The 70,695-nt window shown below is 42.3% G+C and overlaps 1 protein-coding gene across 1 annotated transcript; it reads left to right on the plus strand.

The window, feature by feature from the left end:
• Positions 1 to 27,642: 27,642 nt before the first annotated feature.
• Positions 27,643 to 56,896, plus strand: KCNV2 (potassium voltage-gated channel modifier subfamily V member 2). Its single transcript, XM_040357310.1, has 2 exons — positions 27,643 to 29,210; positions 55,986 to 56,896. The coding sequence occupies exons 1-2, from the start codon at positions 27,810 to 27,812 to the stop codon at positions 56,259 to 56,261; spliced, it is 1,677 nt and encodes a 558-aa protein (XP_040213244.1). The 5' UTR covers positions 27,643 to 27,809; the 3' UTR covers positions 56,262 to 56,896.
• The last annotated feature ends 13,799 nt before the right edge of the window (positions 56,897 to 70,695 follow it).

Genomic DNA, 70,695 nt, shown 5'->3' on the forward strand with positions numbered 1-70,695 from the left:
CGTCACTACACAGAACGGGATGTATTACAAGAAAAGCAAGTAAGGATACATCTACAAGCAGCAATCATTAGCATCATTTAAGCAGATTGAAATGTAATACAGTTGTGGGGGAGGGTTTACAACCACTTTAAGCTGCAATGTGGTACTTTTGTGGTTTTGGGTTTAATACCCCTTTAAACATTATATGTTGCAAGGAATCATATGGTGAACTCCTGCAGTTTGTTTAGGTGGGTAAAAACATATAAAAATATATATTTTAATATAATAAAACATTCAATAGGCACAATTATGATGTAGCAAATTGTATGTTTATGCTGTTAATTTTGCATAAAATACTGTATATACTCGAGTATAAGCCGAGTTTTTCAGCACATTTTTTGATGCTGAAAATGCCCCCCTCGGCTTATACTCAAGTCACCTTTTTGCGCCTGATCTCGCTGACTTTGGGGACCCGGTACCGGCTGGCTGTAGGTCCCCTGGACCCCAAACTTGGCACACATGTAGCCCCAGTTCTCCTCTACAAGTGTGCAAAGTTTTCTGTTTGGGGGGACCTACGACCGGGGAGCACCGTTTTTTTTTAAAGCCGAGCACCCCTTCGATATACTCCCATGTTGAAATGTAAGTCTAGTCATGGGCACAGTGAGGCATGCAGATGGACACCCTAGGCTTATACTCGAGTCAATACGTTTTTCCAGTTATTTGTGGTAAAATTAGGTGCCTCGGCTTATATTCGGGTCGGCTTATACTCGGGTATATACTGTATTTATTGGCGTATAACACTGTGACGGTATTACAATGATATCCCCGTCAACGTTCCCTTCTTCCCATAACGAAAATCACCCCAATATTCCACGAGGAGGAATATCCCTGGAGTCGCCCAGAAAGCCACACATGCCAAGCTTACTGCTGGAACAACACAGACTTTAATGGTTTTCTTCTCAGCTTTTTATACAGTCCAAGACATTCAAGCAACAATGAAATCTCCACCCCCCCTAATCACACACTAAGGCTAATTACTAAAACATTCTAGACAGGTCGGCACCGACCGACAATTATCATGTCTAATCACTGCACATTCCTTAAACAACAAACCACCTTCACACACTTGAGTTTCCTAAGCAGACGTTTCGTCTGCTTCCAGTTTGACACCTATTAACACCTCTGAGAATCACTAGGTTTTTAGACAGGGTTATCACACAATTAAAGGCCTTTCAAAAGCTAGCCTTATTTAACATATGAACAGTCTTTACAGAGAGAGATGAATCACACATGAACACCTGTTACCTCTAACCCACAGCATTAAGTTAGCAGGGAGAGCATTAGACTGAAGCACATAGGCAAAAAGTCCTTCACAAACACTCACTTTTTTACCCTGAAAATAGAGGGTAAACTGTGCCTGCGTGTTATACGCAGGGGGCTTTGGAACGTTTTTTTCCCAAAACTTCCCTCTTAAAGTTAGGGTGCGTGTTATACGCCGATAAATACGGTAGTATACTTTGTTATAGTGCTCCCTATATGACTGGATTTATTGGTTTATCTGTATCTTCTTGCCCAGCACAATACTGTGAGATGTGTGAACTGCATGACATTTTGCACAGAACACTTTGCAGTTATGAAAACCTAATAATGGACTAACATGAAGCTAGCAGGAATTAGAAATAATTCAATACTGCCTGCAGCCCAAGGACAGTTGGCAAGTACTGCATTTGGCTTTCCAACTGTGTTGTCTGCTGTCAATGTAAATGTTTCCTCCAGAGCTGCCTTTGCAGACTGGTGTATTATGGAAAGGTCAGTTAAGGTTTCGTCTTTACCAGCTTTAAATCTGCAGACACTTTACCTGGATTTTTTTGCGTCCCTTTTGTTTCCACTGCATAGTTCAGATTGTTATAAAAATGATGTGTAACAATCCTCATTAATGATCACTGTTGAAATGGGTTCCAAATACTTGTTTATTATTAAAAAACTTATAGCGGGGGTAGGCAAACTTTTAAGGCTAGTGTGACTCTCCATCCCCCAGTGTTTCCGCACAGCCTTCCAGATACCCCATCATACCTTTCAACTTTAGAATGTGAGAAAGAGGTACAACTAAGGCATCAGCACCTGACTGTAGCAAAATAATTGCTGCAACGTAAAATGGGTGCTGCAGAGATGACCACAGTGTGCAGTGGAACTGGGATGGGAAAGGGTAGGTGTGTGCCGACAAGCCAAAAAAAAAGAGTGCAGATCAAATACCTTTAACCACTTGAAGGACTTTTTCTCCCATTATCCCCTTAGATTCTCAAGCATTCTTTTTTTTTTTCCATTTTAGCAGTGTCTCAATTATGCACATTATACCTTTTAGCATTTATAGTTTAGCTTAATGTATTCTAAAAAAAAATTTTTTTTTTTTAACAGATAGGGTTTCAGTATTGACAGCTCCAAAAGAACCACAATGGCTCAAAATCTAGAAACATTTAGACAAAATAAAGGTGAATAAAGCACCTGGACCAGGTGACATACCCCTACGTTTCCTCAGAGCTCTGTTGTTTTAGGGCCAATGTTTCCAATTTATAGAGAATCTTTAGTGACTGTCTCGGTACCGCTAGAATGGCGCAAGGCCAATGTGCTGCCTATATTTAAAAAGGGATTCAAATATTTTCCAAGTAACTACAGACCTATTAGTTTAACCTCTACTTGGGAACTTGATAAAAAAAAATGTTTTTGCTGGAAACACTATTATAACCAATAGACAGTATAAGTTTATGAAAGACTGACATTTTTGAACAAATCTGCTTTCTTTTTATGAGGAAAGAAGCAAAAACATAGACTAATGAATCATACTCTGAATGGTATGAGGTTGGGGGAATGACTAAGATGGCCGACAGAATGGATGCATGATTTGGGAGCTCTGCTGCCTCTCAGCATATAGTGGCCTAATCTGTAGGTTTCCTGGGCAGCTCCACACCACTGACTCTGCTCTCCCCTCCGCTGTCCTTTAAGCATGATAATGAAAAGAAGAGCAGTGAGTACACCTAGCTCTCACACAGCAGCCCAACCTGCCATTGTTTCTGAATGGTATACGGTTATCAGTGGTGTACCCCAAGGTTTGGTGTTGGGATTAACATATGTGTAAATAATATAGGGTCTGGGATTAAAATTACTATGTATGTGTCTTCAGATGAAACCAAGCTGTGTAGTGTAATACCGTTCTTACAGGATGACCTCAATGCACTATTTAATTGGGCAACTTTGTGGTAGATGAGGTTTAATGTTGATAAATGTAAAATGATACACTTGTGGGCTAAAAACATGCATGCATCAAGCATTCTAGGTGTGTTACATTTGATATATATATATGTCTGTTTTATGTAACTAGAGTCAAACAATAGCTTGGCCTTCTGACATAAATGACCTCTAGAGGGCCAACTGGATAATTTTTCTCCCATTGAAACTCAGTGTTGCGAAAGAGGACATACCCATGTGGGCATGGTAAATTTTCCAAATAAAAGATCATTAAAGGTCTTCAGACATATGCTGACAAGAGGACTCTATAATGACTTAACACTGCAGCGCCCAGAGGCGATTCAGTTCGCATGTGTTGCGCTTTACAAGTTTTTCACTCACTCACTAAGGAATGTCTGTACAAGCCAGAAGAAACTATACCTGAAGATGCTATTGCCTGATCTCCAGCAACTGCTTATAGATTAAGCCTGGGTCCTCGTTGACTACAGAGATCGTGAATCCACCGTAACCTTAGTTAAATAACTTTTAAAGTATTTCTACTGCTTACAGACCGTAGGCTGCTTATTTCTAGGAAGTAGGTAGCATTTTGCTTCTTATACTGTAGGTAAATCTGTCAGTCTTGTATTCCTATAATTGTAGTAGAGGTCTGAGTCTCATTGCTTTGAATGCAAAGTAATCGTACTAGAGACCAAACAAAACACTAGACAAACAGCTGGGGAATCAGTGGTCGAGACGGGTTCTGGTAGATCCTAGACCTAATAAAAGCATGTTATGCCCAGCTGCAGTTTTCAAGCAAAATACTTTCTTGTATTAAGAGGCAAAGACTCCAGCATGGGGGTAGACTCCAAAGTGCTTATAAATTTTAGTCATTTAGGAAACAAAAGTATGTGAATCACAGAACAACACATATGTTCTTTTAATATGCACATGCCTGTCTATACTGTAATCTTTAAAATAACAAATGTCTTGTGCTGTCATTCATGCACATCCAACAGCAACCGAAGGTCTGTCTTATGGTAACCTAAGGTCACTAAGTACTTTTTCTTGTTTTTATCTTGCAAAAGAGAAATATTAGCATGCATGTAAAACATACTTGTGTTTCCTAAATGACTAAAATTAATAATAGTAAAGGTCTTTATTATACTATAGCCCAGGGTGAGGCCTTGGTAATGATTCTTTTGGAAAACATAAACACTGTCTATAAAACATTTTGTCCTCTTTTTCACACCAGGAGAAAGGAATTATTATCCATTCTCGGTCATCCAGTCACCTGAGTGGATTAAGAACCACGGTTATCCTGTTATTCTGATTCATGCTGGAATTGAAAAAATTAAATCAAATTAGTTGAAACTCATTTGTGCAAGCACCAATGCTGGCAGCCGGTACCAGGGGAGTGAACAGACATAGCAAGTAACAGGCATGAGAAATTCAAATACTCTGCTATGAAAATCTTATTGTAATTGGGAAAAATAATTGCGTTTATGGCCTTTCTAGATGTAAATGGAGCATGGTAGAAAGGTGTAAAAGCATCCCTATTAATAATAATTGTATGTAATATATAATGTACACATCATAATCAATTTCTTACACACAGAGAAGTATATATTAAGGTATGTTTGATTGTGAATATTGTTGCTTTTCCTACTGAATATTCAGATTTTTTCCCCCTCCATCCCATTTCAGTAAATGTTTCTCTTCTTGTCACTGGATGTTAAACACAGTAAGAAAAAAAGGACACTAATTTCACCCGACCTGAAATACAGAGGCCTCAGTGGACTTAAAATCCCCCTAAGTTATGTGATAAATTATACCAGGTGCAAAAGAATTACGTCCTGTCATTTAAAGATATGTACTGCCCTCTGATTAAATAACACCTGCAGTTTCAGCTAGGGCATAAATAGCATTAGGCATTTTGGGTCCCAATGCAACTGGCATCTGACCACCATTTTTTCTATTCCACTGCCTATCAGACCTACAGCACAGAGCCAAGGGAGGTGCTCTGAAACTTCTCCTCAGCTCTGTACTGTGGGTATTATAGGCGGTGAGTGGAGGCAGGAGCCAGCAGCTCAGTGTGTCCATCCACAGTTCAAGTACCCACTTTGCATTCAGTAGAATTGTGCATGGCTGCATGTATGTTTGTGGAGGGGGTTATGAGGACAGCAGATTTAAAATGGCAGCCTGGTGATGGACTCTGGAGAGGGTTGTGTGGTCCCTGGGAACCAGCAGTAAAAAAATTACAATCTGAAGCTGTCTAATTCAGCTCAGATACTGGCTGCCTGATCATGGGCGAGACCAAGCTTGGCCACTGAGCCTGAGCTTATAATTGGCGAGTGAGCTGTAACTTTCTGAGCTCTTTCCCTCCTCTCTCTTTCATCATCTCTCACCACTCTCTCTCTCTCTCCTCCTCTTACACACCCCTTTTCACCCACATCCTATCTCTCTCTCCCTGCCCCACACACCCATCCTCACTTCTCTATCTCTCTTTCTCTCCCTATACCCTACTCTGCCTCTCTTTTATCGCTTTCCCTTCTCTCTCTTATCCCCCCACCCTCCTCCTCTCTATCTCTACTTCGTCCAGACCAAGTGTTCTAAGCAGCAGATATTAAAAAACAAAACAAAAAAACAGCAGCTTTTAAAGAAGAGGTGCTTCTTTAGGTAGGTAGGCTCTGGTAGAACGATAACTTTTTGTGACCATAAAATCTTAACAATGGAAGAGTTTACTTATTTAACTAATGATCCTTTGTACTGAGGTTTATGTGTGCCTGTGAGTCTGTTACTTGTAGCAGAAATATTTTGTGAGTACAAGGACTGTAGCATAGGTGAGCATTTTTGGTCTGTGTTACCACTGACCCCTGCACTCTCTCTATTACTTACTCCTGAGCTGTGCACACTGGGGGTTATTTACAAAAGGCAAATCCACTTTGCACTACAAGTGCAAAGTGCACATAGAATTGCACTGAAAGTGAACTTGGATTTGCAGTCGCTGTAAATCTGAGGGGTAGATCTGAAATGAGGGGAAGCTCTGCTAATTTTATCATCCAAATATGTGCAGGCTAAAATGATGTTTTTTATTTTCCTTGCATGTCCCCCTCTGATCTACATCGACTGCAATTACAAGTGCAATTTCAAGTGCACTTTGCACTTGTAGTTTGCACTTGTAGTGCAGAGTGGATTTGCCTTTCGTAAATAACACCCACTGTGTTACTTACTCTTGCGCTTTGTGCTCTGTGTGTTACATGCTCTTGTGTCTGTGCGTTACTTACTCCTACACTCTATGTTATTTATTCCTGACTCTTGCGCTCTTCATGTTACTTACTTCTGAGCTCTGCCAGTTAATTACACCCAACACTTGCACTCTTTGATTTTCTTACACTAATACCCAGAGCAGAGTAGGCTTAAGTTTTATTTAACCATACCACTTAAAGTCCCTTCCACTGGCAATGTATTATGGTCCACTATTTGCAGCTATATGCATAGCCACATCATTACTCTCCTTGGGGTGCCCAAGGTCTTTCATAGTTTTAGTGTCAGAAAGATCGTGTAAATGGCCGTGCCCAAAAATATATGTGTTCTCATAATGCATGTCAGGAAGATTATGTATGCGGCCATACCCGAAGATATGCACACATTACAGCTGTGTGAAGTGTGTCCCTTGCCACCAGTCAGTTCTACTCACTGACCTCTGCAGAGTGTAACCTCAGCTCCACAACCCCTGTTTTCTGAATGCTCAGAAAAGCTGTATAAATTCTATAAGAGAAAACTGCAGATAAACAAGTACACGTTATGAAGGAGGATGTATCTCTGTACATCATCTGAGTCCAGTCACTTCACTGGGTATATGTAATGCCTCGTACACACGATTGCGATTTCCGACAAGAAAACCGTGAAATTTGTCTTGCATACACAAGGTCACACTAATCTTGGACGAAATTCCGACCGTCAAGAACGTGGTGACGTACGACGTGCCGAGATCAATGAAGTTCAATAGGCAGTTCGGCTTGTCTGCTTAATTGTGAGCATTCGCAGGTTTTTTCGCGGCGTAATTGCATACAGACGATCGCGATTCCCAATAGGAATTTTTCCTGTCACGAAAATTGAGATCCTGCTCTCAATCTTTTCTTGCCAGGAATTCTCACAGAAAAAGTGCGATAGAGCACCGTCAGAATTTGCAATTGCTGAATCGTGAAAAAGCTCACATCGCACTTTTCTTGTTGGAATCGCGATCGTGTGTACGAGGCATAAGGGTTTACAACCACTTTAAAGTAATGGGCAGACACGTTTCATTCAGTCAGATTTCCCAATGGCATCAAGGGCAGACATTAGTTCTAATTACTTGTAGTTTTGTATTAAAAAACATGAGTCACATTACAGTCAGCCTGGATTTGTCTCCCATAGTTGGGGCATGGAAAACAAGTAAGGAGAAAGTCAGTACCTACAGTATGCATGAATGTTTAGATAAAGCCATGTACCTCTGTGTTGTTTGCTGTACAAGGCCTACCTGTTCTGTTCATTGCTATAATGTGACATCATTTGTAACCTGGTTTGAAAGTGCAGTATGTGAGAGTCGGGGGGCGCTCGTGAGCAGCGCATGGAGACGGTCGCACCTTAGCCACGCTCCTCGCCGCCCGGACACATCGGCCGTAGATCGAGCATTAAAAGAGGGTATCCCTGCTCCTAATTGTGCCCCACTGACACCCACAGCCCCCGAGCATCTAACGGAGTGAGTTGTAATGCTCACGCGAGCATCGTCTTTGAGAGCCGCGGATCGTACATTGCTTGAGGCCTCCCAGCCCGACGCCATGTTTGAAGCCCCGGCCTCGAGTCCGGACCCCTTCTCGCAGCTTGCAGCTGAGGACCTGGAGTTGTCTCCTGCTGAGAGCGCAGACCTGGCGGCGGCTCTGATCCAGCAGCCGTCCCTGCGGGATGCAGATCTCCTCTCCCGTTTTAAAACTATGCTGCAGGCAGAGCTCTCAGCAGCAACCACCAAGCTGGCCACCCATCTCACTAAAGAAATCAGGGAGCTTGGCTCCCGCACCAATGACCTGGAGGATAAGATGGACGCTGCAGCAACTGTCCTAGAGAACCATGAGCAGGACATCTCTGACTTAAAAAAGGAACTGGATTTGGCCCTTTTGCGCCTGGAGGATTTTGAGAACAGAGCTCGCAGGGGTAATCTGCGCCTGCGGGGCATCCCTGAATCGGTCATAGATCTCACTTCCACCACGACAGCTCTGTTCCAGGAACTTGCCCCAGCTATTCCAATTGACAGACTGGAGTTTGACCGCATCCATAGGGCACTCGGCCCCAAAAAATCTGAGGGACCACCCAGCGACGTTATCATTAAGTTTACCTACTACCGTAGCAAGGAGACCCTCCTACGTGCCGCTAGGGATAGACCTGATCTTACGTTTCAAGGGTACCGTTACCAAGTTTTTGCGGATCTTTCCCAGACTACGATTGTGAAGAGGAGACAGATGAAGCCCTTCACCTCGGCTCTTCAGACACATCAAATTCGGTACCGCTGGGGTTTCCCCTTTAAGCTTTCTTTTTCTTACAATGGTCGTACCCATGTTCTGACCTCGCCGGATGAAGCGCAGTCCGTCCTGGACTCACTCCAATTGTTACCACCTAATGTAAGCGCTCGAAGCCCAGCCAAATCCACTTCTTCACAACCCTCCAGTAACCTCCCGGGTCGGACGTGGGAGAAGGTCAAGGGGCGGAATCGTCCTCCTCCCTCCATTTCGCCTGCAGCTGACTCTCAACGTTCTGCTCCGGGCTGACCTCTGTATCCGTTTTAAATGTGATGCTCCTGGATTTCTGAACTTTTCAGTCCGTTCCCAGATGTGTGGCGCCTGTTCCCCCTTCACCCCTTCCCTCCCCCTCCCCTCTTATTTTTTTATTCCTTGACAAATGCTGCCCAATTTGTCTAGTCAGGGTCTCCACATGGGACTTTTATGTTAAATGATTGCTGCTATGTCTGATGTCTTCCCTTTTTTTTTTTTTTGACCTGCCTGGGCTCCCCGGGGACCCGCTTCCTGGTGGTGTTTGGGCCGGGTGGCTGGCTTCCGGGGATCTCCTGGCGGTCTTTAAGTCTGGTCCCCCCAGCCGGCCGGTTCAGAACCGGTCGAATTGTATGTTTTGATCTTTAAAGATTGTTTGACGTATTGAAATTTTTTTTTGTTTTTTTTTATTTTTTTTATTACTTTTATGTTATAAGTTAATTTTATGCTGAGAGTTGGATTTGCAATTTCCTGCTGTACCCTGTTTTCAGGTTGGTCTATGGCGCCCGATCGGGGCTCCCCCCTCCCCCTCCTAGGTAACCCCCTTTTTTCTTGCTACATGTGTGTATATTTAAGTCCTATAATGGCCATGTGTCCGGCGGTTGAGCCCCCCCCTGCCTTTCACGTCTTATTGAAGATGTGGTCCGCGCTTTGCGTGGCGTACTCGGTACATTTTAATTTTTTATTTTTTGCCTTTTTTTTTTTTTGTATTTTGTTTTTTCCTTGCGCTGTTTTCTGTCTTTCTTCTCGTATTCTTTCCTTTCTTTTTCTCCTCTTATTCCCTCAGGCTAGAAATTCACAGAGATCATTGACTGGGGTCTCTTCTGAACTCGGAAGTTGCTGTTGGACTCCATCAGGTGAGTTAGTTGTCATCTCCTCGTAATGGCCCAATCTCCGTTGAAGTTTTATTCCCATAATATTCATGGCTTTAATTCTCCAGTAAAACGTTCCAAGGTATTCCACTATCTGAAATCCAGCAGTGTTGATGTAGTGTGCTTGCAAGAGACCAGGTTTTCCTCTTCTTCTGCTCCGAAATTTATTTCTTCTCATTTCCCCACTTTTTATTTGGCTTCTGCCCCAGAAAAGCATAGGGGGTCCTAATTGCCTTTAGACGCAACCTCTTGTTTTCATGTTCCAAGGAAATAGCTGACCCAACCGGGAGATATTTACTACTTCAAGGCACTTTGAATGGTCAGGATGTAACTTTGGTTGGGTGAAAAATATACTACAGCGCTAATTAAATAATCAATTCCACGTGCACCTAAATAAAAAAACAAATAATATAGCTGCTATCTTGAGTGATACCAAATCCAAACAGTGAAACATATAAAATATAGATGCGCTAATATTAACTTAAAAGGTGATAAAACGTACAAAGAAAAACTAATCAGGGAGAATACTCCATAAACTGTGAATTACTAATATGTCCTTAATTAGTGCACAGTGATTAGCAGGATTCCATGCAGGGAAAAAATCACTCTCTTCAATCTGAATGCTAATCCAGCCCTCCACCGCTGTGATCAGATGATACAGGCACTCACAGACAGGGATTGCATGAAAGAAAAGAGAAAAAATCTCATTGCGCAATATTCGATGACAGATCAAAAAATGTAATCAGAGCATTGACATATGCACTCACGAATCCCGGCTTTCAGTAAAGCATGAAAACGCCACTCAGTATGTTGTTTCCTCAGCTCGATCCGATGCACTCGGATTCGATCGCAGGCTCCTCCCTACGCATTACATCACAGGCACGCGACTTACTCATGGGTATGAACCCATGAGTAAGTCGCGTGCCTGTGATGTAATGCGTAGGGAGGAGCCTGCGATCGAATCCGAGTGCATCGGATCGAGCTGAGGAAACAACATACTGAGTGGCGTTTTCATGCTTTACTGAAAGCCGGGATTCGTGAGTGCATATGTCAATGCTCTGATTACATTTTTTGATCTGTCATCGAATATTGCGCAATGAGATTTTTTCTCTTTTCTTTCATGCAATCCCTGTCTGTGAGTGCCTGTATCATCTGATCACAGCGGTGGAGGGCTGGATTAGCATTCAGATTGAAGAGAGTGATTTTTTCCCTGCATGGAATCCTGCTAATCACTGTGCACTAATTAAGGACATATTAGTAATTCACAGTTTATGGAGTATTCTCCCTGATTAGTTTTTCTTTGTACGTTTTATCACCTTTTAAGTTAATATTAGCGCATCTATATTTTATATGTTTCAACTTTGGTTGGGTACTATGCTCCCAATCGTTTCCAACATAAGTTTTTTTCTCACCTTCTTAAAGTTGTTTCTCAACATAGCTCCGGGACCCTTATTCTTATGGGTGACTCGAATGTGGCTTTGGATTCCTCAATGGACAGGAAATATGCTGCTGGATCTTCCCCCTCTCATGACCCGGTTGTGGAGGGGCAGATGAGATCCCTTGTGCAGTCCTATGGTCTGGTGGATGCCTGGCGGGAGCTTCATCCTCGTGATCGTGACTTTACGTATTATTCAAGTCCACATGATAGTTTTAGCAGGATCGACCATGTTTTCATCCCTTTACGCTTGATGTCTAAGATCCATAAGATTACGATCCCCTCTTCCGCATGGTCGGATCATGATCCTATTGTTTTTCTGTTTGTTCTCTCAGGTGTGGCCCGTCCTACCTTTCAGTGGCGATTGAATGATTCACTCCTTTCATCTCAAGATGCCTTTCTTGAGATTCACACTCATCTTCAGACCTTTTTTACGGAAAATGTAGGCTCCGTGTCCTCGCCTATTTCTCTCTGGGAGGCCCATAAGGTTACCATGAGAGGCCATTGTATACAGCTAGCATCCTTTCGTAAACGTATTAGGGAAAGGCGGATACGAGAACTTACGGGCCTCCTGGCCTCTGCAGATGCAGAGTGGAAGTCCCGCCCCTCCCTGGCTAATAAGAAGACTAGGGACACTTTGGCCACTGAATTGGATTTGTTGGCCTCCGACCAGGCAGAGAAAGCTCTGCGATGGACTAAGCATAAATTTTATTCTTGTGCGAATAAACCGGGTGCAATGCTTGCTAAAAAACTCAATGCCACTTCTCGTGGCCATAAACCTATTCGCCTTCGTTCCGCCAACGGAGACCTCACTTCGGATCCGAACAAAGTCTCTGCGGCTTTAGCCGACTTTTTAGCCTCGCTTTATAGCCAACCTTCCCCCTTCCCTAGTGATCTTGCAGACGATTTCTTCCGTGATCTTCATCTTCCTCCTCTTTCTTCTGCGGCCTGTGCGTCTCTTAACGCTGACATTACCGAGTTTGAGGTGGCTCAGGCCATTAAAGGCATCCGTGTGTCGAAGGCCCCGGGTCCGGATGGCTTTACCGGACTATATTATCGCAAGTTCTCCTCTCTCTTGCTTCCCCACCTGGCGGCCTATTTTAATTGTATGAAACAAGGTGCGCTGCCGTCCCCTGATTCATTGCGCGCCCACATCTCTATGATTCCTAAGACCATCGAGGAGGCCCATGAACCCCAGGCATTTCGCCCGATTTCGTTACTAAACGAGGATGTGAAACTACTGGGGAAAATTCTGTGCTCTCGTATTAACAAATATCTGCGCTCCTTGGTTCATAGGGATCAGGTTGGCTTCGTGCCTGGCCACCAGGCAGGGGACAATGTCCGGAAAGTTGTACACCTAATTACCCTGTTACAGCAGCGCAAAATTCCTGGCTTTCTTCTTTCACTTGATATCTATAAAGCTTTTGATTCCCTTTCGTGGGATTATTTGCGTTATGTATTGCATCGCTGGGGTTTTCGGAGACTCGATATTGTCTTGGTTGACGGCCCTTTATTCGTCCCCTTCTGCCTCGGTTCGTTATGCCGGGTGCCTCTCGCCCTCCTTCCCCATTTTTAGGGGAACGAGGCAGGGATGCCCTTTATCCCCAGTCCTTTTTGTTCTTGCTCTCGAGCCGCTAGCTATTGCCCTTAGAACAGACCCTAACATCACGGGCATCCCCTATGCAGGAGATAAATATAAACTTAGTATGTTTGCGGACGATTCCCTCTTGACCCTCACCAATCCTATCACCACCCTGCCGAATCTCCAGGCACTTCTAGCCCGCTTCGCTACTATCTCAGGTCTTCGAATAAATCCACATAAATCGACTGCTTTGAATATTACCCTTCCGAGTCCCCAAGTTTTGCATCTCCAATCCTTTTTTCCCTATCGTTGGGCTGATTCCTCGCTAGATTATTTGGGTATCAAGCTGACTTCCTCCTATATTTCCCTTTTCTCTGCTAATTATTACCCACTTTTGCGTACTGTCACAGCTCTTATGACATCTTGGCGGTTCCCCACTCTATCTTGGATTGGACGTATTCACGCGGTCAAGATGACTATTCTCCCAAAGATTCTTTATTTTTTTCGGACTCTCCCAGTTCGGGTCCCCGCTTTTTATTTACGGTCGCTCCAGAACAGATTGCTCTCTTTTATCTGGGCATATAAGCGCCCTAGGGTTTCTCGTTCTACCCTATATGCTCATAGATTGCAGGGCGGGCTGAGCGTTCCAGACGTTGCAAAGTATTATCGGGCGTCTCAAATTTCCCAACTTACCATGCTCCATGCAACGTCCGATGTTCCCCTTTGGGTCCTGCTGGAGGTGCCCAATTGTGCACCGGTTCCTATTTCGGCTTTGTTATGGCTACCCCCTAAACTGCGTCCTCCTTCTGTTAGCCCGCTTATGCTTCACAGTCTGAAATTATGGGATTCGATTCGGCACTCGGGCAAACTTATGTCTCCATTCCTGCCTCTACTTCCCCTCCTGAATAATCCTATGTTCCCGCCTGGCTCAGAACAACCCCATGTTTTTTCTTGGTGGCCTGCTCATGGGTTCTCATTGGTTCACCACTTTCTTCGCACCCGAGCCTTTCCCCTGTGGTCATCGATTCACGAGACCCATGATGCTCCGTCTACCGAATTTTTCCACTATATTCAGTTGCGACACTGGATAACCTCCCTTCGGCGCCTAGGCTCCTTCCCGTATCAAATCACTGCCTTTGAACGTATCTGTCAGCGTTGCCCGGGTGCTCGCGGCACCATTTCTACGATTTATTCTTTACTTGCTTCCAGTAGCTCTTCTACTACCCTTTCTTATGTGCTTAAATGGGAGCGTGATCTATCCCCTATTGATCTCGCAGACTGGAGTAAGGCCTGGTCCAGCATAGCTAAATGCTCCTTCAACACTGCCACTTTGGAGGCAGCCTATAAGGTCCTTCTACGTTGGTACTGGGTCCCAGCTTGCATTGCCAAGTCGAACCCTGCGTGTACTGACGGGTGCTTTCGGGGTTGTGGTCAACGAGGGGATGAGCTGCACATATGGTGGTCCTGTCCCCGCTTAGTTAGATTCTGGTCAAGGGTCTTTGGCCTATTATCCTCCCTATTCCATGTCCCCTTCCGTAAGGACGCTAGATATGCATTACTCCATTGCCTAATTCCAGGCCTCTTCTCTCACCAACAGAAGTTAGCTACATACTTATTTATCGCTGCCAAGCGGACAATAGCGAGGGCCTGGAAAAAACCTTCTGTTCCATTCCCAGAGGTCAAGAATACCCTGACGACTCTTATGATCCATGAAAAGATGTCTAGCGTCCTCCATGACTCTCATGCTAAATTTCTCAAGGTATGGGCCCCGTGGTGGTCCTATACATTCCCTAGTTTACACCTGTCTAGTCTGGGGCTCTAAATTTAACTTGTCCTTTTTTCCAGCCTGAGGCTTCTTTCTTTCTCTCTGTGTTTCCGAGCTTTTGCTCGCTGTTCTGCCTTTTTCTTCCTTTCCTTCTTCCTCTATTGTGCAAGGGTTGTTTTTCTTTTTATTTTAGTTTTAGTTTTTTGTTTTTGTTGTTTTGTTTTTTTGTTGTTGCGTTTTTTTATTGTTTTTTTTTTCCTTTCTCCCCTGTTCTGCGGGTAACTCCGCTCCCTCCCCCTTTTTTCTGCTTTGGCCCCTGGGCCTCTTGGCTCAGGCATATCGCACTGCCCCCCGCCCCGGCTGGGGTGACGGTGGTAATTCGTGAATAGTTCCTTTAATAGTATGTTTTCTACTATGTGCTTTATGTATACCTGTGTTTTCGTATCCCCTGCGTGGGAATTTGTCGATTTGTCTAAAATACTTTAATAAAAAATATTGTACCAGAAAGTGCAGTATGTGAAAGCCCTACCACAATCTTTGTAGTAAACCTGTGGAACCATTTTTTTTTTTTTTTACACAAAGTATTCTAAATTCTATAACGTATTATATGTGTGACCTGTTTGTTGAATTAGCATGTGCTTGAAATATCCTATACTTATACCACCTTATGCCTTTAGGTTTTATGCAGGCGCAGCTCCTGTACTTATTCCCGTACTACAACTAGATTCTCCTGACTGTGGAGGAAGCTGCACACACAGCATGTAACAGGGGGACTTTTACTCTCTTCCTGCTCATGCCAATTATCAGATTTCAGCACTGTCACACTTTGAATGACAATTACTCAGTCATGCAACACTATACCCAAATAAAATTTGTATATTTTTTTGAGACAGATAGCGCTTTATTTTGGTGGTATTTTTTTTACCACTGGGTTTTTTCATTTTTTGCTATTTAAGGGAAAAATGACCGAAACTTTAAAAAAAAAAAAATGTTCTTAGTTTCTGTTATGAAATTTTGCTAATAATTAATCTTCATAAATTTAGGCCAAAATGTATTCTGCTACATTTCTTTGGTAAACATCTGTGTTTATTATTTAGTCTGTGTGAAAGAGTGTCTACGAGCTAAGGTATATACTGTATATTTAAAAATTAATTAACCCTGATGTGCTGATTGCTTATCTAATTTCTAATTTATCTAATTTCCTAAAATGCCAGGACAGTACAAATACCCCCCAAATGACCATTTTTTGGAAAGTAGACAGTCCAAGGTATTGAGACATGGTGAGTTTTTTAAGTCATATTTTTTATAATTTTTTGGGGTAAAATGGAGAAATTAAAACAAAATAAAAATGTCCATAATTTTTTATTTTATTTTTTACATACGGTCACTAGAGCACTACAGCACCATCATATGATTGGTATGGCAGTCATTAGGGATACTGACTTGTTACAGTATTTTCATATATATATATATATTTTTTTTACAAACTATGACCAGAGCAGTGTTACCACAGTGACTTTGGGGAGGTGATCAGGATTTGTTTTTTTTACACTATGATTGCTAATAACAGTGATCGTCGTCATTATTATAAGCAGTCATTTTTATGAATGGCATCCATTCGTTCACAGGGTGTACTATTGTGATAGCTGTGATTGGTTACATGGTACAGATGTGTTGTGATTGGTCCTATCTGTACCATGTGATCATCACAATAGTACACAGTGAAGGGCTATGAATGGAAGCCATTAATTGTGTACAACTGTCATATGATCGCAGCGAATGGTGTGGAGAGGCGACCCCGTGTCGCGCTGTGGATTAGCAATATATGCCTGATTGTGGCAGAAGCTAATTACAGACCTGTGGGCTGGGTTTATATGCATCCCAGGGATGAAGCTCAGGGCTACCACTTGCAGACAGCGCCACCCAGGCAGACAGGAAGTTTTGCAGAGGAGTCAGGACGACGCCGCCCTACAGACACAACATCTATGCAGTCAGGAGTGTCAGGAGGACACCCATGTTCGTTAGGAGAGAGTCTGCAGGTGGGAGTTTGATCCCTGGGTAGGCTAGGAGAGAGCTTGACCCAAGCATACAAGTCTGGGGAATAAACCTAAAAACCTAAGCCCTGGGCGTGAGGCCTGAAGCAGCTGTATCGTCGGTAAGCCAGGAGGCTGAATAACCATGATGCAATCATGGTGGAGCCCCCTGCAAGGGAAATTTCTGTTTGTAAAAGTAAAAGTGGGCTGCCAAGCCTTTAAAATACAGTCTGGACTAACATGTGTCCCTGAAACCGCATTCAACACTTGAGTATAATCACCCCGACATCTTACAATGATCACAACAATCAAATGGCCTGGTACAATGATTTCTCATCCACTATGTTCAGTGGAGCTAGAGTGCGCAGGAGACACGTGACTAGGAGGACGTGATATGACATCCACTCAGAATGGGAGAGCTCACGATCAGCCGTCATTTTGCTATAGGCTGAAAGGGAAGCATTTGAAAAACCTGTGGTAGAACAAGTGTGTGATGGCGGTGAGCCAAAAATACTTTTTTCATGTACCAGAATTGTGGACTGTTTTGTTTAGTTTTTCCATGCTGGAAGTAAGCTGTTTTTGTTTAACACTTGAAAAATAAAGAGGGTTTCTTCTACCTACAGCTGCCTGGTGATCCCGGGTCCACTATATATATATATAATGTGTGTGTGTATTCAATATATATTCAATAATTATAGTTATATGGTCATACAGTATATCCCATTTAACTTATTGTGGAAACATCTTATATTTAACTTAAGCCCTGAAAGATTTTACCCCCTTCGTGACCAGGCCATTTTTTGATATTCAGCACTGGCGATTGCGCTGTACCCAATAAAAATGTATATGATTTATTTTCACAAAAATTGAGCTTACTTTTAGTGGTATTTGATCACCACTGGGTTTTTTTTCTGTTGCAAAATAAAAAATAAAAAAACATAATTTTTTACTTTCTGCTTAAACATATCCAATAAAATGTAAAAACAAAAAAGAAAATTTCTCGATAAATGTTGGCTGAAATGTATTGTGCTACAGGTTTTAAAAAAAAAAAATCCCCCCCAAAAATATATAAAAAAATATATATAATGTTTGGGGTTACAACTAATTTTCTAGCACAAAATACTGATTGTTACATTTGAACAAAAAGTGTCAGAAAAGGCCTGGACTGGAGGTGGTCAAAGAAAATTTGCAATTTTAAGGTTTCACTTTAAGGATTACAAACATTGCTGCTCCCCAATCAAACTGATATTTTAAAAATGATTTCTGCTTTGGCACAAGGCAGTGCCCAGCTCCTTATGACATTTGTTTCATAATCCCTTGCTTATTAGGCTAGAAAATGGCTATTACTGTTTTTTTTTTTTTAACATGTGGCTTCCATTGATTTCAATAGGGTACGGATTTGGTACCTGAACTTTGATGATTGCAAAACTTGCCTCAAATGTTTAGCTCATCATTAATGTTTACATTGCTTATTAGTCCAAGCTGATATTTACACACAAGAGCCAGCCAGCCCTTTATTCACAGGGATCCACCTGAGCGTTCATGCAGAAACAGGAAATAGCTAAGGCTATGCTGTCTCTTTTGAAAGCACTGAGTGCTCTGGAAATCGTATGTCACGTATTACAAATAAATTAATAAATAAAACCTTACATACAGTACTCAAAAAACGTAAATTAATAAAAAAAACTTGGCCCAAAGTCATTATATTTTCCTTCTATGCTAACAGAGTCACGATCTTAACAAAGAATTTTCCCGATTCTGTGCAGAGTTCTCTGCTCAAGCCAACAGTTGTCAAAAAAAAACCAGGCAGTCTGCCAAGTTTCACAATATTCCTCACCTGCTGAGCTAGCAATAAACATTGTAACGTTTTGTTCTTTAGATCAAAGGAATGAAGTATGGTCTGTAAATGAGGGAAGTTTAACCACTTAAAGACTAAACCTTTTTCTGACACTTGTTTGTTTCAAGTTAAAATCATTATTTTTTGCTAGAAAATTACTTGGAACCCCCAAACATATATATATATTTTTAGCAGAGACTCTAGAGAATAAAATGGTAGTTGATGCAATATTTTATGTCGCACTGTATTTGCGCAACGTCTTTCAAATGAATTTTTTTTGGGGAAAAAATACATTTTAATGAATAAAAAATAAAAATACAGTAAAGTTAGCCCAATTTTTTTATAATTTGAAAGATGATATTACGCTGCGAGAATCGTGATCTTTATTCTAAGAAAAAAAATCGTGATTCTCATTTTTCCCTAGAATCGTGCAGCTCTAGTCAACACAAGTGTTTTTCTATCTACAGATGTGGCCAAAAGTTTTGAGAATGACACAAATATTAGTTTTCACAAAGTTTGCTGCTAAACTGCCTTTAGATCTTTGTTTCAGTTGTAGTGAAATATAATTACACGCACTTCAAGCGGCGACTGCAGCGCTCCCCTCCTTCTGTCCTCCGGTGCTCGTATCATATGTCATGGAGCTGGGTCTGTGTGCAAGGTCTCGCCCCCCAAGTTCGGCTCCTCTGATAGTCTTCTAGTGTTCCGCCTATCACACGAGCCGAACTAGGGGGGCGGGACCTTGCACACAGACCCAGCTCCATGACATACAATACGAGCGCCAGAGGACAGAGGAGGGGAGCACCGTTTTATATAATTTACTAGGCCTGTGCTTTGTTTGTTCCAACATCTGTTGCCACAGGTAACACTAGACTATTTTCTAATGTATTTTTAGCAAGTCTGGAAATGCAGAGCAAACACAACACAGAGTTGTAGCCTACGGCATAGTTTCTAGTTGTCCCTTATTTAGAGTGTCTGTCCCTCTTCTGGAGTCAAATCCATTTGTCCCTCATTCCAAAAGGTTCCTCTTTTAGACCTGAAATAAATATACTGTCAATATAGTGTAGTGTTTCAGTCAAGGGAAAGGGGTGCTGTGTAATGTAAAGTGGTCCAGTGATGCAAGGTGCTGTGTAATGTAAAGGGGTCCAGTGATGCAGGGTGCTGTGTAATGTAAAGGGGTCCAGTGATGCAGGGTGCTGTGTAATGTAAAGGGGTCCAGTGATGCAGGGTGCTATGTAATGTAAAGCGGTCCAGAGCTGTGGGGTGCTGTGTAATGTAAAGGGGTCCAGAGCTGTGAGGTGCTATGTAATGTAAAGGGGTTCAGAGGTGCAGTTGTGGAGAGGGGGTACACAGTAGTGACAAAGAGATATTGAAAGATGCAGGGGGCACAGTGGGGTGTTTTAAAATTTTAATGTGGGGGGGCTCTTTTAACCCCCACTAGTGGTCGAAGAAAGGGTAAAATGCGACTCTGTATCGCTGCTGCCGAAGCACCCCCCCCCCCTGTAAAAATGTCAGCGGACGCCCATGGTGTTGGCCTTTCTTTTTAAGGACCTCTGCAATTCGACTGGGCATGCTCTCAATCAACTTCTGGGCCAATTCCTGACTGATAGCAACCCATTCTTTCATAATCACTTCTTGGGGTTTTTCAGAATTAGTGGGTTTTTGTTTGTCCACCCACCTCTTGAGGATTGACCACAAGTTCTCAATGGGATTAAGATCTGGGGAGTTTCCAGGCCATGGACCCAAAATGTCAATGTTTTGGTCCCCGAGCCACTTAGTTATCACTTTTGCCTTATGGCACGGTGCTCCATCGTGCTGGAAAATGCATTGTTCTTCACCAAACTGTTGTTGGATTGTTGGAAGAAGTTGCTGTTGGAGGGTGTTTTGGTACTATTCTTTATTCATGGCTGTGTTTTTGGGCAAAATTGTTAGTGAGCCCACTCCCTTGGATGAGAAACAACCCCACACATTAATGGTCTCAGGATGCTTTACTGTTGGCATGACACAGGACTGATGGTAGCGCTCACCTTTTCTTTTTTTTTTTCATTCAAATTTAGTTTATTTTCAATAAAAGAAGATACAATCATATTAAAATAGAGGTATATATAACATTGACACATATAAAGTCGACAAAGCATATTTCATATTATATATTCTCCTTCTATAATCCACTGTCTCAACATTCAACAAGCACATAGGCTTGATATTATGTTAAAAAGGATAAATAAAAAAATGTATCTAAGATAACGATTCATGGAAAAAAATATAAAATGATCACACATACCAAGGAATTCATAAACCCCCATTACCCTCCAATACAGAATAGAATATAATGCATATTCCAGATTAAACTTACGAATCCACTAAAATGGTAGATGTCTAGAACACTTCTACCCCTCAGACACCCCTAATGGGATCAACCTGTGTCCAAGAAGTAGAGTCATCCAGCCAATCCTACCAACGTCAATAAATAAAATTTGGATCATATTGGTGTCCGAAAACACGTTTATAAAACCCTCAACTAACTTATATTCCCGATAGGAAAGAGGGAATACTACAAACATGTATATATAAACATATCCTTTCAAAGTAGAATGGATTAAGGATGTAGTAAACTAAGGACAACATCCTCATATATATTGAAAAAAAACAAAGAAATAAGAAAATAATAAATAAATAAATATAAGAGAAAAGAAAAATGAAAAGGAAGAAATAGGAGTAAAAGAAGGAAACAAGAAGAGTAAGAGAAATAAGCAGCCAGCCTGCCAATGATCAGTCTCAATTTGAAGTCACATGAATAATCATAACATTCAAGGGTTATAAGATATCCCCATGTATTTCAACCAAGGTTCCCATATTTCATGAAAAAGAGTAGATTTATCTAACATTGAACAGATCCTCTTTTCCTGTTCCATAATCCATGTAACCTTTCTCTTCCATGTATAAGATGGAAACAGTCAGTTTCTTCCATGCCGCCGCGATAGTGATTCTGGCCCCTGTCATAATGAATAGGACGAGCTGTCTGGTAACCTTGGAAATCTGAGGTAACATTCCATTAAGTAAAGCTATAGTAGGAGACTGATGTAAGCTACAGCCCGTGACTCGTCTGATAATATTAAACACCTTATTCCAGTATCCCTGTATCCTGGGGCTTTACCACCATATGAGTATCATAGATCCTAATCCCTGGCAATTTCTAAAGCATAGTGGTGAAGAAGATGGATACATTGAGATCAATTTAAGAGGGACTAGATACCATCTAGTATACATTTTTATATTAGCTTCTATAAGAGACACACTCATGAAGCCTTTAATGGACCTGCAATAATTATTATACCAGTCTGTTAAATTACAACCAATCTGGAGTTCTTTCTCCCAAGCCAGCATATGAGGTAATTTTGTGTCATTCGTAGCAAGCGATTTATAAATAACTGAAATATTACCTTTTCTGACCAAAGCCTGGTCGCATTTACTTTCATAAGGCGTTAAAAGTCCAGAAATCAAACCACTATTCCATAGACTTTTTGCATGGTCACGTATTTGAGAAAATCTCATTCTTTCTGAGAGAGGAAGACCAAGATTATCTATAAAATGTTGTTCGGGAAGGGGACCCAAACGTGAAACAAAGCGTCCTATACGGTACAACCCCTTATCATGCCACCATTTGAAGGAATCAATGTTAATTTTAGAAATAAAAGATGGGTCTTGGAATATATTCGATAAAGGTCGGCCCTTAGAGATTATCGAAGGGTTGTTTTTAAGTGAATCCCATAAAAACAAAGCTTGAGATAAAGTCGGCGATAGAATAGAAGGCCTATTTTTGGTGGAACTCCATATTAAATTCTCTATCGTAAGAGACGGGGATGCCTGTTCTTCTATGTCAATCCAATCAGGTCGGTCATGTTCGAGATAAATTTCTGATAATTGCGCCAATCTCGCTGATTGATAATACCATAACAAATTTGGAACCCCCAGACCACCTTGTTCAGGTAAATTAAAAAGAGTACGGGATGGAAGGCGTGGACCCTTCTTGTTCCAAATAAATTTGGTAATCTTACCTTGAAAAGACTTCAAATGACTCTTTATTATCGGTATAGGTAATGATCGAAAAAGACACAAAAGTTTAGGAAGAAGAGTCATCTTGACAGAATTAATTCTGCCAAGCCAGCCAATATTTTGAGTGCTCCAGTCATTTAAATCCTTCTCAAGTTTCCTAAACAGTTTTCTTCTCCGGACAAGCCTTTTTCCTGATGCCCCAAACAATCGGAAAGAGGCTTCATCGGAGAATATCACTTTGCCCCAGTCCTCAGCAGTCCATTCACCATATTTTCTGCAGAAGATCAATCTGTCCCTGATGTTTTTTTTGGAGAGAAGTGGCCATCTTCCAAAAGTCTTCGCCTCACTGTGCGTGCAGATGCACTCCCACCTGCCTGCTGCCATTCCTGAGCAAGCTCTGCATTGGTGGCACTCCGATCTCGCAGCTGAATCCTCTTTAGGAGATGGTCCTGGCGCTTGCTGGACTTTCTCGGGCACCCTGAAGCCTTCTTCACAAATGCAGTTTGGGATTAAGTTAATTTTCATGGCAAAGAGGAACTTTGCAATTAATTGCTATTCGTCTGATCACTCTTCATAACATTCTGGAGTATATGCAATTTCCCATCTCAAAAACTGAGGCAGCAGACTTTGTGAAAATTAGTATTTGTGTCATTCTCAAAACTTTTGGTCATGGCTGTACACTGACATCCTACCTTCTACCCTGGTTGTTTCGTGCCATTTTGGACCAATGAAAAGCCCTCCTCTGCACCATCAGATTACCCAGCCTATGCTGTAATTTGAATTTAAATATGCCTCACAAATTGTCTATATTCTATATATTCTGTACATATCTATCACCATTTTAAAACATCAACCTTAAAAACAAAAAGAGAAAAAAAAACAGATTCTGTACAACAAACAAAAAAATGAGAACTGTCTGGATTATACACACATCCAGCACAAGAGTGGAAGGCAAGGGTACACATATGGGCAGACAGATGGCACAAGGATTGCAGCCAAATACTTAAAAAGAATGGTCACTGTATAAATAAATACACACTGTGATTGATAACAGTTCTCAGATTTGTTACGAGACTGCTTTGCAATAGCGGCTTACATTAAAACTGACCTAATATGAAATATTAACATCCATGACAGTTATTTAACTAGTGGGTGAAAAGATGAAATCCTTTTTTTTCTAGAGAGAATATTGCTTCACGCTATGCCTCTCCCCACTGTTAGTCATTTGACCAAAAGCTTAAGCATTTGACTACCTGAGGTGACCCTCACCAGTCATCTTCTTTAGAAGAGATCACTCAGGAAAGTTAAATAGGCTAAAGAAATAAAAAAGTCATGTTGATGAAAATGTTAGTGTTTGGTCTAACAGAGAAATAAAGCCTTATGCCCCATACATATGAGTGGTTTTCCCATTGGAAAAACAATTGATGTTTTTTCCGACGGAATTCCGCTCAAGACTGCCTTGCATACACACGGTCACACAAGTTCGGTGAACTTTTGACTGCCAAGAACGCGGTGACGTAAAAAAACTATGACGAGCCAAGAAAATTAAGTTCTATGCTTCTGAGCATGCTTCGATTTGTTTCCGAGCATGCGTCAGAATTTTGCGCGTTGGGATTTGTACACGATCGGAAATTCCAATCAGTTTTTTTCCTGACGGGGAAAAATTAGATCCTGCTCTCTATCTTTTTCCAGCAATTTTCCTGTTGGAAAAAGTATGATGGAGCATACACATGGTCGGGATTCCCGACTAAAAGCTCTCATCAGACTTTTTCCAACAGGAAAAACGCTTGTGTGTACGGGGCATAACTGTTCATCAGAAATAATTGCCTAACCTTCCACATTTTCTTTTTAAATTTACCATATGGACAATTTATTTATAAAAAGTGCAGTTAATCTTCATAGTTGCCCTTTTTGTACTCTTTCCATTTCCACAGCATTACTTATTAACTGGTACCCAAGACTAAATCATATTCAAGACACATTCTTACTATGTCTTTGCATACACTCACCGGCCACTTTATTAGATACACCTGTTCAATTGTTTGCTTGGTAACACAAATTGCTAATCAGCCAATCACATGGCAGCAACTCAATGCACTTAGGCATCTAGACGTGGTAAATGACTTGCTGAAATTTAAACCGAGTATCAGAATGGGGAAAAAAAGGGGATTTAAGTGACTTTGAATGTGGCATGGTTGTTGGTACCAGACAGGCTGGTCTGAGTATTTCAAAAACTGCTGATCTACTGGCATTTTCACACACAACCATCTCTAGTGTTTACAGAGAATGGTCAGAAAAAATATCCAGCGAGGGACAGTGTGGACGAAAATGCCTTGTTGATGTCAGAGGAGACTGGGCAGACTGGTTGGTTGCTTAGCTCATTTCCTGAGACCCCTAAATGCCAGAACAGTTCAAACAACTCCCAAATTATCCCTTTTGGAAAGTAGACAGTACAAGGTTTTGAGACATGGTGAGTTTTTTGAAGTCATCATTTTTTGTTACAATTTTTTTCAAAATTAAGAAATTAAACAAAAGTTTTTTATTTAACCACTTAAGACCCGGACCATTATGCAGGTAAAGGACCTGGCCAGTTTTTGCGATTCGGCACTGCGTCGCTTTAACTGACAATTGCGCGGTCGTAAGACGTGGCTCCCAAACAAAATTGGCGTCCTTTTTTTCCCACAAATAGAGCTTTCTTTTGGTGGTATTTGATCACCTCTGCGGTTTTTATTTTTTGCGCTATAAACAAAAATAGAGCGACAATTTTGAAAAAAAAATCAATATTTTAAACTTTTTGCTATAATACATACCCCCAAAAAAGATATAATTTTTTTTTCTCAGTTTAGGCTCATACGTATTCTTCTACATATTTTTGGTAAAAAAAATTGCAATAAGCATTTAACGATTGGTTTGCGCAAAATTTATAGCGTTTACAAAATAGGGGATAGTTTTATGACATTTTTATTAATATTTTTTTTTTTTACTACTAATGGCGGTGATCAGCAATTTTTTTTCGTGACTACGACATTATGGCGGACACATCGGACAATTTTTACATATTTTTGGGACCGTTGTCATTTTCACAGTAAATCTTTTTATAAAAATGCATTGTTTACTGTGAAAATGACAATTGCAGTTTAGGAGTTAACCACTAGGGGGCGCTGTAAGGGTTATGTGTGACCTCATATGTGTTTCTAACTGTAGGGGGCGGGGCTGGACGTGTGACGTCACTGATCGCCTTTCCCTATATCAGGGAACAGACGATCAGTGACATTGCCACTGTGAAGAACGGGGAAGGTTAGTTTACACACACCTCCCCCCGTTCTTCAGCTCCTGTGACCGATCGCGGGACACCGGCGGCAATCGGGTACGCGGGTCCCGCGGCTACGAAGCTTCGAACCGGACCGGCCCGGCCCACGGCTGGGCACTTAAAGGGGACGTACTGGTACGTGCCTGTGCCCAGCCGTGCCATTCTGCCGACGTAAATGTGCAGGAGGCGGTCCTTAAGTGGTTAACCTACAGTCACCAGAGCACTATAGCGTTCTCATATGACTGGTGTGGCCATCATTAGGGATACTGGCTTGGGACAGTATGTTTTTTTTTTTTACATACTATGACCAGAGCAGTGCAGTGTTACAACAATGACACTGTACTACTCTGGGGAGGTGATCGGGATTCGTTTTTTTTACACTATGATTGCTTAGAACAGTGATCATCATTGTTATAAACAATATTTTTTATGAATGGCATCCATTCACAGGGTGTACTATTGTGATAGCTGTAAATGGTCACAGCTATTACATGGTACAGATGCCTTGTGATTGGTCTTGTCTGTATCATGTGATCACTGTGACCAATCACAGAAATCATTACAATAGTACACAATGAATGACTATAAATGAATGCCATTCATTGTGTACAACTGTCAGATAACTGTAAATGGTCACAGTAATCACATGGTACCAGGAGCAGCCTGGTACAATGATTTCTCATCCACTATGTTCAGTGTAGCTAGAGTGCTCGCCACTGTCAACGACCAGTATAAGGAAAAAGAGTATGGCCGCACACCACAACGAGAGGGATAATGCTCAAATATATTTTATTGTAGTCACCATGCCAGAAAGATCACAAAAACATGACTTGTTGACGCATTTCAAACGATTAATTCGTGCTCGTTCACAACGCCTAATACATAGAGCTCCCACTCTACTATAATCTGGAAGGGAAGCAGTTGAAAATCCTGTGATACAACAATTCCTCTAATACTGGAGTTGTGTTACTGGCCAGATCACCAAGTGAAAACAGAGGAACACATCAAATGATTGGTTACCTGCTATATATAAAGTTTTTGTTTTTGAGTTTAATATCGCTTAATTTACTTTCCTATGAACATGTTCTCCCACCTCCCTCCTCTGCAACCAGAGTGGCAATGTGAATTAATTGCCTAATGCTACATTTACTTCTATTGAATGCTGATTGCCAAATCACCCCCATAGCAGTAGTGAGAGCCTCCCCCATTTGTTCCACTGCTGGATTTGAGAACATATATCTTGCAGCGTAAGGAGGAGGGGGACTTTTTAATTAAAAATGAAACTGGCCCATGAAAACCATTATGGCAAATATGTTATTGCATATGGGGATATGTAATAAACTGTATATAATAATGTGTAGTTTAAAACTAAAACAAAAGTGTTGGCTACACACATACTTTAAATATGATAACCTATATTGAATACTACTACTAAACTCTACATTAATTGTTCCTTTAAAAATGCTTTAGCATACATCACTTTAATATAGCAGAAAACATCCATGTGCGTGCCATCTTTACTGAGAAATATCTCCATCTTCCGCTATATATAATTAATGTTTTTAAAAATATAGAAAGCACATTAATCTTAATTTAGTGCTAAAGTTTTATGAACTGGCTATATGTCTATCGGTGTGATACATTTGTTCAGAGCTCCAGTGAATGTTGTAAGTTGCAGGCTGAACGGGATAATAACATGAAAATCCCTTCTTAAGTATTTAAATCTTCTTTGTCAGCAGGACTTAAAACTGCCAGAGACACATACAGCATAAAATGCTTTGCTATTGTTTCCTTACATGCAAATAAAATACAAGGGAAGATAGAAATGATGTACATCCCTGGAGAGATAGCCATTGGTCCTGGCATTAAGGTATGACTGATCTCCTTTTCATGTTTGGGATGGCTGAACCCTAACCAGACATGCTGCAGTACAAGCAGAGGGCCAGGGCTCCTCCTTTGTCATTTTTTAGAGACGGATCTGGAAGACCCCGTGGTAATGAGGATAGGGTTCGACTGGCTAGAGGTTCTACCAGCTATCAGTGGAACTCTGAAAGCAATTATGTTTATTACATTGAGGATGAAGATGATGATGTAGAGGAAGTGAGATGGGCGGAACGAGAAGAAAAACGACTGGATGGATGGAAAAAGCAGTTCATTTCTAGCCATGAACATGGATCCTATGATGATGACCAAGACATACGTTTACTTTCTCCCTCTGTTTTTGGAAATGCTCGCAGCAACTTGCTACATATTAATGTGGGTGGAACAGCTTACTTTATATCTTACATGGTAGCAGCTGGTTATCCCAAAACCCGGATAGGGCGATTGGCAACATATACTGATCGGCAACGTAAACTAGATCTATGTGATGATTACAACCCAGTAGAGGATGTCTATTTTTTTGACCGTGACCCAGCTTTATTTCATCATATCTACAACTTCTATCGTACTGGGGTGTTGTGGATAAGGGATGAGTTGTGCCCTCGCAGTTTTCTGGAAGAAATCAACTATTGGGGTGTAAGGGTAAAACATACTCCTCGTTGCTGTCGGATATCATTTGAGGAGAGGCAAGATGAGCTCAATGAGCAGTTAAAGATCCAAAGAGAACTTAAAGCTGAAATGGAGACCGAGGAGAATGAGGAATTCTTTAGAGGAATGTTTTATGGACAGCTGAGACGCCGTATCTGGAACTTAATGGAAAAACCCTTCTCTTCAGTCACAGCCAAGGCCATGGCGGTAGCATCCAGCTTCTTTGTTCTCATATCGGTTGTGGCTATGACACTTAACACAGTTGAAGATATGCAATACAAAAATGCTGCTGGGCTTGCTAGTGGTAGACCTTATCTGGAGCATGTGGAGACCATCTGTATTGCATTCTTTACTCTAGAGTACATACTACGTCTCATCTCAACTCCAGACATACAGCATTTTTTGCGCAGTGTTCTAAACGCGGTGGACCTCATTGCAATATTGCCACTCTATTTACAATTGCTTCTTGAAACGTTTTCTGATGAGGATGAAGGTGGTAAAAGGTCCAGCCATGAGCATGAAATAGAGGCTGTAGGACGAGTCGGCAAAGTTGGACAAGTACTTAGAATAATGAGACTGATGCGTATATTCCGAATCCTTAAGCTGGCACGCCATTCTACAGGACTAAGAGCTTTTGGGTTTACTCTTCGACAGTGCTACCAACAAGTGGGCTGTCTATTCCTCTTCATTGCCATGGGAATCTTTTCTTTTTCAGCTATGGTCTACACGGTTGAACATGATGTCTCTGGCACAAACTTCACAAGTATTCCTCATGCCTGGTGGTGGGCAGCAGTAAGTGTTGCTTTCAGTGTTCACAAGAAGCTGCAAATTGTCTGATTTGTCTGAATGCACACGCATAAATACAAATATATATATATATCACATATATATACACACACTTGACTAATCTAGTGAATAATACAAATGAATCATGATTGTCTAGCTTCATTATTTCTTTAATTCTCTACAGATCAGATGGATTTATGCCTTAATATTCAGACAAATCAGACATTATTTAATTGTCATCTCCCCTGGTTTGATCATAACTACAGGGTTACATAAATAAAAAAATGGAATAGCATTAAATACATACATTTACTACATTTTCCCAACTGTGTGTAAATAACAAGTATTTTTATAATATGTAAAGATATTTGCACAAAGACGAAATATCCCTTGCCATTTTCTGTTACTGAAAACTAGTTTAAATTTCAAAGTTTTATGAACTGGCTATATGTCTATCAGTGTGACAAAAGGGAGAGAATACACTGTACTGTAATTAAGATGTAAGAGCAGGGTTAGAGCAGGAGTGAGTGGTGACAGATCAAATTTGCAGTATCTAATATATGTGCATAAAAGTGCCATATTACTAACATTGTGGAAGAGGTGTCAGGCAGTCTTGAGTCTCACTAGAACATGGGTTGTCAAACTGGAGGCCCTCCAGCTGTTGCAGAACCACAAGTCCCATGAGGCATTGCAAGGCTGACAGTTACAAGCATGACTCCCACAGCCAGGGGCATGATGGGACTTGTAGTTCTGCAACAGCTGTAGGGCCGCCAGTTTGACACCCCTGGAGGGACAATCTTACAGAATGATATGGCAAAATCCCCCCCCCCCTGTCAGGATAGACTCCTGATAGACACTTGCATATATAGATCGATAGTAAATTTATTTACCTTTACAAACAGGAAATGCAAAAGAAAAAACAGTACCCAGTTAGGTAGCACCACTGAGATTTGCCATAGCACACAATCCTGAGTTTACTGTACATAAAGCAATCCTCTCCTAAGTGATGTGCTAAAATTTGCTAAGGTATACTTAAAAAAGGCCCAACAAATCCAATCAATGTTTCATACAACCTAATTCAAATTTTATGAATGAACTGGATTATACAAGAGCCCACATACCTTCAGCTTTCAGTGCCATTCTAAACTCCGCAGACTGTACAGGTTCTATCACGTAAAAAGCATAGGTAATATGGGTGTGTATATAGTAAACCATAGCCAATCAGAATCCATTTTTGTTGTAATCTCAAGTCGACTGGTTACTAGGGCTTACAGCACACTGCCTTAAAGAACTACAACTTTTATATTGAATTTATTACATATATACAGTTGTGCTCATAAGTTTACATACCCTGGCAGAATTTATGATTTTTTGGCCATTTTTCTAAAAATATGAATGATAACAAAAAAAAACATTTCTTTCACTCATGGTCAGTGTTTTGCTGAAGCCATTTATTATCAAATCAAATGTGTCTACTTTTTTTTTTTAAATCATAATCACAACAAAAACTACCCAAATGACCCTGATCAAAAGATAACATACCCTGGTGATTTTGGCCTGATAACATGCACACGAGTTGACACAAAGGGGTTTAAATGGCTATTAAAGGTAACTATACTCAGCTGTGACCTGTTTGCTTGTAATTGGTGTGTGTATAAAAGGTTTCTGGACTCCTGACAGACCCTTGCATCTTTCATCCAGTGCTGCACTGAGGTTTCTAGATTCTGAGTCATGGGGAAAGCAAAAGAATTGTCAAAGGATCTGTGGGAAAAGGTAGTTGAACTGTATAAAACAGGAAAGGGATATAAAAAGATATCCAAGGAATTGAGAATTCCAATCAGCAGTGTTCAAACTCTAATCAAAAAGTGGAAAATGGGGGGTTCTGTTAAACCAAACCATGGTCAGGTAGACCAACTAACATTTTAGCCACAACTGCCAGGAAAATTGTTCGGGATGCAAAGAAAGACCCACAAAAAAGGTGACATACAAAACTCTCTGAAAACATGTGTGGTTTCAAGTTGCGCAATAAGGAGGCACTTGAAGAAAGACGGGCTGCATGGTATAGTCGCCAGAAGAAAGCCATTACTACGCAAATTCCACAAAGTATCCCACCTACCGTAGGCCAAACAGCACAGAGACAAGCCTTAATCCTTCTGGCACAAAGTCATTTGGAGTGATGAGACCAAAATTGAGCTTTTTGGTCACAACCATAAACGCTACATTTGGAGAGGCGTCAACAATGCCTACAATGAAAGGTACACCATTCCTACTGCGAAACACAGAGGTGGATCGCTGATGTTTTGGGGATGTGTGAACTACAAAGGCACAGGAAATTTGGTCAAAATTGACGGCAAGGTGAATGCCGTATGTTATCAAAAAATACTGGAGGAACATTTGCATTCATCAGCCAGGAAGCTGAGCATGGGACCTACTTGGACATTCCAACATGACACAAGGCCAAGTCGACCTGTCATTGGCTACAGCAGAATAAAGTGAAGGTTCTGGAGTGGCCATCTGTCTCATGACCTCAATATCATTGAGCCACTCAATGGGGAGATCTCAAACGTGTAGTTCATGCAAGACAGCCCAAGAATTTACAGGAACTGGAGGCTTTTTGCCAAATGGAATGGGCAGCTTTACCTTCTGAGAAGATAAAGAGCCTCATCCATAAATACCACAAAAGACTTCAAGCTGTCATTGATGTTAAAGGAGGCAATACACGGTATTAAGAACTGGGGTATGTAAACTTTTGATCAGGGTCATTTGGGTAGTTTCTGTTATGATTATGATTTAAAAAGAGTTGATTGATAATAAATAGCTTCAGCCAAACACTAACCATGAAAGAAAAGTTTTTGTATTATCATTCATATTCTCTGGAAAATGGGCAAGAAATCATAAAACTTATGAGCACAACTGTATGTATGCGTGTATATATATATAATATTATATATATATATATATATATATATACAATTAAACTGTATAAACTTAAAGTGTGTGTGAATGCTAATGAGCCTATGTCAATCACTTCAGTCTGAATCAGCACAGTAATCAATAATCACTTTTCTCATGCTAAAATATAAATGTCAAATACATTTGAAATTAACTTTTTTTAAACAGTTATATGTCTGCTAACCCAGGGTTTGACAAATTTGCTTGGAATCTAGGAGCCAGCTAAAAAAGTTAGGAGCCAGAAAACGCACCCCGTCCCGACGAGCTTGCGCGCAGAAGCGAACACATACGTGAGCAGCGCCCGCATATGTAAACGGTGTTCAAACCACACATGTGAGGTATCGCCGCAATTGGTAGAGCGAGAGCAATAATTCTAGCCCTAGACCTCCTCTGTAACTCAAAACATGCAACCTGTAGATTTTCTTAAACGTCGCCTATGAAGATTTTAAAGGGTAAAAGTTTGTCGGCATTCCACGAGCGGACGCAATTTTGAAGCGTGACATGTTGGGTATGAATTTACTCGGCGTAACATTATCTTTCATAATATAAAAAAAAAAATGGGGATAACTTTACTGTTGTCTTATTTTTTAATAAAAAAAAGTGTAATTTTTTCCCAAAAAAGTGCGCTTGTAAGACCGCTGCGCAAATACAGCGTGACAGAAAGTATTGCAACGATCGCCATTTTATTCTTTAGGGTGTTAGGATAAAAAATATATATATAATGTTTGGGGGTTCTAATTAAAGGGAAGAAGATGGCAGTGAAAATAGTGAAAAATTACATTAGAATTGCTGTTTAACTTTTAATGATTAACTTGTAATACCAACGGTCACCACTAGATGGCGCCAGCTCACACATCTGGTGGTAATAACTTGTAATACCAACGGCTCACCACCAGATGGCCCACCTTCCAAGCCAAGTCGCCAGGACACCATTTCTAGTCGCCATGGCGACCTGGCGCCCGGGATTTGTCGAGCCCTGTGCTAACCAGTCTATCTTCCAAGCTGGTAAGGACAGGGGAGGCTGAGACTTGTTAGGAGAATCCTCCTACATCACATCAGGATAGAGCAGGGGGTGTGTTTCCATTGTGGGTGGACAGCATCAGACAGATTAATCTATGTGCTAAGTGTCAAACAGAGCAGGGCTGGGCAGAGGGCATGGCAGCAAAGTGGACTAAAGCACTACAGGCACATTGCCCTGCAGTTCCACTCAGCCGCCAGAGACCCGATTCAGTTCTTGGCATTGTCAAATTTCAAAAGCAAAGAAGGACTGGAAAGAAAGACACATATTTAATAATACATTTAGGAGGTACACACTTAAATAGCATCGTCCTGCCCTGCTTATTACCCCCACTCACCAGAATTCTGTAAACAGTATTAAGCAGACCATAACTTGCTTGACGTTTACTTCAGGAGGTCACATCCTGGTGCCCGGACAGGAATCTTTTTATGGCCAACATAATACTATGGGGTTGGCCATAAAATGTTATGATTCTACCAAGGAATATCAAATGACAACAAAGAATAAAAGTGGAAACAGGATCCATTCTTATAGTAGTGGATTAAATTCAAAAAGCATAAAAAAACTTTGAAAACCATACCAATACACTTGGGGGCTAAGAATATGCATGCATCATACATACTAGGGGGAGTACAACTGGGGGGATCTGTAGTGGAGAAGGATCTGGCTGTTTTAGTTGATCATAAGCTCAATAATGGCATGCAATGCCAAGCTGCGGTTTCCAAAGTGAGCAAAGTCCTTTCTTGTATTAAGATAGGTATGGACTCCAGAGAGAGATATCATTTTGCCCCTGTACAAATCATTAGTAAGACCTCATCTGGAATATGCAGTTCAGTTTTGGGCACCAGTTCACAAAAAGGATATCGGGGAACTGGAGAAAGTGCAGAGAAGGGCAACCAAACTGACAAGAGGCATGGAGGAGCTCAGCTATGAGGAAAGACTAGAAGAACTAAATGTATTCACTCTTGAGAAGAGATTAAGGGGGGATATGATCAACATGTACAAATATATAAGGGGTCCATATAGTGAACTTGGTGTTGAGTTATTCACTTTACGACAAGGGGGTACTCTTTAAGTCTAGAGGAAAAGAGATTTCATCTCCAAATACGGAAAGGTTTTTTCACAGTAAGAGCTGTGAAAATGTGGAACAGACTCCCTCCAGAGGTGGTTCTGGCCAGCTCAGTAGATTTATTTAAGAAAGGCCTGGATTCTTTCCTAAATGTACAGAATATAACTGAGTACTAAGATTTGTAGGTAAAGTTGATCCAGGGTAAATCCAATTGCCTTTTGGGGGATCAGGAAGGAATTTTTTCCCCTGCTGTAGCAAATTGAATCTCATGCTCTGCTGGGGTTTTTTGCCTTCCTCTGGATCAACTGTGGGTATGGAGTTGGGTGTATGGGATTGTATTGTGTTTTTTATTTTGTTTGTTTATTTTTTTGTGGTTGAACTGGATGGACTTGTGTCTTTTTTCAACCTGACTAACTATGTAATACCAGCATAGCAGCCTGACACTTTTCATGTTAACTTTATCATGAGTTTTCTGCTGGCTTTTCCATAGTGCTCTTATATTATACACAATAAACCAGTTTTCTTCCTTCTTTCTAGTTACCCAATCTTGAAATAAAGCACCATCCTACAATAATAGAAAGTGTACTATACAGACAGTACAAACAAAAAGATACAGACATGGGCCTAAAGCCGGCAATAGTTGAAGCAGTTTCTTTCCTGCAACCACCTTGATTCCCCAATCAACAGACACTGTTGACAGGGAAATCTCTCCAGCCAAGCCATTGTTTTCCCCCGGCGGGGGGGGGGGGGGGAGATGCCCCCACTGAGAGAACACAGTAATTATTGCTAGCAGCTATAACAGCCGCTAGCAATAATCACATATAAAATCTGTCAGGCTGGTTGTACCCAAGTTGGGTACATTCAGCCTGCCCATACATGGTTCGAATTTCGTCCGATTCCTGCTGAACCGGACGATATTTGAACCGCCTATGACCTGCTTAAGCTAGCAGTACAAGGTTAGATTTTTTTTTACATTCATATGAAATTCGGAAAAGTTGTTGGTGCCATCATTGAGTTAACTAATTTTGTTTGAAAGCCCCTAAAAATGTTAAGACCTGCTACTTAAATGGATTCCCAGATGTATTAAACAGGTTTCTTATATTGCTTATGAATTTTGTAAGAATTTTGCAAAGCAAAGTTTATTTAAATTCATAAGTATTTTGCATATTTATTTATATTAAAGTATAATTAAAGGCAAAACGTTGTTTTGGCTATAGTGGAGAGGGGTTAGAACCCCTGTTCTTTTTTTATTGCTGTTTATTTTATAGTGTGTATGTTGATGATCATTTGTCATATCTCTGTATATTGTGTTCACTAAGATGCACAACCAGGAGTCTATTAAAACTATCAATACTTCCTGCCGATACCACTGATTGTGGAAGGGAGTTCCACATCCTTGCCGCCTTGACAGTGAAAAACCCCCTACATACCTTAAAGCATGGCTCCACCCAAAAGGCGAAGCTCCACTCGTTTGCTTCCTTCTCCCCCCTCCGCTGCCACATTTGGCACTTTTCGGGTGAAGGGGGGAGCAGGTGTCTGTTTTTGACAGGTATCTATCTACACTTCCGGGGACCTCACTGCGTCCCCCCTCCTCCTGCCCCCTCCACCGGGCCATTCACAAAGAGCAGCCTGCTTGACGCATGCGCAGTAGGGAACTGGCTGTGATGCCGTAAGTCTTCACTTCCGGTTTGCCCTACAAGGAATGGTGGTGTCAGCACCTGAGAGCCGATTGAAAAATCGTCTGGGGTGCCAACATCATGGGATACCTGGACAGGTAAGTGTCCTAATATTAAAAGTCAGCAGCTACAGTATTTGTTTTTTTTTGGGGGGGGGGGGGCTGGAGCTCCTCTTTAAGGTTAAATCGCTTTTTCTCCAATCTTCGTGTCTTTCTACACACCCTGAGACGGAATCATTTTCTTCCTACGTTGGGATCACCATTGAGATATGGTGCAAGGGTACCTGTAATATACGGGTCTTCTGTCCCTCACCTGGATTCAAGTAACACCAATACACCATTTAATCTTTTAGCTGGGCTTTATTAGAACTAACAATAAGGCCCCGTACACACGACCAGTTTCCTCGGCAGAATTCAGCTTCCGACCGAGTTTCTGGCTGAATTCTGCCGAGGAAACTGGTCGTGTGTACACTTTCGGCCGAGGAAGCCGACGAGGAGCTCGACGAGGAAATAGAGAACATGTTCTCTATTTCCTCGTTGTTCTATGGGAGCTCTCGTCCCGCCGAGCTCCTCGGCGGCTCCAGGGCTGAACTGGCCGAGGAACTCGATGTGTTTGGCACGTCGAGTTCCTCGGCCGTGTGTACGAGGCTTCAGCCCTGAAAAGAGATAAACTGATTAACAGAATACCAATATTAAATGCAATGATATAGTGCAACCGCTCAGCAAATTAAAACAGGATTGGTGTTCGTTCACTTTAACCGCTCTCCCTCTATGGACTCCCGAGACTTTCTCGCTCCACTAGTTTGCCGGACTACTTCTGAGACCTCTTGCTCTCCTTCATCGTCTCCAGCCCGCCAGTTCAGTGAGAGGTCTGGCTATTTTGGCAAATCCCTCCACAAATCTACTGTAGTAGGAGCAAAACCCAAGAAAAGATCTCGGCTCTTGCACATTTCTTGGCCTGGGCCAAGTGGTAACGGCTTCCAAATTCTTGGGGTCAGTGGCCACTCCCTCCGCTGAGACAACATGCCCGAGGAAGGTGACTGATGACTGGTAGAACTGTCACTTCTCAAGAGACAGCTTCAACCCCTCTTCATAGAGAGTCGCTTCCGAACCTTCTCTAGACTTTCCTCATGTTCTTCCAAAGTCCGTCCAAAGACAATTATGTAATCTAGATACACTATAACTTCAATTAAAGTGGATGTAAAGCCACTCTCATCCTTTCTAAACTACTGCCATGTTGCTGATCTATAAGGATACACATGCCTCCTGCATGTATCCTCACCTGTCAAATGTCTCCCCTCTGTGTTATAAGAACTGAAAAACTGCAGATTCTGTGGGTGGATCTGTTGTCTGGAGCTCGATGGGTGGAGTCATGATGTCAGTAGACTCCCCGCCCACCTCTACACTCCCCTTACACTGAATTCTGCTATGATCACTAACATCCAGTCAAAGTCCAGAAAAGTAACCACATGACTTCAGAAAAGGAGTGGGGGTGGGAATTAAAAAATAATGCCTGTCTCAGGCTAGTTTATGAGATATGTAAATAACCTGTCATTCACAGCAAGGGGGAAGAACGGACAAAAGTTTTCTCCTGTTTGTCCATTTATCTCACTGAAAAAAGAAAAGAGGATTGCTCAGAGCTGGATTGACTCTTTGTGGCAAGGCTGGGCACAGATGATAGGAAATCTTATACTCTACATCGTGACAGCAAAAAACGAATTTGGGTTTACATTCACTTTAAGTTCATGTCACCAACAGTCCGTTCCATCAAGCTCCAGACAGACCATGTGGCATCAGTTCAAACTCAAAGAACCCCACAGGGCAGATAAAAGCATTTTTCTCCCAGTTATCTGGATGCATGGGTACCCATTTCTCAGGTTATGAAAAGGAAATGTCACCAGCACACAAGGATCTCCAAAAATGGGTCCAAAACTTTAATCACATAGTATCAAAAAGTAAAAGGGATGTTTCGGAGCCACGCAGGATCCCTGCATCAGGCATGTGACCATTTGGTCATTTCAGCACTCAATTTATTATACAGCCGTTTGTGCAGTAACGTGTGCGTTGGGAGTATTGCATTGGCACTTCTCAGATGCAACGCGCTGAACCATTTGGCTCCTGAAAGGCATTGCAGGGCATCTTCTTTTCGTGGAGTGGTGTACTGGTCTGGGATGGTTCTTTTGTTAAGAGTGCGATAATCGATACACATCCTTAATGACCTATTTTTCTTCCTCACCACCACAATGGGAGAAGCAGGACTCCCGAATAATTCCTGTCCTCTTCAACTTCGCAATATGTTCTCTAAGGTCATCTTAATCCGCTAATGGGATTCGTCAAGATCTTTCTCTAAATGGCCTATCCTCTTGTAGACAAATATGATGCTGTGCACTATCTGCGCATCCCGTGTCAAACTTGTTTTTAGAGAAAAATTTTCCCCACTTTAAGAGCTGTGTTTTTGCCCATTCTTTCCATTCAGATGTCATAGGAGAGCCTTTTGGATAGAAATACTCCTCTGGTAACTCTTCTTTGGCTTCCCCCACTACACCATGTTGTGTGATGGGTGTGGCTGGATTTACCTGCCCTATCATCATTCGGGCCTGAAGCTTCACTGGAGAATCAGTAACATTACGAACACTGACAGGAACCTTTCCATGGGTTCTCTGTAAGGCCTTCATAGAAATTATTTACGAAAACAGGTCCAAGCCCGAATCTGTCTACTGTGGGTCACCTTCAAGGATAACATAAGTACCAGGTTGGTCCCAATTCAGTTTGACTGAAGCCCGCAGACATGCTACTTCACCTGGATGCAAGACCTTTTCCGTCTTGTCCAACTTCCACAATTTTCCCACTGCTTCTGTTGGGGTCTTTTGTTCCTGGACATGGGCTGGACATCAGATGTACTTTTAGCTGCAGCCTCACCCTCTGACAGCTGAGGAGAGAATAACCATCAAACCAAGTCAGTGTTTGTCCCCACAATCATGAAACTCTGATTACCCCCCAGGAGGCGGGGACATACAATGGCCAAAGTGTCGTAAGTCTGTCTGCCCTACAACAGATGGGCCAAATTCAAGCTTGACTGGAAGATATTCGCCATAGGAGAGCTTTTTAGTTCCTATACCCCAAATTTCTAGACTTTCTAACTTCTGCAAAGGCAGGTGTTTCAGCTGTTTATCATAGAAATCACGGTAAATTAGAGTCACTTGGGCACCAGAGTCTAGAAGGGCTTTTGTGTATACACCTTCCACCTGAACTAGCACTATAGGAGAAGGACCCATCAGCTTGTTACGGAACTTGCTTGGCTGTTTTGGTGCAGCTTGCTTGGCTGTTTGGGCTTGAATCCATCTTTTGGCTTGTGCCCAAGCTACTCTCAGGAGTCGGGTCCCAGATCACGGGAGATCGGTGCACACCACAACTAAAACCGTCAGTCCAGACCAGTGTTTCTCAACTCCAGTCCTCAAGGCGCCCCAACAGGTCATGTTTTCAGGCTTTCCATTATTTTGCACATGGGATTTAATCAGTTTCACTGCCTTAGTAATTACCACAGCCATTTCATCTGAGGGAAATCCTGAAAACATGACCTGTTGGTGCGCCTTGAGGACTGGAGTTGAGAAACACTGGTCTGGACTGACGGTTTTAGTTGTGGTGTGCACCGATCTCCCGTGATCTGGGACCCGACTCTGAGAGTAGCTTGGGCAGCCTAACTGAGGCTTTGGGTGAGGCTTGGTACAAAGGTTTAGGCCTTACCCGCCCTTAATTTAAGACTTGGGAACTGGAGCGAGTTGACTTAGATGGGGACCCGGCTGGCTCCCTCACCAGGGCCCTCTGGAGTTTCCTGACGGCTTATGCTGTTCTCTTTGTGGCTTTGGTGGGCTGGGACAGTCTTGTTGATAGTGACCAATACCCCCACAATTATAGCAGACCACTGAACTAAAGGGTTCTCCAGCAGGAACATTCTGTATTGTCTCTGCCCTGGTTGGTTTCAATGTCTTTTACCCCTCTGGTATGGCAATCCTGGCAGACAGCAATGTCATCAACTCCATCATCTGTGACATCTGAGTTTTCAAAGCCATTACTTTGGACTGGACTTCCACTATGCCCATGGTTCCTACTTCTACGGAAAGCTGCATGTGAAGCACTAGCATTTTTTTTGCCCTAATTAAAGCCTCTTCTTCTAGGATAGCTTTGACCAAGTTGGAATAAGTCAATGGCTTGTTCTGGTCTCTAGTCCAAAATTTCAACTCTATGGGATCCAGTGGAAGTGCTATTTAAAAAATTTGATTTAACAAAGCTTTGCTTCCATGACTCGGCTTCATATCTCCTTTTAGAATGACCTGATGAAGGATTTTATCCAGCCTCCGGACATAAGTGTATAACTCTTCTCCTTCATTTTGATAGGTGTGTGAGAACATACAAATTAGTTCAGCACAGTCCTCCACTCCTCCAAAAATCTCTTGTAAAGCTTCTAGACACTCAGTGGCTGTGCAGCCCAGCTTATCCATTTTTAGGTTTCTGATTACATCTAAAGTGGGAGCTCTTAGGCCCCGTACACACGGTCGGGCAAAACCGATGAGAATGGTCCAACGGACCATTTTCATCGGTTCAACTCTGAAGTGGCCTGATGTGTGTACACACCATCAGTTCAAAATCCGATCGGGTCAGAACGCGGTGACGTAAAACACACGACGTGCTGAATAAAACGAAGTTCAATGCTTCCAAGCATGCGTCGACTTGATTCTGAGCATGCGCGGGTTTTGAACCGATGCTTTTCTGTACTAACCATCGGTTTGGTCCGATGGGGCAGAGGTCCATCGGTTCGGTTTTGAATCATGTTTAGAAATTTTGTACTGAAGGAAAACAGACCGATAGCCTATACACACAGTCGGTTTGGTCCGATGAAAATGAACTTCGGTTCATTCTCATCGGACCAAACCGACCGTGTGTACGGGGCCTTAGGCTCTCAATTAACCTTTGTCTTTTTACTGTCTCAGTGACTTCCCATTCTTCCACAGCCTGCACTACCTGATCTATCCAGGTTTCAAAGTCCTCTTCCCCAGATGGCACAGGGACCTTCCCAGAATAGAACTGCAACTTGTGATATCCTTAATTGGCAGACACGGCTGAGTTTTGGGCCAACGTTCCCACCAGCTTTCCCATATCGATAAAGAATATAGCAGGAGGGAACCCTGTAGTTGGGGTGGAAGTAGTAGCTGATACTCCTGGTCCTGATGTTGTTCAGCTAGCATTTTCAGGGTGATCATCCAGTATACTTGGCTTTATAAGCTGAGCTTCGAGGTCCCCTGGTAACTGTATGCTAACTCCCTGGAAACAGGTCAGATCACTGTTTTCCATTCTAGCAAAGCATAGGTGCGAGAGGCTGTCTGATCAATTTTCAGGTCCAATATGAATGTTTTCCCATCAGGCATCAAAGCTGACACTACTTGCTGGATCTGTTTCTCAGTCCAGGTGGCACCAGTGAGACTCATAATTACACAGAGCCCCAACTTGCCATTTTGCTCTTCACACCACTTGGCAGCAATGACGGGGTCCTTCATGGTGACTTGGCTGGTAGAGGTAGTCATCACTCTGTGACAGGGACCAAAAGGTATCCCAGAAAAGAACCCCCACGTGTAGCGCTAGGGCCGCTGTAATATACGGGTCTTCTGTCCCACACCAGTGATGACTAACCCTCACCTGGATCCAAGTAACACCAATAAACCGTTTAAACTTTTAGCTGGGCGTTATTAGAACTAGCAATAAGCCCTGAAAATAGATAAACTGATTAACATAATACCAATATTAAATGCAATGATATAGTACAACCGCTCAGCAAATTAAAACAGGATTGGTGTTCGTTCACTTTAACCGCCAGTGAGAGGCCTTGCCTGAAATGCACTGAACAAGAGGTGAATGAACAATATAAAAATAATGTTCAACAATTACCCAAACGTGATATTACTGACTATAAGAGCCTATCTAGGTCTCATAGGTTTTAACTAATCACTGGCCACTGGGAATTCTATTCACACACACACACACACAGTCTGCCAGCATTGAGGCCCTTAGATGCACTTGATATATCTTCTTTCCAGCAATTGGTAGATTGATCGCTGTTTCAGTCGACTGGATGGTGATCGGAGCAATACATACCACAGAATCCTCCGAACAGGATGATGATTACTGCAGTACTGAAATTCGACTCTAGATTTCACTGCACTGTTAGCACATCTTCGGTAATCGGGCGAAAAAGGGCAGAATAACACACTGCAAACTCCCCTCTCAAGTCTGCACCTCCCGTTAGGACAGAATCACAGGCTCTGGAAGTGCTCAGGAGACAAGCACATGGGACACTTTCCCTTGTCTGGCTGCCACAATGCCTGTCTGTCCCTCCTCCTGTGTCCTCCTCAATCACTCTACAAGAATAAAAAATATGTCTAGTGACAAGACATGTGGGCAAATTATAAAATAAGCAAGCGCAAATAACTTGTGAAATACACAGTGAAACAAATATATAAAGAAATATAGTCCCAATAATAGAAAAATAATCTTTCATAAAAATGTCTTTGATGTGAAGTGAAAAAAAGTCCAAAGCATGCAGCATGAACGTGTTCAATCTTCAAGGTGTTTGATTGACAAATGGCTGTGACAGATGGATAGAGTAAAGAATCACCACCAATGCAAAACACTTTTTATTTTCTATTGTAAAATATCAAGAATATTCTGAGCCAATCAGAGTGCTCCTTCCGCATTTGCCGAATATTCGCAATTATTTTGTATTGTAAAATATCAAGAATATTCTGAGCCAATCAGAGTGCTCCTTCCGCATTTGCCGAATATTCGCAATTATTTTGTATTGTAAAATATCAAGAATATTCTGAGCCAATCAGAGTGCTCCTTCTGCATTTGCCGAAGCTCTCCTGGGCTGCTATCAGTTTATCCAGGAAGAGCAATGCAATGTTTCAGAGAACAATACTCTGCATATTTTACAGAGGCAATACTAATACATCAGGATTGATCAATTTTCAGATATACAGTGCCTTGAAAAAGTATTCATACCCCTGGACATTTTTCACATTTTGTCATGTTACAACCGTAAATGTACAGTATTTTATTGGGATTTTATGTGATAGGTAAACACAAAGTGGCGCATAGTTGTGAAGTGGAAGTAAAATGATAAATGTTTTTTAAAATGTTTTACAAATAAATATGTGAAAAGTGTGGCGTGTATTTGTAGTCAGCCCATCTAAGTCAATACTTTGTAGAACCACCTTTCACTGCCATTAAAGATGCAAGTGTTTTTGGGGATGTCTCTACCAGCTTTGCACATCTAGATAGTGACATTTTTGCCCATTCTTCTTTGCAAAATAGCTCAAGCTCTATCAGATTGGATGGAGAGCGTCTTTGAACAGCAATTTTCAAGTCTTGCCACAGATTCTCAATTGAATTTAGGTCTGGACTTTGACTGAACCATTCTAACACATGAATATGCTTTGATCTAAACCATTCCATTGTAGCTCTGGCTGTATGTTTAGGGTCGATGTCCTGCTGGAAGGTGAGCCTCCGCCCCAGTCTCAAGTCTTTTGCAAGCTCTAACAGGTTTTCTTCTAAGATTGCCTTGTATTTGGCTCCATGTCCCTGCTGAGTTCAGGGTGATGTGCAGTGCCAGTTTTCCGCCACAAAAAACATTTTGCCTTTAGGCCAAAAAGTTAAATTTTGGTCTTATCTGACCAGAGCACCTTCCACATGTTTGTTGTGTCCCCCACATAGCTTCTTGCAAACTGCAAGGAGGACTTCTCATGGCCTTCTTTCAACAATGGCTTTCTTCTTGCCACTCTTCAATAAATGCCAGATTTGTGAAATGCACGACTAATAGTTGTTCTGTGGACAGATTTTGCAACCTGAGCTGTGGATCTCTGCAGCTCCTCCAGAGTTACCATGGGCCTCTTGGCTGCTTCTCTGATTAATGCTCTCCTTGCCCAGCCTATCAGTTTAGGTGACCGGTAATGTCTTGGTAGGTTTGCAGTTGTGCCATACTCTTTCTATTTTCAGATGATGGAATGGACAGTGCTCCATGAGATGTTCAAAGCTTGAGATATTCTTTTATAACCTAACCCTGCTTTAAACTTCTCCACAACTTTATCCCTGACCTGTCTGGTGTGTTCCTTGGCCTTTATGATGCTGTTTGTTCACTAAGGTTCTCTAACAAATCTTTGAGGGCTTCACAGAACAGCTGTATTTATACTAAGATTAAATCACACAGGTGGACTCTTTGGGCCAGATTCACAAAGCAGATGCGCCGACTTAACTCGAGATGCGCGGCGTAATTGAAATTTGCGCTGCGCGTATCTTTGCGCCTGATCCTCAAAACGAGATACGCTTGAAATCCAGGTTTTTCCGTCCTACCTAAAAGAATTACACCGGCGCTTCTTCGCACGCAAAATACGCTAGACACGCCGCTGTTTTGATAGGCAAAGATGCAAATGAGGGAGATAAGGCGATCCACAAAATTAAGTGTGTGCGGCGTAGATTACGCCCTGTGCGCTTCTGTTAGTTTCCCGGTGGAAAGTTACACTTTATAAAAGCAGCCCTAATTTTACACCAGCCGTGTAAAGGTCAGCTAAAGCAACACCATTAAGGAAGAGCTGAGCACACACACTTGCCGGACTACAATCTGTCTGCCAACATGCCAGGGCCATCCATGCTCATAACTGCACTAGTGACTTTAGAGGCACAAAGAAGGAGGAGGGAACGGAGGAGGAGGAGGAGGGCACAGGAGAGGATCTACCGCAGACGCCTAGATGTGTTTGCCATGACTGCTTCTGAGGTGTATCGCAACTTCAGATTCAACCGTGAAGCCATCATGGAATTAACCACAATCCTGCAGGATGACCTCACCAGCCCAACACAACGCTCACATGCAGTGCAGCCACTGATCAAGGTACTGGCAACACTCCATTTCCTGGCCACTGGCTCTTTTCAGCGCACAAGTGGAGGTGTGGCTGGGATGTCACAATCCTCCATTAGCAGATGTGTGCACCAGGTTGTCCCTGCAATCCTCAGACGCATGGCCAACCAAATCCTCAAACCCTCCCAGGAGGTCCAGCGAATGAACACAATGACCGATTTTTTCAAAATTGCAGGATTCCCACGCACCATCTGGGCCATTGATTGCACATATGTGGCACTACAGCCCCCCCATGAGACAGAGCACATGTACCGCAATAGGAAGCACTGGCATTCAATCAATGTACAGGTGATAGTGGATGCCCAATGCCTCATATGGCACGTCTGTGCCAAATTCCCAGGGTCCAGCCATGACAGCTACATATTCCGTCACAGCAACATCTCCAGAGAATTGGAACAGAACGTGTATGGGGACAGCTGGCTGGTTGGTGAGTGACATGGGTGTCAGGTATGACTGTCCCCCCCCCCATGATGCAGAAATCACGAGGGGCACATGCATGACTAACATCCTCCTGTCTTTTCCCTTCCAGGTGACTCTGCATATGCACTTGGACCCCATCTTATGACTCCATACCGGAACCCCCAAACCCCAGGAGAGGAAAACTACAATGCTGCACACATACATACCCGTGGAGTGGTGGAACGCACATTTGGCCTCCTGAAGTCCCGTTTCCGATGCCTGGATAAGTCTGGGGGTACCCTGTTGTATTCCCTAAACTTTGTGTGCCAGATCATCGGTGCATGTTGCATGCTGCACAACTTCGCAGTGAGAAGGGGCCTGGAGATTGACATACGTGATGACCTGACCCCTGAACCAGACATTCCCCCCCCTAACCCAGGGTACCCCCTCTTCTGAGGGAACAGCGGCCAGGAGACGCCTCGCAGAAGGCATCTTTGCACAGTAAACACACACATTAAACATGGCACAATGAGAATGCACACCCACTGTGGTCCCTAGCACAGACACATCACATGCACATCTAATTGGATTAGATCCAAGTACCCCCAATGGTACTTGGGAGAAGTAACGCCACGCCATGGCTCCAATTATGTCACTGTGCATTCATACACCATTCACATGGACCTGGGATCACTTCTCCCTGGTCCTGGGGATCCCTACTCCACCAAAACTGAGGGTGACACCCTTATTTAATCAGGAATGCCACCCCCACATTCACACATATTAAACAAATCATAAGTACAGTATACAAAAAAAAATCAAAAATCAAAAGTACCCCCAAAAATTAACGGCCGCCAACAGGCACGGCCACGGCCAACCAGAGGAGCCTCCTGGGGGGGTGAGCAGGGGAAGGAGGAGCCTCCCCTGGTGACTGTCCTCCTGCTGGCCTGCCCTCCAAGGCCACTGCTATCCTGGTCAGACTGAGAGTGAGGGCAGCCGTATTGGCCTGGACAGCCCGGGTGTTGTCCTGGACAGCCTGGGTCAGGGCACTCACCTCCTGGGCCACGCCTGTTGTGGCGGTCTGCAGGTCACACAAGCATGTGATGACCGCCAAGGAGTTTGTGGCCACATCAGTGAGTGACTCCTTAATTGAACCCAGGCTCTCCTCCATCTGGGTCAGAGTCTGTTTGATCTGAGCCAGATTGCGGGTCTGCCGGGCATTGTCCCTCTGCAGACTGGCCGGCAGACGCTCGGCCACCCCCCTGGTCTCATAGGTCGCCATCCTGCCTGCAGCCGAGTCTTGTGGCCTGGGAGGATAGGAGAGAGAGAGAGACCCTTGTGGGTTGAGGCCTGTTGGGGGAGGAGTGGGAGGGGCTACCCCTGATGGTGGCCTGACTGCTGCCAGCCTCAGGGGTAGCCTCAGGGGTAAACAAATCCGAGGCCAAAAGGACTTCCCTGGCAATGTCCATATCTTCATCCTCAGCCTCCACCCCCTCATCCTCCTCCCCCTCAACCTCCCCATGAGGGGAGGTGTGGCCACTCCCCTCCCCTGGGGACTCCTGCCCTTCTTGGGACTCTTCTGCAGCCTGTTGTCCAGGGGATGGTGCAGCCTGGCCTAATGGCCCAGCAACCTCCTGGCCTGATGGCCCAGCAACCTCCTAGCCTGATGGGCCAGCAATCTCCTGGCCATCTGTGGAGGACACAAAACAATCACAGGTTGGAGGATCCACACACTTGGCACATCTTCCCTTCCCCCACCCACACATGCTAATCACCAGATAGAAAAAGCCAAAACTTACCTGTACTCACAGGAGAATCAGATTGATAGGCCCACCACCTGCTGTGGGTGGAAACACCGGGCCACTGCCCATTCCTCCTCACTCAGCCTGATGGGGCAGGGTGCGCCTCCTCCAGTGCCCCTGGCATGGGCATTGATCTTGGCCAAATTGTCACGGACCAGGCTCTTAAGATCGTTGATCTTCTTTTGTATCCCACCGGGGGTCCTCGTCTCCCCCCCCCCGCCGCATTGATCTGATCCGTAATTTTCTGGATGATCTCCTTCCTCTTGGCCGGGGAGGTGTTCCGGCTCTCAGGGCCATGCAAATAACACCCATATTGGGCAATGGCCCTAGCAAGAATCTGCTTCTCTATGCTCGAAAAATTCAGCTTCCTGCGCTTCGGTGCCATAACACCCACCACTCAGCACCAACAAAAAACAAACACAACAAACAAACACAAATACTCACACAACAAACAAACACAAAAATCAAACCACACAAGCAGACAGCTACTACAAATGCAAAAACAAACAGAAAATACACTCAGAAAAAAAACAATCAGAAAAAACAAACAGAAAATACAATCAGAAAAAACACACAACTACTACACTCTACTACTCCTCCAAATCTTTTAACTAACACTAAACTCACCAACACACACCAACAGACGACAGAGCAGAAGCAACTTGCTCTAGGAAGGGGAACACAGGGATGTACTTTTGCAAGGGAAGTGTGTTTGTCTGGGGTTATTTATACACAGGGCGATTCTCAAACTAAGTACGCTTGGCCTTTTTCCTATCTCACTGATTGCGCCAAGCCAAGTTCTGCACATGCCCAGAGAGGTGCAGATTCGTGCGCGCATGCGCAGTACGGCCGGCCCTTCATTTGCATGGGGTCACGGCTCATTACAATGGAGCACGCCCACTTCCTTCCCACTTGCAATAACCCCGCCTTACGCCTCGGGATTTAAGTTACGCTTGCGCAATTTGGGGCGCAAATGCGCTGTGGATACGGCACTTATGACACAAAATTAAGGCGCCGTAACTTAAATGACATACGTTTTGAGTAACTTAATTTGCGCCGCTGTTTGTGAATCTGGCCCTTTTTTCTAATTAGGTGACTTCTGAAGGCAATTGGTTCCATTGGTTTTTAGTTGGGGGTATCAGAGTAAAAGAGTCAGAATGCAAATCCACGCCACACTTTTCAGATATTTATTTGTACAAAAAAATTGAAAACCATTTATAATTTTCACTTCACTATTTTGTTGCACTTTGTGTTGGTCTATCACATAAAATCCCAATAAAATACATTTACATTTTTGGTTGTAACATGACAAAATTAGGAAAATTTCAAGGGTGTGAATACTTTTTCAAGGCACTATATATACCATAGTTTGTGGACTCTCTTTCCTACAAACTAAATAATAAACACAGATTTGGGTGATTTTCACCAAAGAAATGTAGCAGAATACATTTTGGCCTAAATCTCCTGAAGAACAATTATTTATTTGCAAAATGTTATAACAGAAACTAAGAAAAACAAATTTTGTTTTCCAAATTTTCAGTAATTTTTAGTTTATTTAGCAAAAAAAAAAAAAAAAAAAACAGTGGTGATTAAATACTACAAAAATAAAGCTCTAATTGTGTGAACAAAATGATAAAAATTTAGTTTGGGTACAGTGTTGCATGACCGCTCAATTGACATTCAAAGTGCGACACGCTGAAAGCTGAAAATTGGCCTGAGCAGGAAGGGGGTAAAGTGCCTGGTATTGAAGTTGGTAATTTGCAGGGATTTCTTTCCACTTCCTGTTTGTCATTCAGACATTAAAAATTTCCAGCACTACAGACAAAAATGGTAATCAATTGTCACCATTAGCCATTAGAAAAATAAAGACATTTTGAAAAAAATTTCAAACAAGTTTTACAAACACCACCCCGATTGTCATACCCTTTGTACGTACTTTTATACCTCATTTACTAGCTATAAATCATTAAATGTATACTGAGACCATTGCTTAGTAGTGCACCAAATTTGTATACTGTACCTTTGATTTTAAATTTGCCCCTTTCCACTTTCAACTCACCTTTTTTCAATGCCCTACAGTTTTGCCCCCCTGGAATCAGAATTATAGACCTTTGCAAAGCATACAGGGACATCATCATTTTTCTTTTTCTTTCAAATATTAATAATATGTTTTGGCCTTTATCTTAATTTATAAGCAGTTTTTTTTTTCCACAGAAATTTTGTCACATGGACATTCAAGTATCTAAATCACATGTGCTATTACAAGTAATGAACTGTCTAACCTTAACTTTAATCTCCTTCCTCTTTTCTGTATTTTTTTTTTTTTTTTTTACAGTTTTTCATGCTTTACATTACCAGGGTATACCGAAAAGACAGATGTTGAGAGTTAGAAGAAATTGCTTAACCACTTAAGGACCGCCTAACGCCGATATACGTCGGCAGAATGGCATGGCTGGGCACAATCACGTACCTGTACGTGATTGTATAATGCCCAGCCGTGGGTCACGGGCACGCTCCCTCTGCGCGCACCCGCGACCCGGTCCGAAGCTCCGTGACCGTGGCCGCGGGACTCGCAGACGCGATCGCCGCTGGAGTCCCGCAATCGGTCCCCGGAACTGAAGAACGGGAGAGCTGTGTGTAAACACAGCTTCCCCGTTCTTCACTATGGCGCCGTCATCGGTCGTGTGCTCCCTTATATAGGGAATCACAATCGATGACATCGCACCTACAGCCACACCCCCCTACAGTTAGAAACACAGATGAGGTCACACATAACCCCATCAGCGCCCCCTAGTGGTTAACTCCCAAACTGCAATTGTCATTTTCACAGTAAACAATGCATTTTAAATGCATTTTTTGCTGTGAAAATGACAATAGTCCCAAAAATGGGTCAAAATTGTCCGAAGTGTCCGCCATAATGTCGCAGTCATGAAAAAAAATCGCTGATCACCGCCATTAGTAGTAAAAAAAAAAAATTAATAAAAATGCAATAAAACTATCCCCTATTTTTTAAACGCTATAAATTTTGCGCAAACCAATCGATAAACGCTTATTGCAATTTTTTTTATCAAAAATAGGTAGAAGAATGCGTATCGTCCTAAACTGAGGAAAAAAATCGTTTTTTATATATATTTTTGGGGGATATTTATTATAGCAACAAGTAAAAAATATTGCATTTTTTTCAAAATTGTCGCTCTATTTTTGTTAATAGCGCAACAAATAAAAACCGCAGAGGTGATCAAATACCACCAAAAGAAAGCTCTATTTGTGAGGAAAAAAGGACGCCAATTTTGTTTGGGAGCCACGTCGCATGACCGCGCAATTGTCAGTTAAAGCGACGCAGTGCCGAATCGCAAAAAGGGGCCTGGTCCTTTAGATGCATTTTGGTCCGGGTCTTAAGTGGTTAATCGTTGATGATGACAATAAACAATCCAATAAAAAAAAATTATGTTAAAAGGATATTTAAAAGACAAAGATAGAAGTAGTTAGAAAGGAAGTTGAGAGGAGATAGAGCAGAATTTATTAGGAAAAAAAGAAATGAGATAGAATACGTGTTTATAGTGAGATTGAGTAGTCAATACCATCAGTTTAAAGAGTTTAAAAAAAAAAAAAAAAACACTGGTATATTTTTTTTCCATTGTTCAAAGCATGCAAAACTAAAATAATGAGAAGAAAAGGAAGGAAACTAAAACATAAAGAGGAACAATTAAGGTTAAACAGTTCATTATTAGTAATAGCACATATATTAAAATGCTCATGTGACAAAATATATGCATGGAAACTACTCAAAATGAGAAGAGGGGTTAAGAAAACATTTTAAGAAAAATAGAAATCTCAGTGTCTTTGTACACTCTGCAAAGATCTATGACCCTGGACAGCCTAAAGGGATTGTAAAGGCAGAAGTTTTTTTTTATCTTAAAACATTCTAGGCATTAAGATAACAAATCCTTCTGTGTGCAGCAGCCCCCCTCAGCCCCACTAATGCTTACCCGAGCCCATCTTTATCCAGCAATGTTGCAGGAGTGTTTCACCCGCCCGGGACTCCCCTCCTCATTGGCTAAGACAGCAGCGTGGTGCGATTGGGTCCCGCTGCTGATAATCAAAGTCAGTCAGTCTGAATGGGCACAGGGAGCTGTGACTTGGCTCGGGTGCCCCCATAGCAAGCAGCTTGCTGTGGGGGCACTCAACAGGAGAGAGGGGCAAGGAGCACAGAAGAGAGACCCGAGAAGAGGAGGATCTGGGTCACTCTGTGCAAAACCACCTCAAAGAGCAAGTAAGTATGACATCATAGGCGTGCGCACAGGGTGTGCCGGATGTGCCTGGGCACACCCTAATGCCCAGGCACACCCAGGGACAGCGCTCTCTACTGAGAGGAGAGGGCGCCTGGAACTTGTCAATGCACCTCGTCCTCTACCGGGCTGAATAACAGCAGAAAATGTGTGTGGCGGCGCGGCAGTGGGCAGCAATCAGCAGCACCCCGGGGAAGATGTGGGCGGCTGGGCATCCATTGCTAGCGCCGAGAGCCCGAAACTCGGGCACCGCCTCCTTCTTGATCTCGTCCCCTGACCCCGCCTCCCCTAGGAGGCAAGCGGCCGCAGCGTACCCCATGCTTCCAGAGCATGGACTGCTCCAAGTTCCTCACTGCGCTCTGATGTGAGGCCCGGAGCTGGAGGACAAACAGGCCTCGCCGCTCACTGGGGGTACAGAGCTGTCACCGAGGACGGGCAGGAGGCGCAGGCTGCTGCGGGAGCCGCTGGAATTGGACGGATCGAAGCAGGAGACTGGCATCATGTTATGGAAGGTAGGTACCATGACCATCATACACACCTGCAGACAGAGACTGGGACAGAGGTGGGACTGCAGGAACAGGGCTAGGGGTCTCTTATCTCCCCCTAACTCCCCCCTCCCTCTCTCCAAGCCCCCTCCCCCTCTCTCAGCCACCCTCCCTTCCCTCTATGCCCCCTCCCTTCTCTTCAAGCCACCCTCCCTTCTCTCTCAGCCCCCTCTCTCTAAGCCCCCTCCCTTCTCTCTCAGCCCCCCTCCCTTCTCTTCAAGCCCCCCCCTCTATCAGCCACCCTCCCTTCTCTCTAAGCCCCCCTCTCTTCTCTCTCAGCCCCCCTCTCTTCTCTTTCAGCCCCCCTTGCTTCTCTTCAAGCCCCCCTCCCCCTCTCTCAGCTACCCTCCCTTCTCTCTCAGCCCCCTCTCTCTAAGCCCCCCTCTCTTCTCTCTCAGCCCCCTCCCTTCTCTCTCAGCCCCCCTCCCTTCTCTTCAAGCCCCTCTCTCCCTCTCTCAGCCACCCTCCCTTCTCTCTAAGCCCCCCTCTCTTCTCTCTCAGCCCCCTCCCTTCTCTTCAACTTCCCCTCCCTTCTCTTCAAGCCCCCCTCCCCCCTCTCTCAGCCACCCTCCCTTCTCTCTAAGCACCCTCCCCCTCTCTCAGCCACCCTCCCTTCTCTCTAAGCCCCCTCCCCCCTCTCTCAGCCCCCCTCCCTTCTCTTCAAGCCCCCCTCCCCCTCTCTCAGCCACCCTCTCTTCTCTCTCAGCCCCCTCCCTTCTCTTCAAGCCCCCTCCCCCTCTCTCAGCCACCCCCCCTTCTCTCTCAGCCCTCTCCCCCCTCTCTCAGCCACCCTCCCTTCTCTCTCAGCCCCCTCTCTCTAAGCCCTCCTCTCTTCTCTCTCAGCCCCCCTCCCTTCTCGTCAAGCCCCCCTCCCTTCTCTCTCAGCCCCCCTCCCTTCTCTCCAAGCCCCATCCCCCATATCTCAGACACCCTCCCTTCTCTCTCAGCCCCCCTCTCTCTAAGCCCCCTCTCTTCTCTCTAAGCCCCCCTCGCTTCTCTCTCAGCCCCCTCCCTTCTCTCCAAGCCCACCTCACTTCTCCCTCAGCCCCCCTCTCTCCAAGCCCCCCTCCCTGCTCTCTCAGACCCCCTCTCTCTAAGCTCCCCTCCCTTCTCTCTTAGCCCTTCCCTCTCTCTTAGCCCCCTCCCTTCTCTCTCAGCTCAGCCCTCCCCTCTCTCTAAGCCCCCCTCCCTTCTTTCTCAGCCCCCTCTCTCTAAGTCCCCTCCCCTCCTTCTCAGCCCTCTTCTTTCGATCAGACCCCTCCCTTCTCTCTCAGCCATCCCCCCTCTTAGCCATCCCTATACTCTCAGCCATCCCCCTCAATCTAAGCTTCTCTCCTTTCTCTCTCAGCCCCCCTGTCTCTCAGCCATACCCCATCTCTCAGCCTCCCTATTCTCTCAGCCCCCTCTCTCTAAACCCCCTCCCTTCTCTCTTAGCCCTCACTATTCTCTCAGCCCCCCTCTCTCAGCCAACCCGTCTCTATGAGCCCACCCTATTCTCTCAACCCCATCTATCTAAGCCCCCTCCCTTCTCTCTCAGCCCACCCATCTCTTTCAGTCCCCCTCTCTTAGCCCTCCCAACATTCTTAGCCCTCCCTCTCTCAACCCCCCTCTCTCTCAGCCCCCCTCTCTCTCAGCCCTCCCTCTCTTTCAGCCCTCCCTCTCTTTCAGCCCTCCCTCTTTCTTAGCCCTCCTTCTTTCTCAGCCCTCCCTCCTACACCTCTTTCTCAGCCCTCCTCCCTACACCTCTCTCTCTCAGCCCTCTCTCCTACCCCCCTCTCTCTCTCTCAGCCCTCGCTCCAACCAGCAAACTGAACAAAAAAACCTGTGCACATGTACCACTTTATTTCTAAAAGCGCGCATGTGTGTGTGTATATATATATATATATATATATATATATATATATATATATATACAGTATGCATGTGTGTTTGAGCTTTGGGGTGCACACTTTAATGTAATAGGCTGCGCACGCCTATATATGACATGTTTTGTTATTATTATAATTTATTTATTTAAAAAAAAGACTTTACAATCACTTTAAAAGCTAAGTTGGCCTTTTTTTTTATTATTATTCCAGCTCCCCTATGTACCAATATTCCATTAATGTACTTCTGTTGCAGAAAAGATAACGCTTTTTTAGTATTTGGAGAAAGCCTTACCTGTCTAGCTCCAGCTTGCTCTATAGAAAAGTTCATGGGATGTGTAAACTTGGTACACTAACAAGCAACAGTCCCAGAGAAATTAATAAAAGGAAAGTATAAAGATATCTATATATAACCTGTAACGCTATTATAGGATGGTACATCATATAAAGATTTAGTAATTGGAAGATGGAAGAGAATTGGTTTAAATGTGAGGGGGTTTGACTACGTGCTGACCTCCTAACTGGGAAAATACGTCATTACTTTGATGCTTAATTGCTGCTCTGCTCTTTCTGCTAAAAGTAATCCGAGTGGCTCATTAGCCACTGAATTGCTTTTAGAAGCGTCTTTTTTTCATTTTATTTAATACTTTCCTCTGTAGAGGAGAGATCGGGAGTCTTATTGACCACAGATCTCTCTATAAAGAGGACCTGTCATGCTTTATTGTTGTCAGAAGAGATGTTTACATGTCTTGTGACAGCAGTAAAAGTGATAAAAAAATATGTAAAAGGACAGTGTAAAAATAAAGAAAATGTAATAAAATAAATATCAATAAAAACATTTTTTAAAGCGCTCCCTGTCGCCCACATATGTAGACGGTGTTTTTTTTACATTTTATATACTTTTCAAATTTAAACAAACAGCTACACAAGGGGACCATGTTTCCACTTTTTCTACCCAACTTGTCAGAGTTTAAACATCAAGTAAGTGTGAGACTGCACAGGGTGCAGTAGAGGTTACAAGCTAGATGGGGAAGAGCGATATTGACTTTTTTTTTTACTTCTATTGCTGGGGTTGTTTTCAAGGAGAAAGAAAAAAGTACATGATTTCTTGTGTTAACATCTAAGAACTATAGAAAATTTATAAATATTTGGACATTTTTACTCCTGGAATTTGGAACAATACTGTGGCATTTTTTGGCAAAATACTTCACCAGAAAAAACGTAACCTAAATAGGTGTAAGAAACTTGCAGCGCTAATTAATATAATAATAAATAAATAAACAATGACATATAAACTCAGTGGCCCGGATTCAGAAAGGAGATACGACGGCGTATCTCCGGATACGCCGTCGTAACTCTGAGTTGCATTGTCGTATCTATGCGACTGATTCATAGAATCAGTTACACATAGATTTCCCTAAGATCGTCGTATCTTAGGCTGCATATTTACGCTGGCCGCTAGGTGGCGCTTCTGTATATTTCCGTGAGGAATATGCAAATTAGGTAGTTACGCCGATTCAGAAACGTACGTCCGCCCGGCGCATTTTTTTACGTCGTTTACGTTAGGCTTTTTCCAGCGTAAAGTTACCCCTGCTATATGAGGCGTATCCTATGTTAAGTATGGACGTCGTTCCTGCGTCGAATTTTGAAAATTTTACGTCGTTTGCAAATAGGGCTGTACGTAAGTTACGCTCACGTCTAAAGCATTGATGAGTTGCGGCGTAATTTCGAGCATGCGCACTAGGATTCTTTCACGAACGGCACATACGTGGGGTCACACTAAATTTAAATAAAACACGCCCACATCATCCACATTTGAATTAGGCGGGCTTACGCCGGACCACATGCGTTACGCCGCCGTAACATAGGGTGCAAGTTCTTTCTGAATACGGAACTTGCGCCCTAATTTACGGCGGCGTAACGTATCTGAGATACGTTACGCCCCGCGGATATATACACCAATGTATCTGAATCCGGCCCAATAACACCACGTGACAAATGATATAAAGTCCATAAAAAATTGATGAACAAATTTGAGGAAAAAATTCCTTATTCTGTGAATCTTTCACCTCATCACTGTGCTGTGATAACTCCCCTCTGAAAAACGCACTCACCAGACGGATTTGCCTTTCACTCCGTACTCAGTACTAATAAAGGTTCTATAAAGAAAGTGAACACATGAACACTGTTGTTGTTTGTTTGCAGGTCAGCATCTCTACGGTGGGATATGGAGACACTTACCCAGAAACTCATCTTGGTCGTCTGTTTGCTTTCCTTTGCATTGCTTTTGGGATCATTCTAAATGGAATGCCCATTTCCATTCTTTATAACAAGTTTTCAGATTACTATAGCAAACTAAAATCCTATGAATATACTACAATTCGAAAGAAAAGAGGAAAAGTTGATTTTACCGGTCGAGCTATGAAGACAATATCTGAGTGCTGTGCTTTGCCAACACGGCATCTGCCAGGACACCACTGAAGTGATCTACGAAGGATTAATCTGTATCTCTTACACTGACAAACTGCTTATTTAAAGGTACCATCATAGAAAAATTAAAACTTTTAGGAGAAGCGAAATATTTGCAAATCTATCCTATCCTCTACATTAAAGCAGAACTTTATCCATAACAGTTTGATAACAATTAATGTTCTTTAATAAAAGGATATACATTCTACATTATTAATTGTGCAACCAAAATTAGTGCGCTTTAAATTGCCTCCAGCAATGCTCTTCTTGCTGAAGGCTGCCATTTTGTTGAAGAGTAGTCACTTTCTGCAATAAAATATGTACATCCTTTGTGTGTCTTGGCTCAATTTGAAAGGAAGGCTGACAGAAGCTTTACAGTGCTCAGTCTCAGAGAAAAAGGATCGAATATCAGGCAGATAAGATATGACAATATCCTTGTAAGTTTAACTATTTTGTGTCTCCCTGGCAGCAGTTTGTCCTGTCACCTCTCGCGCTTTTCTTTTCTCCCTCCCAAATCTTTGTTCCCTTCACACAGTCTGTCATTTCTGTTGCTTTCTTACCCCTTCAGCAACAGTAAATCTTAAAACTATCAGCTGATCGGCCTCTAGTGGCTCTGTTTTTAAGTACAGCGCTGAGATTCGATAGCAACTAAGCATGCGTAGAGCAGGGTGAGGCAGTGTAATACTAGATTTTAAAAAGTATAGCCACTTATTTTAATGTTTTACAATGCTCTACCTACAAAAGGGGCCAGTGTGAACTGATCTATTAGGATGACATTTTCTGACTAATTTTCCACTTTAAGGGTTCTTGACAGTCTTTGATTTAGTCCTTACTAACAAAAAAAAACATAATTATATACAGTATAAAATAAAGTGCAAAACACGATCTTTCATAATAAGTTGACTGCTGTTGTACTATGCGTAGCAAGGGTTCACATGAACTTACAATTTAGACTTTAGCTCTGACTTAGGGCCTGTGTTGACAAGCGTTTGTTTGTGTCAGAATGGCTTTTTCGTCCTTACAAGTCAATGGGAATGTAAAAGCACCTTGAAGAAAATTAATATAGCTCAGCAGAAGGTCAACTGAAGCTCAAAAGGAAGTTAATGGCAGGTCTAATGTCAAACTGGAAAAATAAATATCAGACCTTTAAATAGATAATAAAACCTTACCTAAGCCCACTGAAGTGACTAGCTTCAGGTGATACACACCCACCTCTACACAGCCCCACTGGGAAACATGTACACCTTATGCCCCATACACACGATCTGGCTTTTGCCCAGTTAAACTAACAACGGAATTCGGACGGAATTCCATCGGAGTAAAAGAGAACATGTTCTCTTTCTAAACGGCGATGGAATTCCTCGGAAAAAAGTCTGATGGGGCATATAAAACGGTCGGAATTTCCGATGGAAAAAGTCTGTCTGACTTTTTCCATCTGAAATTCCAATTGTGTGTACGAGGCACAAGGCTGTCAATCATCTTCTGTATCTAATGTGGGACAGAGCTGGAAAAACTGTCAGAAGTGACTCATGCAGATACCCGAGGATCAAGAAAGAGCAGACAGGATCCATACTAAGTGCTATGGACTGAGGCAAGTACACACTATAGGAATATATTCTTTGTCCATTTTTAATTTTGTGGGTTAACAAGCACTTTAAAGCAGGCCATAAAGAACAACTGTCAAGCAAAATCAATTTTTCGTACAATTGTGCCATCATTGCTTCAGAAATTGCCCCACGAAAACATATTTTTTTCTTTCGTTTGATGGAAGTGATGCAATTTAGTTTGAAGTTAAAATTGTATTTTAACTATTGCAATTAGGAGGAGGGATATTTGTATTTACTGGGAATGAAACATTAATTATTATACCCAACACAGAGTCAAAAATATTAATTCAGATATTCAACACTATAGGCTTAGTGGGCCAGATTCACAGACAATTACGTTACTCCGCGGCGGCGTAACGTATCCCATTTACATTACACCGCCGCAGGTTTACAGCGTAAGTGCCTGATTCACAAAGCTCTTACCTGTAAACTTGCGGCGGTGTAACGTAAATGCGCTCGGCGCAAGCCCGCCTAATTCAAGTGGGGCGGGCACCATTTAAATTAGGAAAAATGAACAAAAACACTCCATAGTGAAGTACTGCAAAGATCGCGGGTTTAATAAAGGTTCGGTTGCACTTACAGTTAAGATGAATTAAAACAGCATGGGATAGACAGAAAGTGGCGTTTTGATCCGATCCAGTCCTGTCAGCTGGTCTCCGTGTGTGTGTGTGTGTGTGTGTGTGTGTGTGTATCTCCTCGTGAGCGTGATGACGTTCCACGCAAAATCCGGCCGTTCCTACGCACGTTTCGTCGTAAATGACATCGTCGGGGCCGGATTTTGCGTGGAACGTCATCACGCTCACGAGGAGATACACACACACACACGGAGACCAGCTGACAGGACTGGATCGGATCAAAACGCCACTTTCTGTCTATCCCATGCTGTTTTAATTCATCTTAACTGTAAGTGCAACCCAACCTTTATTAGCAGTACTTCACTATGGAGTGTTTTTGTTCATTTTTCCAACATATATGAGCCATATTATTCCATGTGTTGGGGACTGTTGCTGAGGATCTGCCCTTTCCATTCACCTGCCGGAGAAAGTCTGATTGGGAAGACTATAATCATCCCTGTGCCTTACTGACCGCTGCTATAGCGGTCAGTGGATTCGGTAAGGAGACTACATCTCACTACTTGGATGTCCCTTTTTTGGTGGAAGAAGACTTTTTCAGTGCACCTTTCTTCTTTTTTCAAATTATTAACCACTTCACTACTTGGGACTTTTACATTGATATAATATTGGTTTCAAACGTTTATTTTATATCATCTTATTCACATTTTTTTGAATTTGTCACCATTTTTCACTTATTTGGTTATTATCACTCAATATTTCTAGCGCTGTACCTTTTTTGTATTTTATGATTCTATGAATCAGTCACATAGTTAGGACGGGCGGATCACAGAGATACGACGGCGTATCAGGAGATACGCTGTCGTATCTCTTCTGTGAATCTGGCCCAGTATTCTTGTGTTCCCTATAGTTTGCAAATACTACGAATTTTTCCTTGAGTTTTTCACATAGCTTACTTGCGCAACTGTTAGATGGTAAAGCTCCAAATCAATACTCTCCTTACATATTTCACAGGAAAAAGTTGATTTTGCTGAACAAGAATAATATGAGCCATTGCCAGTGATACACAGTGGATCTAAATCTACAATTTAACACCTCCATTGTGAACATTTGGATTGGAGTCTATAGGAACATTCAATTAGTATGGTAGCTATCTACTGAGTTCTATTCTTTTTAGCAGCTGAAATGCTTATTATTCTTCTCACATCATGTATTCACATATACATGTATCATTGGTTATGCTGTGAGCTGCTAAATTTGTGCACCTAGGTAAATGTTATATCTTTTTGGGGGTCATGATTACATTTTATTTGTATCCATTCTATTATATAGGGAAAAGCATCTAAAATGATCAAACTTGTATCCCATTATCATTTATATTGTCATTATTTTGTATAAGTGAATATCTTTATGCAGCTCGCCTTTCAGAGTTTGGCCAGTCACAAATACAGTATCTCACAAAAGTGAGTACACAGAAGAAATGAAGATACGTAAAGAAGCACTAGGAGCTCATATAACAATGATACCAAAGGAGGGTAAGGATCCAACACTATGTGCCAGCTTTAGGCCAATCTCTCTGATTAACGAAGACATAAAAATCTACGCCAGGATTTTGGCCAAAAGACTGAAGTTATATATGCCAGATTGCATAGAGAAGGACCAAACAGGCTTTGTGCCTGGAAGGGAAACAAGAGATAACATACTTAGGACGATCCTACTGATACACAAAGTAAAAAAGAGAAAGAGACCTGCCCTTTTTTTAGCTGTAGATGCCGAAAAGGCCTTTGACAGAGTCAATTGGGAATATATGTTACAAACGTTGCTTGGATTTAGCCTGAAAACACGAATGATGAGATGGATTGGGGCACTATACTCAGATCCTACGGCACAAATCCAGGTAAATGGGACTCTGTCGGAGGCTTTCAAGCTATATAATGGGACGCGGCAGGGATGTCCACTCTCCCCCTTATTGTTTGTCTTATCGTTGGAACCCCTCTTAGCCTCCATAAGAGAGAACCCAGAAATAAATGGCATTAATGTAGCAGATCAAGAACATAAGATAGCTGCATATGCAGATGATATCATGCTATTTATAGTAAATCCTAAGCAATCACTACCAAAGATAATGGAGGAGTATGGAGGGGTCTCCAATTTTAAGATAAACCTGGAAAAAACAGAGATATTGAATATAGATATACCCCCAAAAGAAAAAAGAGAACTGAGAGCCCTCTTCCCATTTGTGTGGAAAGAAAAGGGATTGAAATATCTGGGAATCTATCTATCAGCAATAATAACAGAACTTTACCAAGATAATTATATCCCACTTTTGAATAAAATCAAACAAGATTTGAAGGGATACCAGGCACACAGACTGTCATGGCTAGGAAGGGTAAACGTGATAAAAATGATGACGCTTCCGAAAGCTTTATATATCTTTCAAACCCTGCCAGTCTGTGTCCCTGGGGCCTATTTTAGAACCTTGAGAAGCTTAATACAAAAATTTGTGTGGAAAGGGAAAGGAAGTCGTATCTCCTACAAGGTAACGAGTAGTTTAAAGGAAAAGGGGGGAGTGCTACTTCCAGATCCTCAGAAATATTATGAAGCAGCCACAATTAAAAGAATCATAGACTGGGTTCATAATTCAACACATAAGAAGTGGGTCTCTCTGGAAGATAATATAAGTAAAACAGAATTAGCCCAGATTATCTGGATCCCCAAAAAATACAGAGTTCTCCCTAAGACACTTGCCCCAATTACAACAGAAACACTAAAAACATGGGATAAAGTAATTAAAAACATGAAAGGACAACATAACAGTCCACTAATGCCCCTGACGGGGGGTAACTATTTCCCGCCGGGAAAAAACAATAAATTATATCTAAAGTGGACCCACAGGGACAGAGTAAGGTTAAAATATGTCTTAAATGGTGATAGGCTATGCTCTTTAGAGGAACTACGAAACAAATATGGGCCATCGCCATGGGATGGATGGATGGATATATATGCAACTCCGACATTTTGTTGAATCCCTCCCAAAACCTCTCTGAGGTTTGGAAGAGTTAAATCCATGGGAAAAGATTATAGATCAAGGAGGAATGAGCAAAAAAGGGTCGATCTCCAAAATCTATAGGCTATTGATAACCTCTAATGATGAGGGGTCAATACACCCATTGGAAAAATGGGAGACAGAATTAAACCAAATAGTTCCAGAGAGGTTAAAGAAGAGGGTTATGGATTATATACATTCTACATCAAGGGACATAAAAGTGAAAGAAATGAACTATAAATTACTGACCAAATGGTATTATGTTCCCACTAAAATGCATAAAATAAGTTATGATGTATCCCCCCTGTGTTGGAGGGGGTGCGGAGAGGAGGGAAATCATGCTCACATATGGTGGCAGTGTAGGCTGATCCAAATATACTGGATAGAGGTACTAGATATAATAAAACAGATAGAGGGGAGGGAAATAGGATTAGACCCTTGGAAATGCCTATTTCATGCGATGGATGACCAGAGGAAAAAATATAGAGCTACCCTTATTCCCTTTCTATTGAATGCAGCGAAAGCATTAATTCCGAGAAATTGGAAAATGAAGGAACCACCAAAGATAAAGGAATGGCTTAATGAAGTAGATAAAATAAGGGTAATGGAGGAATTGATAAGCTTTCAAGAAGATGCAGAAATAAGATTCCAAGAAATGTGGGACAAATGGATAAAATTTAAGCAATCCTCGACTTATCTGAATATGATAGGGAGTGAATGAGAGCTTTAAATGGGTATTGGGGGGGGGGGGGATAGAGAAGAGAGAGGGGACCTCCCTTCCCCCTCCCCTTTCCCCCCCCTCACATAATATGAAGTATTGGAGGGAGGACAGATAGTGCCCCCCTCCGCACTTCCTTAAAACAAAGACACATATATATAGGGATATAGGACTAGATATAGACTTTACTATAAAAAGGAGATATTTTTTCTTCTTTTTTTTTTTTTTCTTCCCTTAAGTTTGATGAAAAGAGATACACAGGTGTATACACAAGGTGATGGGTGGGATACAGAGAGGAGACGTTGACTGGATGGGGACTATATGAAAACATCTAGATGGTCCTACCCGTCCCTGCTCCCTTTCCCTCTTCCCACCCTCCCCCTCCTTTCACACTCCTTTTTCCCTCGTCTCCTCCCTTCCCCCCCCCCCCTTCCTTTTTCCCCTCCCCCCTTTTTTTTTTCTTCTTCTTCTCTTTTTCTTTTTTCTCTCTCTCTTCCCTCTTTTTTCTCCCTTCCCTTCCCTCTCACCCTCCCCTCCCCCCTTCCCTCCCCTCCTCCTGCCTTTTATTATGATAGATGGGAATGTAAACCAAGGGGTATATGTCGGGTAGATGACGATTACCGTATCCCTAAGAGGTTTGTTAATGCTAGGAGAGGTAGAACAGGAAATAAAAAGGTGCCAAGATATAATATAAGCCCATAATAAATCTAAATCGTTTTATGTGATGAAAAAAAATGACGTTTTTAAAAACGTCACTTTAATTGACCGTGTGTGGGGGAAAACGTCGTTTTATGTCTTCTAAAAAACGACCAAAAAAAATTGAAGCATGCTTCAATTTTATGTGTCGTTTTTCAAAACGTCAACTTTTACTTCACAGAAATTGACCGTGTGTAGCAAAAACGTTGTTTAAAACGACGTTTTTTCATCCGCGCATGCCCAGAAGCTACTTATGAAGCGAGCTTCAATGGAAAAACGTGGTGGAACGTAACCTCGCTTTGCTAGAACATTGTGAGAAAAACGATGGTGTGTAGGCAACTTCGTCTTTGAAAATTGAAATTTCAAAAACGTCGTTTTTTAGTTCACAGAAAATGTCGTTTTTTTTCATCACATAAAGTGATGGTGTGTACGGGGCATAAGATTAAAGATGGATCTGGTTGTGCACCCACACAAATATTTATATGTATGTATTATGTTGTATGTAAATGTTAAAGTATATGTTTTTATGTATGAAGAATCTATGAAGTATATATAAGATGTTGATTTTTAAAAAAAAGTTTGTAAAGATTTTTTCTATGAGAAAAGAATAAAAATAATTTAAACACAAAAGTGAGTACACCCCTCACATTTTTGTAAATATTTTTTTATATCTTTTCATGTGACAACACGGAAGAAGTTACATGTTGCTACAATGTGAAGTAGTGCATGTACAGCTTGTATAACAGTGTAAATTAGCTTTTCCCTCAAAATAACTAAACACACAGCTATTAATTGAAAATTGAAACTTTAAGGATTGCTAAATCCAAAAATCTAATTGGTGGGACTTTAAATGAGACTGTAGCCATCCGGCACACAAGTCTCCATTCCTAGTAATATGAACAGAGGGGGACTAATGGGGACTAAGGAAAAGTTGGGACTTTATATGAAACAGAACACTTCGGGCAGAACGAATCGATCAATCAAATAATAAATAGTTTATTAATAGCATAATTGGATAAAAAGCATAAATAGGTAAATATGGTAATTAACGAGGTGTTAAAATACATAATGGAACCATAATCGATCAGTCGTGACAAATAAATAATATAACATGGTAGACAATGTAACATATGATGGACAGTATAGCCAGCTATAATGCATGGTAAGTATACAAGGTAAATAAGTAATATGTTAACAGTGTGTGATAAAATCATGACTGATCGATCCTGAACAGTTCCAATGATAACATAGTAGGCAATGTAACCCATGGTGAGCACTATAATCGACAGTAGTCAATAATAATATTAAAGTACATAATAGAGACAAGATCGATCATTCATGACAAAGTCTAATGATAATAACATGGTAAACAATGTAACATATGATGAACGATGTAACCAGCAAGAATTGCATAATAGGTATACAATGTAGATCAATAAGTAAGTTAGATTGCATAATAGAGTCATGAAAGATCGATCCTGGAGGTTTCTAATTATAACATGGTAAACAATATATCATTGAGCAGCTATTAATGTCTAAACCGCTGGCAACAAAAGTGAGTACACCCCTAAGTGAAAATATTCAAATTGGGCCCAATTAGCTATTTTTCCTCCCCGGTGACTACCACTACCGCCACCCCAACTACTTTTCTCACCCGGTAGAGAGAAAAGATAACCACTCAATAGTGATCAGAAAGCCCCTTCACTGGATCCAAACCATGGGTGCCGGCAATGCAATGGAAATGCAAAAATACGAAAGGAACTTGGACAGCCGCACTCCAAAAACGTTCCTATGACTAAGCACTGAAGTCACAGTGCGAAAAGCGTTAGCTTTTGTCCCAATTTTTTGCTGTGGCATGTTTATTTTGTGATTTATTTTAATAAATGGAACATTTTTGGAGTGCGGCTGTCCAAGTTCCTTTCGTATTTTTACTTTTCTCACCCTTGCTTCCAAATACAGGGATAAGATTTACTTTTGGCGTGTGGGGTTAAAGTTATATTACAGTAATATTTATTAATATGGTAATATATTATTATACTAATAAAAAACAAAAATGCATTAATTCCATTAAAATGAACACGGCCTGGCCTAAAAAGTACCCAGGGAAACCACTGGAATTAAAGTTGCCCTGTTAGCACTGGGTCACTTGTGAACAAAAGCATACCTGTAAAAAAAGTTTATATATAGACCTGTGTCTTGAAACGCTGACGTTTTGCTGCTCCCCAGCCACTGTAAGTATGTATTACACTTTCAGGTGTGTGAAAAACCTGTTCCCCAACACACACTATGGTTTTTTCCCCCCAATGTTTCGTACAGCATTACAGGACATATAAGTCAGCAAGAGTCACTACAGCTTGTAGTGGGGGAAAGAGGTATTTGATGCATCTGAAAAAGGCAGATATTTGTAGTGGCCAGGAGCAGAAAAGCTGTGACATTTCAATACATAGGTCTCTGGAAAAGTGAATATATTCACTCTTCTTATTAGTGTTCAAATTAATTGTGGATCCTAGGCCCAGGCTGAACATGAGGCTTAGGCCGAGTACTCACGAGCAGACATGTCCGATGAAACCGGTCCGCGGACCGTTTTCATCGGACATGTCTGCCCGGGGACTTCTGTTCAATGGCTGTACACACCATCGAACAGAGGTCCACACGTAAACAATACGCGGGGCGTGTCCGCGGTGTCGCCACGTCGATGACGTGGTGTCGCCGCGACAATGACGCGGCGACGTGGGCGGCCTGCCTTTAAAATGCTTCCACGCATGCGTCAAAGTCATTCGACGCATGCGAGGGATGGCGGGCGGCCGGACATGTACGGTAGGTCTGTACAGACGACCGTACATGTCGGGGGGACAGGTTTCCAGCGGACAACTGTTTCCTGGACTTGCTTTAAAACAGTCCGCTGGAAACCTGTCCGATCCGGCCTACACACGGCCAAACATGTCTGCTGAAACTGGTCTGCGGACCAGTTTCAGCAGACATGTTTGGTCGTGAGTACGGGGCCTAAGGCTTCGCTTCAAGCTGAAATTAAGCTTTCGCTTATGTCATTCAACTGTTAAATTGCAGAGCTTTCGGTGGAAAGTGTGAAACAAGGTCTGTTAAAGATAATGAGAACTACAACCCAGTCAACCAATAAACATAACATGGATGCATATAGGTTTTATTAGTCTGCTGAATATATTTAGTGCTTAGTTATATGTAACCCCAACAGCATGCCTCCTTGTGAAAAAGTTGGTGTTATTGGCCAAACATCTGGGTTTCCAAAGGCAGGAGATGACTCCATGATGTTGCACCACTGACAAAACATTTGTTTCTGTATGTGAATATTGAGTTTTTTCACACAACTGTTGATATGTGATGGATGACACATCACTGGGATACAAGTACGTAAGCCACAGATTATTAACTGACTAGCAGCATAGCATCAAAACTTTTGACCTATGGAAACTTCTGAGAAGGAAGTGATAACGATACCTCCTGTCTAATCGTTGGATTGGGGTGCCAGAGTCATCGAACCTGCTTCCAGCTCCTACTCTTTGTACTGATTAAAACACAAATAGCTGGATTCAGGTAGAGCGGCGTATGTTGAAGCCGGCGTAGCGCATCTCATATGCGCTACACCAACGTAACATAGAGAGGCAAGTACAGTATTCACAAAGCACTTGCTCCGTAAGTTACGTCAGCGTAGCGCAAATGGGCCGGCGTAACCCAACTAATTCAAAGTAGGCATGTAGTGGGCGGGCTACATTTAAATTAACCGTGACCCCATGTAAATGAGGGCCGTTCGTACGGCGCATGCACACGCATGCTCAGAATCACGTTGCAAATACTCCCTACGAAACGACGTTGGCTCAATGCTTTCGACGTGAAAGTAACCTATGCCCAGCACCATTCACGTACGCTTACGCAAACAACGTAAAATACAACGACTGTTCCGTCGTCCATACCTTGCATGGTCTGCGCCATCTTTTTGGTGATTTATCTTTACGCCGGCGTATGTCTTACGTAAACAGCATATCTTACTGCGACGGGCGTACGTACGTTCGTGAATCGACGTATCTTGCTCATTTACATATTCGACGCATAAATCCACGTACACGCCCCTAGCGGCCAGCGTAAATATGCACATAAGATACGATGGTGTAGGAGACTTACATCGGTCGTATCTTGGCCAAATTTAAGCGTATCTAGTTTCCAGAATACGCTCAAATATACGACGGCGCTCATTCGGACTTACGACGGCGTATCTACTGATACGCCGTCGTAAGTCTTTCTGAATCCGGCTAAAAGGATACATAAAAGCATTTTCAAGACATTTTAACCATGGGAAACAAAATAAAGCTTGCATGAGAGACCACAGCAAGGTGTGTTTACATTATAATATGAAGACATACTTAGGGGGCACACCCAAAAAATGCTATACATCTAAGATGATGCTGCTATAAGACCAAAGACAGTACAAAACAGATTATAGCGCACACATGCAAAAATGACATTTATCCTGCAAGGCTAGTTAAAAACACCTGTATTGCGGGGTATTGCGGGGTATTTCAGAATAATGGCAGGATATTGCAGAGTATTGACAGGGTATTGCAGAGTATTGACAGGGTATTGCAGAGTATTGACAGGGTATTGCAGAGTATTGGCAGGGTATTGCAGAGCTTTGGCAGAGTATTGTATATTGCAGAGGCACAGTATGGGGCAGGGATGGCTGAGCATGGAGGGATGGATGGCTGGATCTGTGACTGCAATTGTCACAGATCCAGCCCACAGCACTGCTGCTACTGCCATCTGATCCCTCCCCCTCTCCTCTCACACTGTACCGATCGGTGCAGAGAGGGGAGGAAGGAACCGGCGTCATCACATGACGCCGGTTTGTTTACAAGTGATCGCTCCGTCATTTAACAGAGTGATCACGTGGTAAACGGCCGCTACCAGCGGCAATTTACCGCGATCCGTGATGCGCCGGGTCTTCTAGACCCAGCGATCACGGATGATTCCGGGATTCCATAGACGTCTTCCCAGAATAAGTCGACCGCGCTGTAGACGTATTTTGTCTATAGCGCGGTCGTCATGTGGTTAATGATAATCTGCTTTTAAACTATGTGAAAAAATGATTTCTACACTGAAATATCTTTAAAAGTTTGAAAAGAGATAAATTCCCTGTCTCTGTACAACTAGGTGCCAACACAATTGAGCATGCTCAGATCTGATTACAGCTCTTATGGCTTTTTTTTACAAGGCGCTATAGTAAATACCAAAATTAGCGCTGGGCTAAAATGTGTTTTGGAGAATGAAAATCTGAGTTGTTATAGTCCAATGCAAGTTTCAGCCATTGATTCTAATGGTACAATTGTAACTTTCCCAAATGAATACTTTTAATGTTGAGATGAAATGTATCTTTCTCTGAAATAAATGTTCTTTGCAACAATGTTGCTGCTTCTATTTTGTTTTTTCTCATCTATTTTGTTTTAAAGAATGCTAGAATGTGGTATGTTTTGATAAAATATATTTTTCTCTGTCACATTTACTTGTTCCTGTCCATCTCACGAAAATCTTTACCCAAACTCACACAAGTGTCTTCACAAACCACAAACAATACCATTGCTGATGAACATTTAAAATGGGTCACAATTTTGTGTGTTTTTTATTATTTCCAATCAATCATAATTTTAGCCCCAAAAAATTGATATGTGTACCAACATCAGAAATCAAAATGTAATTCCCAAAAATGAGTGGGTAACATCATACATCACTATTCTACACTTACCCACCAAATATCACAGAAAAAAATCAAGAAGAAGAATTCTTGAGTAATGTAATTCCACCACCTATATGTCCAAGGAAATGCAGTATTTATGTGTATTTATGTGTAGGAGGTCTCCACATGTGGTGGCTCTGTGGCATATAGATTAAAACGTCTGAGGGTCTAATCCCAAGCATGCCGCTTCATGTAGAGAAGTTGTCTCATTTCCTTATGTTGTTAAACATAACTCCTGATATGTTTCCCTTCACTGCTGTGACTTGTTTCCTTCAGCTTCTAAGTTACTGGCTGTAGTCACACTCCAGCCCCCCCCCCATCATACCATACAGGGTTAATGTCCCTTAAAGTGGATGTAAACCCCAATTTTTTTTATGTCACAATATAGAGTATAAGATTTCCTATCATCTGTGCCCAGTCTTGCCACACAGAGTTAATCCAGCTCTGAGCAATCCTCTTTTATTGTTCAGTGAAATAAAACGGACTTACAGAGAAAAACCTTAGTCCATTCCGCCCCCTTGCTGTGAATGGCAGGTTATTTACATATCTCATGCACTAGCTTCAGACAGGCATTATTTTTTAATTCCCACCCCTACTCCTTTTCTGAAGTCACGTGGTTACTTTTCATAGCAGAATTAAGTGTAAGAAATACATAGGAAAAAATGCATGTTGACAAGGGGAGTGTAGAGGTTACATAGTTACATAGTTAGTCAGGTTGAAAAAAGACACAAGTCCATCCAGTTCAACCACAAAAAATAAAAAAACAAAAATAAAAAACACAGTAAAATCCTATACACCCAACTCCATTCCCACAGTTGATCCAGAGGAAGGCAAAAAACCCCAGCAGAGCATGATCCAATTTGCTACAGCAGGGGAAAAAATTCCTTCCTGATCCCCCGAGAGGCAATCGGATTTACCCTGGATCAACTTTACCTACAAATCTTAATACTCAAGTTATATTCTGTACATTTAGGAAAGAATCCAGGCCTTTCTTAAAGCAATCTACTGAGCTGGCCAGAACCACCTCTGGAGGGAGTCTGTTCCACATTTTCACAGCTCTTACTGTGAAGAAACCTTTCCGTATTTGGAGGTGAAATCTCTTTTCCTCTAGACGTAAAGAGTGCCCCCTTGTCCTCAGTGTTGACCGTAAAGTGAATAACTCAACACCAAGTTCACTGTATGGACCTCTTATATATTTGTACATGTTGATCATATCCCCCCTTATTCTCCTCTTCTCAAGAGTGAATAAATTCAGTTCCTCTAATCTTTCCTCATAGCTGAGCTCCTCCATGCCTCTTATTAGTTTGGTTGCCCTTCTCTGCACTTTCTCCAGTTCTCCGATGTCCTTTTTGAGAACTGGTGCCCAAAACTGAACTGCATATTCCAGATGAGGTCTTACTAATGATTTGTACAGGGGCAAAATTATATCTCTGTCTCTGGAGTCCATACCTCTCTTAATACAAGAAAGGACTTTGCTCGCTTTGGAAACCGCAGCTTGGCATTGCATGCCATTATTGAGCTTATGATCAACTAAAACCCCCAGATCCTTCTCCACTACAGATCCCCCCAGTTGTACTCCCCCTAGTATGTATGATGCATGCATATTCTTAGCCCCCAAGTGCATAACTTTACATTTATCTACATTAAACCTCATCTGCCACTTAGTCGCCCAATTAGACAGAGCATTGAGGTCGGCTTGTAAATTGGAGACATCCTGTAAGGACGTTATTCCACTGCATAGCTTGGTGTCATCTGCAAAGACAGAAATGTTACTTTTGATCTCAGACCCAATATCATTTATAAATATATTGAAAAGTAAGGGTCCCAGCACTGAACCTTGGGGTACACCACTGATAACCTTGGACCATTCAGAGTAAGAATCATTAACCACGACTCTCTGAATTCTGTCTTTCAGCCAGTTTTCTATCCATTTACAAACTGATATATCCAATCCTGTAGACCTTACCTTACACATGAGCCGTGTGTGCGGAACTGTATCGAACGCTTTTGCAAAATCCAAATATATCACGTCCACAGCCACGCCTC

The sequence above is a fragment of the Rana temporaria genome, chromosome 1 (assembly GCF_905171775.1).
Source record: "Rana temporaria chromosome 1, aRanTem1.1, whole genome shotgun sequence".
NCBI lineage: Eukaryota > Metazoa > Chordata > Amphibia > Anura > Ranidae > Rana > Rana temporaria.

What these genes read in the sequence shown, in the direction of transcription:
- KCNV2 (XM_040357310.1), top strand. Translation starts at nt 27,810, where the DNA reads ATGCTGCAGTACAAGCAGAGGGCCAGGGCTCCTCCTTTGTCATTTTTT. An exon ending in ATGCCTGGTGGTGGGCAGCA is followed by an intron (nt 29,211 to 55,985) that starts GTAAGTGTTGCT and finishes GTTTGTTTGCAG; the next exon opens with GTCAGCATCTCTACGGTGGG.